This window comes from Alosa pseudoharengus, unplaced genomic scaffold (assembly GCF_046254945.1).
Source record: "Alosa pseudoharengus isolate Yale_2024_CS ecotype anadromous, Long Island Sound unplaced genomic scaffold, YU_APseudo_1.1 YU_APseudo_1.1_scf_2, whole genome shotgun sequence".
NCBI classification, from domain to species: Eukaryota; Metazoa; Chordata; class Actinopteri; order Clupeiformes; family Clupeidae; genus Alosa; species Alosa pseudoharengus.
Window position 1 is genome coordinate 47928854 of NW_027468663.1, and position 72089 is coordinate 48000942.

Consider the following 72089-nt stretch of genomic DNA (forward strand, 5'->3'; position numbering starts at 1 on the left):
AGAAACACAACTGTGTTCAGCATTATCTTAAAATGTTCAGCTTTTGTGCTCTGTAGTTACTGGTATCCCATGACTATGCTGAGATCTCATTCTTTTCTCTGAATTTATTTCATTCATTATTCATTCATTTTTTTTTAAGCAATACAAATTTGGACGATGGAAGTTACACTGAAAACTTTAAAGCAAACTATGCTAGCCATATGAAGTCATTAGTTTATTTAATTAGTTGTCCTTCATAAACAAGACAGCATGATCAACACTTGTATTTTTCACAGCTGCCCACACAGTTGCGTCATCTGAGAATGCATCTCTTTATCCACCCTTCCAGTTTGCTCTTATGATCCATTAATTCAAACATCCACATCCTCAACAGTGTGTTTGTATGATTGTGTGTGTTCATCCACATATCATACAAGTATGTATGTATGTATGAAAGGATGTATGTATGTATGATGTATGTAAATACGTACATAATTTCTTATTTCATATAAGACATCCATCTATCCATCCAACCATCATAAGTCAATATAGTGTCAGTCCATCACGTTGCTGTCATTCTTCAACGATTCACACATCATCCTCTCCATGCACCCATCTGCTATCTGTGTCTGCTATCTATATCTGCTATCTACACCCCTGAGCTTGCTTCCTGTGGCTCTGTCATACAGTACAAATGTGTGTGTGTTCCTTTAGTTGATCACATGTCAACTATATTCTCCATTTGTCCCACATGCCTGACAGTGCACACACTAGTTTTAAACAATTGCGTTTCACTGAGGTCCTGACATGTGTAAATCTGTTAGAGTTTATCCAGTGATTTGCCCCCATGGGATTTGCATACATCTTTTATATGATATTATAAAAGACCTCCAGAGGTCTTACCTTGAGGGTCACGATGTGGTATATTTACACCGAAAAAAAAAAAAATCAGCCCATTGTGCCTCAGCTGCTAATGAGATTGGTCGTTAAGCGAATGACACAAAGGCTAGAGAGAGGAGAGGAGAAAAAAAAACGAGAGAGCCAAGCGCAGCTCGGCGGAGTATCACAGTGTCCCCCCGCACACTACTCGATATACGACAGCCACACACTGGACTAACCTATCCCATCTCCATTCTACCCAGCCTCTGCTCTGTGCCTCCTTCATGCCACTATGAAAGGGAAAACAAAGGCTAAGAGGGAAATGGTAAGTCAGGCGCGCGCAACCCTGCCCTATGGACACGCCAATGGTGTCTATGCGCTGCTTTCTGGGCTTTTTTGGCAACGGAGAGAGAGGGAGAGAGGGTGAGATATAGAGAGATAGAGAGCGCGGAGCGAGAGGGAGGCAGGCTTCTCAAGGCTAATAGAGTTGTGATCTAACAGACACACAGATCCAGGACAGGTTAGCGCGCAGCTGTCTGGAAGCTCTTACTTGCGCTGAGCTGCTTTACCAGTGCAGTGGGGTCTGGTGTTGCTCTGAGTGCACTGTGCTACATTGGAGTTTGCCTTTGATCATCTTTGCTTGACTTCACGTACTCTGTGCTGTGTTTGCTCTCCTTGTGCTCTCCAGTTGTCTGCTTGATATTATTTATACATGACTTGCTGCACTAATATCTTGCTTTAACCTGAATTTTTCTTCTATTTCTTGACATGGAAATTTCAGTTATTATCTACAAGCATGCAAAAACTCCTTAAATGTAATTTTTTTTTGTAGTAGGTAGTGGTAGTACTTTGGACAAACGCGTCTGCTAAAAACCATAAACGTGGTAGTTGTTTTGCTCTAAAGAAGTTATACAAGCAACTCTTTTCATTCTGTTCTTTGACATTTCTGTTTAGCAATGGCTCAAAACTGTTCTTCAGAGCTCTATTGGTGGGATTACGTTGCAGAATGCGATTGTTTAAGAATGAACTTATGATTTATGAAATAATTAAGATGATGGTTGTGGTGGTTCCATATCAGTTTGGTGCATGAATGTATATTTAATCCATGAACTCCTCTGACTAAGCTGCGATTAAAGTAAATTAAATTGAAAATGAATTGTAACAAGCATGCAAAAATTAAAAACAAAATTAAATTGATTTTAAAATACACTTTATCCTTCATTTCAAAGTTTGGATCAAGTCATTTAAACAATAAAACAAAATATGACGTTGTCAGCATGATTTCTGATCCATTAAATGAAGCAAACTGAAAAATAATTGCAAATGTGCTTGTTTAAAACCACATAATACCTACAGTATAGCAAAAAAAATGGATGAAATGTTTGCGGAAGTCCATCTTTTTTATTAAACGCTGGAGTTAAGTCAACTTTATGTTTTGTTAAAGATTATTCATTTTATTGATGCACATAATCATAAGCAGGCACCATCTGCTGATCTGGCGAGCTTGCTTCAAACTCATCATACAGCCCTGCTAACCTTTTAAGTACAAAATAGTGGGGGCTTAACCATGTCATCCCAGAAGTCTGTGTGTATGTGTGTGTGTGTGTGTGTGTGTGTGTGTGTGTGTGTGTGTGTGTGTGTGTGTGTGTCTGTGTTTGGACATTGGAAGATGGAGTGGTGGTAGATACATTTTTCATGATTATTCTGATAGCTACAAATCAGGCAATCATCCTAATGATTGAGCATCTCTATATAGGCGTGGATGTACAATGTGTTTATTTCACTGAAGACATGATACTAAATGATACTGTATGTGTTTGCATGTTCCAAAGGGATTTGTTGACAAAAAGGCATGCATCACTTATTAGCTGTTTTTATGTTGCGAGTCCAGTACCACCATACAGAGGAGGAATATTTACTGACAGTATAGCCACTTGGACAGTCAGTGCTATGAAGCATGTAAGAGAAGGAGTTTTCACATATCAGTTTTATTGGAATAGTGATTACTGGCTAAAGGTTTAAAATGTGTTACACAGACACACACATTTCACACACTCAAAACAAACACACAGACATACACATTTTGGTGATTCGCCGAAATCAGAATTTGCCATTAGTCTTGTCTTTAATGCATAAAATATTTATGCACAACTCATTCCAAACAAAGCTTATTCAGACTGGGAATTCATATGCCAGAGGTAAATCCGAGTTAACACGGATTTATACTGGCATGAGTTAAAGGACTAGAGTTTGTAATCCAGGTAGCCAGGGGATTTTGCCACACACTGGCAAAAATCACTTAAAACTCCCTGAACGTTCTAAGCCAGAGTATCCAGTGAGCTTCTGAATCTTCCTGAGTTGATAGAAGCTAAATGATAAATGTGCTGAACTACGCACAAGTGCAAGTAGTAAGTAAGTAGCTTGCTTGATTATTGTGTTCTCTGCATTTTAAAAATGTGCACTTGCATGTGTGTGTCTGTGTGTATGTGAGTGTGTGTGTGTGTGTGTGTGTGTGTGTGTGTGTGTGTGTGTGTGTGTGTGTGTGTGTGTGTGTGTGTATGTGTGTGTGTGTGTGTGTGTGTATGTGTGTGTGTGTCTTTGTGTGTGTGTGTGTGTGTATTCCAGCCTCCCCCCTTTGTACTGTATCAGTATTAGCGAGCTTGACTTTTCAGATCCCCTGCTTCTCAGGATCACAACAGATTAGTATTAGTATTGCTTCTTAACAAAGCCATCCTCATTTGGAAACATTTATTTTTTGACAAATTTAACTCCCCGGTCCGTAAAGCAGTCCTCAGCACATGCTGAGGGTCATCCGTGTCCAACTGAGACCAGGGCATTTCATCTTGATTTTGCAACCTAAGTTTTTCAGTCAGAGAGGACATCGGTCAGTCTGATCCCGAACATAAGCCCCAAAAGCGTTTCTTTTTTGCTGGCGCTCGTGTGTGGAGAGGCTGAGCAAACAGAGCAGTGCAGGGCTGAGTGTTTGTGGATGCTGGAGAAGCCAGGATGAAGTGGAGTTGTTTAATGACACGAACAGCTGACTCATTAGGGGAGAGCAGTGAAAGGTAATTAACCCTGGGAAAAGTACAGCTGCCATGCGAGCTGTTCATTTCAGTGCAATCTGATTAGAAATTTGTGTTTAAAGCGTGTGTCCCTTTTTTTTTCCAAATCTGGTCCATGATAAACTTTTCGCTTTTTGTATGAGCAGCCCCCCTTCCTCTTTATTTTACCCAGAGGCCTTAAAGGACAGGAGACCTGCCTTTTGTGATGGGGGGATTTAGCTCGAGCGGTAACCACGTTTCTCTAAAATTGCCAACCACCTGGTCGCATTCATCCACCCTCTCTGTTGAAAAGCCTTCCTCGGGCAGAGACAATGGCCAGGATCAGGCTGTGGTGATCGCAGAAAGCAGCCGTGCGACTTCCCCCTCCCCACTAACACCTGGCTCTCAGTGTGGGTCTCGTTTCAACGGCGTGGAGCTCAACAACCTTTTGTGGATGCAGACTGCATTTTAGGGTTTTGTGTAGGCCCTACCTTGTTTCTAATGCTTACATTACTTGTTTACGGTCATTGGTCACTAAGCCCTTCCAGTTGAAATTGAACCTCAGTGAGAAGATACAGTTGTTGGTCATCACAACATTTTAACAAGCAATGTTACCGTGAAGCATAATTCAAAATGATTGATTATTGGATATATCTCTTTTTTCTCCACTGGTAATTAACATATTTTTAGTTGTTATTTTAGAATGGTGGGGGTTATTAATTACACAAATACACAAAAGTATACTGTTCACTATTATTATTTATTTCATAGCATAGATGTATTTTTCATTTTATTCTATTATATTCTTATCCACTTGAATTATGCACTTTTTTATGCACTGCTTAAAGTAATAGTACATTTTATATTACGCATATTAAACACATTTGGTCCACAAACAATTAAATGGAGCTTTGGACCGAAATTGATCATCAAAAAGTGACATGCTGCTTTAAAGACGTCTTCAAAAGCCGAGGGATGCTGACACTGGACTGACATCAGTTAGGCGAGACAGATCATGCCTCTGATGGCAAATAAGACACTCCAGACTTTTAGAGGTCCGTTGCAGTAGGGCCGTGTGGCAGGCGATCTTCATTTTTAAGGAGGAAACTCAGGAGTGACTTTGGAAACATCACAGAAATTCGCCTAAATCACCTCGGCGAAGGTGTCAGCGATGGTTTGTTTTATGTTGTCCCCACTTATTGCGGCCAATGACAAGTTTTCCCTGTAGTGTTGCCATCATTGGAGATTATTGGGGCGACAGTTGCCAGCCAAGCTTATAATTGTGCATTAAGAATTCTGGGCGCATTTTTTCCTTTATTGAAGTGTCTATGTCTTGGGAAAAGCGATAAAAAGCCAGGCCTCCTTGTAAAATGACCAATTTGGCTCGGCATGCAAACACTTTGCTTGGCGGCCACAGTTGCAGCTGACTTGTGTACCAGAAATCACAGTTGTCTTCAAGGGTTCTTCCCCATATCTCTCTGATCCCAGCGCCCCATAGAGAGGCAAGATTTGAGTTTTTTCTTCTTGAAACTGAAAGTGATTGGGCACACATTTGTTTATCACTGTCCAGCTATGACATCTGCTGTAATACATTTGTACTGATATGTCTGGTATGAGCATGTTAAATATTGTGATAAGAAAACTTGAAGAGTCCTCTATACAAGTGCATCTTTTTGTCATGGCACATCAGTTCTGGGGAAAAAAATATATTTTGATAACAGTTTTGTTAAGTGTCTTTCTCTCTGAAAAGTATCTAGCTTATACTTGGTAGATTTTATTTTATACAGAGGGCACACACATTTTAGATGACCATTACACCTGTACATGTGTATACCTACTAGTTTACCTAATGGCAAATAGGATAAGATGCACCTTCAGTGAAATATGGCTGGGCTCGATGTCCTTGTTTGTGTTATCAGTTTGGACTGCCCCTCAGTAAAGTGTATTAGAGAAGTGAGTGTCCATAAGGACAGCACTGTTCTCCCAGCCTCTCTTCCTCTCCACACAGTGCACAGTGGCTCTGAGCTGGAAGGCTGACACCCAGCTGCCTTCTTTTCTCCACAGACAGTGGCTATCTGATCAAGCCCTGCGCTGCCTGGCTGCCCTGAAAATAGAAAATCCTTTCAGAAAAATTTGTTTATTGAAATAGTCAAATCAGGGCTGGGGAGGGGTGGGGTGGCATGGTTGATGTACTTGTCATGAATTCATTTGCATGTCAATGAAAGGTGCTGAAAGCACTTGTGTATTCTTTAACATTATATACTGTGGCATATTCAATTTGGCACCATTCACGTGCTTCGTATCAAAGCACCATTTCGGCACTGTGCTAATAGTAGACTTTGTTTTTGCTTGTTTGTTTGCTTCACACACTCTTGTGTTTTGATCCAAGGACTATGAGGACAAAAAGACCCTATTCCTGTGTTTCATGTACAATTACAACCGTTTTTTTCTGCCATACATTTGGACGTTCATTACAGCGGAATTATGAAAGTAAATGCTGCTATCTCTTGCCGTTTTGCATTTTATTATGCAGAACTAGGAAACACTTAGCATGTAAAATTAATGTGGAAATTATTCCCGAGGTAAACTATAAACACAGAAGTTCCCCCGTGCGTTCTGCCTCTTTTCCCCCACTCCCCCCCTCTCTCTCCCTCTCTCCTCTCCTTCCTCTAGATCAGAGTGTAATTGCCAGTAATCAGGTCTGTTTGCTGCTGATAAAACCACTCTGAATGCGAGGAACCCTCTTTGTGTGATGACTCAATTATGCCAGAAGTGGCTCATCAAACCTGGCCCATCAGCTGCTTTAATAAATAAGGAGGCAAACTTGCTGCAGGCGCATTATAATTCCATTCATTCCATAATTAAATCCATTCCCGTTTTAACCCTTTCTGGGAGGGGAGGGGGGGGGGGGGCGGAGACAAAACAATAAGCAAAGAGATGCTGGGAGTGACCTTGCAATGAGCCCCCACACACAAACCCATAACTCAGACTGATACAGCCCAAGAAAGGTTCAAAAAAAGAGAAGAGGCTATTGAGGAAGGGGATGCATATCAGTGGTGATAGGGGCTCAAGGTCTTCATTTATTTATTGTCTTTCAATACACACACACACACACACACACAAATGCATGCAGTTACACATTAACACACACACACACACACACACAAACACACACACACCTGCATGAAAGCACAAATAAGCAGGTTTTTGTAATTACACTGGGTATGTAATCTAATCATAACAGTCATTCAGTAGTGGTCCAAGTATGCATTTCAAAAGCTAATTGAATGCGTCTAAGCCAACCTTTTTGGCCAAGTATCTTTTTGAGGTTAGTGTAAACAAAACAATCTATTTAATATCACAAAGTTTTCTATGAGGAAAAAATAGTCATTAATATTGTTAACATGTGTCACTCTATCAATGTATGTTTCTGTGTCCTTGACTTAAAAAACTAAAAGTTAAGTATTGTTTTTACTCCATGTATGTTTAAGTGCGTACGATGTAGGTCATGGTGAGCTGCTTGTAAAATGATCTCATAAAAATAATAGTTCCACCATAGTTCAATTCTACAGCCAAGACTGCACACAGATGCAAACATGATGCAAAAAAACCTGTTCTCTTTCTTGAATTCTCCTGTCCACCTTTAAATATCAACATACATTGTTAATGCACTAAATGGCTATTTACGTGTGGTCTGAGTGTGCTCAGGAGTAGTGGCCAGTGTGGCGGTGCCTGGTGGGGGCCCGTAGCCGTGAGAGTTGAGTTGGCCTGGTCTTCCCGTCTCTGGGCCACAGCAGATGGGGTCAGGGCAGGGAGCTGTGGCCCCAGACAGCCAGCAACTTGATTACACACAAACTAGCAGCACCAGGAAGCCCCCTGGTATTCCCCTGAGGAACCTGGGGGACTAGCACATTAGCAAAGCAGTCTTTAGAGAACGGAGGAGCACAGAGACACAGAGAGAGAGAGAGAGAGAGAGAGAGAGAGAGAGAGAGAGAGAGAGAGAGAGAGGGAGATTAAATTATGATTCAGCAGATGACAATCTGGGGGTTCAAATTGTCGTTCGTCTTTTTCTTATGCTAATGAGGTCTCCCTCCCTCTTCTCCTTCTCCTTTCTCTCACCCCTTCCTGTGATTTAAGCTTTGGATCCGTGCTTGCCTGTGTGTGTGTGTGTGAGTGTGTGTGTGTGTGTGTGTGTCTGTGTGTGTCTGTGTGTGTGCAAGTATGTGTGTATATGTGTTAGTAGAGGTTGCTTTGCACATTGCCTATAATTAAGAGAACAGTATATCAGGGTGTATTTGTGTGTGTGTGTGTGTGAGAGAGAGTTTGTTTTTTCAAAGCAAACAGAAATAAATAATTCGGAGCTAAGAGCTCTGAAGTGCTCCCACTGCCCCCCCCCCCCCCCTCCATCCCCTCATCATGGGCCGTTTGTATTAATTAGACACAAGTTATTTGATTTCTGTCGAGCAATCAATTTGCATCTTGTTCCATAAGCCACGTGGGGTCAGAGGATGGCTTTGCCCATCTTCTTCTTAATCCCTACGTCTTAACATCTACTCTCTAAGAATGGCACTGGCCGTTGCTGGTGTATTTGCACAAATGCGTGACAAAGAGACTGGTACTGGCCTATTGGTTTAAAAGTGCCTTCCCATGTGCTTTGAAATGTTGTAATCAGTTGGATGTATTTAATATGAAGGAGTTGAGCTGAAATAACTGACATCTTCGTATTTGTTATTTCTCAGAGGATGACTTGCACACTCACATCCTGAGGCAGAGGTCTTGTGGACTCACTGACCGGGGTGGATCGGGTGGACCTGACAACATATCCTGTAAATCGTCCTGCAAAATACAAAGAGAGGTCAGTTCTTTAGTTCAGTTCTTCAGTAAATGGTCTGTCATTTGAAACACTGAACTTCTACAATATGTAAGATGTTACGCTGAACTTTCACATAATCTCACAGAAGCACACCCGTAGTCATAATGTAACACCCTTTAGACAGCGATTGTAACTGAGTGACAGGAGCAGGTAGCACTAAGGTGAGACAGAGCCAGTCCAGTCAGCTGAGGCAGAACGGATCCTCTGGTGACTGGCTGCCGGATCAAGGCGCAGGTACGTCTGACCGCTGGATGACCAGCACTGCTGGTGATTAGATGAAGCCCAGCCGCCTCATTGGCTCTGGATCTGGCCATGGCTGAAGCCAAGGTCCAGGGACACAGCTCTAATAGTAGCTCAAGGTAGTGAGTCTCTGAGGAGGAGAGAAAGACTAATGAAAAAAGGGGAAATCTTTTCTTTTTGTTGGCACTTAGTTTTTACACAGAAAAATAAATCATAATGGTTATGCTTGTCTTGACCGTTACAGGGACTGTTACCAGTAGTGTTTGAAAGGTTTTGAGCTCAGTAGCCAATCAAATGACACACCTGTGTTCCATCTTCCTTAGGCAGCGTGTATGCACACACACCAAATGGACCGTTAGTGAACTGCAAAGGACCTATTTGTGGACTCTACCTTTAAGTGACTTACACACATAGGGGGGTTTATGACCACAGTGGACTGCATTCTGACCAGGGTACTGTAATCACTGCTCTTCATACTGCAATTTATGATTTCCTGACAGGCACAGGAAATGCCAGTGGGTAGACTAATAGTGTTCAAAAGGATTAGGTTTCAAAAATAATTGTTTTATAACCTTTTAGAACCTTTCACAATTTCTCTCATAGTGTAGCTGAAGCTTGCATGCTCACACAACAGTGAGAGATCACAGTTATATCATTCCATGCAAATATGGAAAAATGAGTTTACACATTCAGGCTTGTCTATGAAAGGATCTGTGAATGGATTATTCAGTTGTTTCATTTAATCTTTAATACATGCTATGGTATAATATTAGTGTTACACTGTTCCTTTTAAATGCATTGAAAAATAGATAGTAGTGTGTACTGTATATTCATGGGGATTGTAAATTAACATAAAACAAGACAATGTGATCAAAACAAAACAGTTCCCACATTTAATGGGTCTTTCAAGAGGTGTTAGCCAATGAGCAAACATGGATGTGTGTCTGTGTGTGTGTGTGTGTGTGTGTGTGCGTGTGTGCGTGCGTGTGTGTGTGTGTGTGTGTGTGTGTGTGTGTGTGTGTGTGTGTGTGTGTGTGTGTGTGTGTGTGTGTGTTTGTGTTAGCCTACGTGCACATGTGTGTATGTATGTGTGCATGCAAGTGTGTCCATGTGTATTTGTGAGTATACGTGTGTGCATATGTGTCGGCGCATCTGCGTGCACATCAGCGTATGGCCGGAGCGCTGCACAGCAAGTGAAAATAGAGCAGTGTAATGAACTAATCAGGTACATTAGTTTTTACAGAATGTAATCTATAGTGGTGGGGAGTTGTTTGTCTCAATAGGGCCCCGGTAATCAAAAGTAATGAACCTATTACGCGCAGGACCTCTGAGAGACTGGCGTGGCATTAGGAGTGGGCCACATAAAAAGGTTTATTAAAGGAAATTAAGGTCCATCACTGCCACACCTGCTCCCCCCCATTATAAATGTATGACAGGTCAGTAGCTTCAATCACAACAGCGCGCCAGCGAGAGAAGTCAGGTTTCCCATTACTGCGGGGAGAAAGTAACGCCGTTGCCAGTGACTCAGTGCTCCCCACCGCCCCGGTGACCACTATACACAGCCATCAGCCCGGAATAATTACATTTAATAGGTTTTATTTGGGATCGGCAAGGCGACGGCGCCACTATCAGAGGGGAGAGTGGCCGGGCATTAACAACTCTTTTTGTCTAAACATGCACGGTGTGGCGGCTGTCTCTTTCCACACCTTTCGTGGTGATGTTTTTCCAGCGTGTTATTATGTTTTTTGGCACCTCGGAGAAATGTATTTATTTTGGTATTTAGATGAGTCTGGGGGGATGGTGACATTACGGTGGCGTGGCTGCTGTTTGTTTAGAATGGGGCTGTTGTTCCCTCTCAGATTCTGCCTGTTGCTAACATGTTTGCTCTCCAAACAACAGTCAGCCACAACACAGAGACCTCTACTGAATCCCCAGCTATTGTGTTCCACTTACAAGCATGTCTCTGATTGGGTAGTTGAAAATGAATTAAAAAAAAGTTCACATTTAAATTACAAGTAATTTAATTTAAGAAGCAAATAACACTGATTCATATTGTGAAATAGTCCAGATATGTTTGAAATTTGTTTGATGTTTGAAATACCTATCTTGGAAATAAAAGTTTGTCAAACCACCCAATCTACAGAAGTCTTTGAGATGTGCAGCCCTCCCCAACAGTACAGTACAGCTAGGTGCTCAATAGGCAGGGGATTAATCTTTTATAAATTCATTCAGTTATTAGATGCATTTGTGTACTCTGATTTAAGGAGACAAACATTAACTAGCTGACCCTATGAAGTAGCATGACATTCAACTATCACCCAAATCAAACTGGTGCGCTTGTTTGAACCATTTAATGAGCTGTATGACTTGCACTTCAAAACTTCTGGATCGATGCAGCATTTATGAGGCAGACAGACAGTCCCTCCTTCCCTAATTTGCACCACGGAGCCCTGTGATCGATCAGTCTTTACGTGGAGCCACAGTGATGGCAGTCCACTCTGTCTGTCCGTCAGTCTGGCTCTTCGCTCAGCTCCGCTCTTTATTATTTTGCAGATGGACGCTGAAGGCGAGGAGAACCAAACCCAAGTATGCGGTGGCAGCGGGGGTAAGTAGCACATGGTGCTCGACACTCTGTACCCACACCAACACGCCCCTACCTCCTACTCCACGTCCCATTCACGCTCATCCACGCCACTCAGCTCAATTCAGCTGAAGTATCAGTTCAACAGTTTCATATCAGAACTGTCTGCTTTAATATTTCATCTTTTCAACGTGAAGAGCGGGCCTGCCAGCAAAGCCAATGCATTATTCAAAGGGGAATCACTTCATTAAATTGCAATATTGGCTCAAATGAGTTAAGGAGTGCGTCTGTGCCCGGTGCTTGCTCGATCTGAGGTGGCATATCGTTATTTAAGTGCTCGGAGTCTTGTAGGGATTAGTTGTTCCGCTATACGTACGTGCCATTCAAACAATTCCTTGGCATGCTCTTGCAGGGGAGGGGAGGGGAGGGTTGGACTTGGGGAAGAAAGTCTCAGTGAGTTAGTCTGGAGTTCTCTACAGAGCTCTGTCAATGTTTGCAGTGATCCCCCCCCCCCCCCCCATCAGCTGCTGTTTTTTTACTGTGTTTGATTCTAGTTAGGCACTGGGGGACTTGGATTAGACAGGAACAGAAACGCCATTTATCTTTTCTCGCCATTCAAACCACAAAACCTGAAGCTGAACACACATGCCAGGGAAACTGGCAGTTCTGAACCTCCGTCTGTGAGTCTGCTTATAAATGGTGAATAAACGATAGCGTATAAGCAGTGTGTTCATTCTTCTCACCCTCGTCAGTGTGTTTCTCGCACTGGCCTGCGTCCCTGTGGGTGCTTATTGTAAACGCCTCCTATCTCAGCTTCAGTTCATTTCCTGTTAAAATGGACCTCAGTTGTGACACATTGGGAAGAAAAATAGTTAAAAATGCTGAATTGTTGGCAATGGTCTTGCTCTCTCTCTATCTCTCTCTATCTCTTTCTGTGTGTTTGTGTGTATGTGTGTGTGTTCTTCCAAAGACTTCCTGAGTAAACACTCAAGATCTTTCTATTGTGCCCCAAGGCAGTTATCTCTTCAGCTATCACAAACTAATTTTCAACTATCAAAAGCTAATCTTCAGCTACATGATCTCATGATCCTACATTGTCTGTGTGTCAGTGTTGGTGTGCACATGTGTGTGTGTGTGTGTGTGTGTGTGTGTGTGTGTGTGTGTGTGTGTGTGTGTGTTTGTTTTCATCAGCCGACTTCTGTGTAACCTGCGCAGTTGTCTGGCAGGGTCAATAAGCTGATGTTTTGACTTCAGATGCTGGGCGGCTGATAGTGGGTGGGCAGCTGTGTCTGTGGTCCAGCGCAGTGGAAATGTAAACACACACATTTACCCCTCTCTCCTGTCCCTCTGTTTGCAGTTCTGACTGACTGCGTTGCTGAGGTGCCCAGGTAAGCCAGAGTTCAACAGCCTTATCACGTCCGTACTGGCACCGGTGCCATGCTGACTTTCTTTCACCTGTCCTGTTTTTTATTCTTTCATCAAATGCATGAATGGGTAGCTGTTGGGTGGTTTAACATACAACTTACAGCAGTATTTTGCATAGTCCTCTTTGTAGTTCTTTGCTTTGCTTATGTCCCTAGGGACCATTTACTGTATCACAGATCCTCCATGTCCTTGAATACGTACCACATGGTCTTATTTCAATTCCAAATGTGTGGAGCATAATAACTACAGTGTAATTACCGTGATCACATATTGTATTTGGTGTTTTTACACGTCCCTTTATGGTGAGTTAGTGCCCACTGGGTATTTTTATGTTCTGATGGAAATAACAACTAACGGTCAGGAGATTTCAGGCCTGGGAATGAAGCAGCTAGGGTGTCTGCGTGGGAGCCTTTTTAGACAGGGCTGTGGCCATACTTTGGGCTGTATTGTGTAGGGATGGTCAGAACAGTGTCCAGTCCGCCTGTGTTTTTATGTGCATTGTGAGCCGGGGGGGGGGGGGGTCTGTCTCCCTTGTGGTGGTGACTGTGACTCGATCATAATGGACTCCTGACCAACACCTCCCTGCCTGTGGTCACTGCAGCGCCGGCGTGCTGGCTGCCAGGAAGAGGAGCGCGCTCGATGGGGTCCTGGGGGCCCCCGTCAACAAGCGCAAGTCGCTTCTGATGAGGCCGCGTCATTACAGCCCCAGCCCCAGCCCCGGCCCCGGCCAAGCCAGCGACAGAGACGAGGACGGAGAGAGGGACGAGGATGAAGAAGGCGCAGAGCTGGCAGCCGCACGGGACAAAGCCGAGCTGAGGAACACTGACACTCCAGCAGGTAGACAGATGTCCTGTTGTTTTGTCTGTTTTGATGAACAATTGACGCTGAATTTTAAACTGCCATCTGTTGCATTCATATTTCCTCTCCTCTGCCACCCAACTCCCTCCCCCTCCCTTTCTCCTTCCTTCCACACCCCCCCCCCCCCTTCTCTCCCTCCCTCGCTGTCATTAATTTCCACTGTGTCTGGGGCTGGGGAGTAAAAGACTACACTGCTGGGGCCACATGAGTAGACTGTCACATCCACAGACCAAAGTTTTTTGACGGCTGATCTGCCATGATATTTTTGGCACAGCAAATCTCTCTCTTGTCTGTGTGCCTGTACATGTGTGTGTGTGTGTGTGTGTGTGTTTCTGTGTGTGTGTGTGTGTGTGTGTGTTTGTGTATGTGTGTGTGTGTGTGTTGCATTGAGACCAAAGTGAGTATTCAGATTAAATGATGATGTTGTTTCCCCTTTCTTTTTTCTGTATTTAGCTCTGAGTAAAAGAAAATATACTGTATTATTCAATCAAAGCGTGGAACAAGTCACCAAAATTTATTGTCATGCTTCTCACTCCTGCTGAGTACACAGCTCAAACAGTCTTTTTTAGGAGCTTGCATAATTGCTCGCATAATGTCACTAATAGAAAAGAGGGTAACACTGTGATTGTGTGCTTCCTTTGACAAAGGAGACAGCGCACTCAACACACCCAAACCTTTTTTTGACAACAGTCGCACAAAAATAATCAAAGTTGCTGTTTTATTTTATAGAAGTGGACCTTTAGCAAAACAAAACATTGCGTTTTTTCTAATGAATCAATTATGAACATTTTGGCAACAATGTGCATGGTTTATGTGCGTATTTCCCTGGCCTCTATAATCTGTACTTATTTGGTGTATTTTTAACGATGTAACTAAGCAACAAACGTAATTGTCCCCTTCGAAAGCCTTTGTTAGGCCATCTAACACAGTCCAAATATACATAATTAGGCATAATGTCTACAGCCCATTATTGGACACATGTGGGTTGTTAAATGGACCAACAGAATAGCTCAATGAATCGAGTAGATTTACGGGAAATGGAATTTATTTGTTTCCAGGGTTCATATTACATGACAATTATTTAACCCTTTTGCAATATTTTCACTAGGCATCAATATAATTCTTCCAAACTTTATTCATGGCAGGTATGTCCTCATCTAAGAGAATGTGTACACAAAACATTTTATAGACTCTATAGGAAAATCCATTTAACACCACAGTGATGTATGTCCTGTGTGTTGACAGCCACATTAAGAAGTTGGCTCTGATCAGTCATCTGTGGCAAAGGTTTGGTGCATGTCGGGGTGGCATAATACACAGCAGTAGTGAGGAATGGAAGAATAGGGATGAGGGGCTGCAGTCAATATCTGCATTTCACAGCGAAAGGGAGAGGGGTTGTGGCAGGCGGCGGTGGAGGTGGGGGTGGTGGGGGTTGGAGCTGGGGGGAAGCCTCCCATTTGGTGGCACCGTACTGCATGTGACTCTAGCCAAGCTTCTGGTCTGCAGACTCGCTCTCCGGTAATGGCTATTCTGGAGTACAAACTGTTCACCTGTTCCAACACGCAAATTACAGGCGGGATCCAAGTGTTTCTCTCCCTCTCTTCCTCTCTCTCTTTCTCTTTCTCTCTCTCTCTCCCTCTCTTTCTCTCTATCTCTTTTTCTCTCTGCTTCCATGTCCCCCCCCCTCTTTTGGTCAGGGCTGTGCATCCATCTGGATGGCAGTGAAGTCCTCTGTTAATTGTAACTAAGCATAACTGGCGAACTTTTCATCTCAGTGTTGGACAGCCTTGCTTTTTGACGCCTCTGTTAAGATTCAAATGTTCTAGTGACACACAGAGTATCAGGGAGGAGCGGCCATATCTCACCACACAGCAACACAATCTGCCTGCTTTGCATGGAGATTTCTACTCGATGTGTATTCATTTTTTTAAGTCACTTGGGCAAATCCCAAGCTTTGTGAAAAATCAGAGGAGACTGTTTTTTTTTTTGTGTCAAAGTGTAAAATGTTTCTGTGTCTGCATGTGTCTTGAACAACAGAGTCTACCACTGAGTTATTCAATTTAATATTGTTCCTATACACACTTAAAACACATAATAATAATACATAAATGCACATCACATAAAGATCTGATAGGGCCTCAGCAATTACAGGGACGTGACACAGCTCCAATAATCACTTCTAATCACGCTATATATTCCTCATCTTCGTCAAGAAAAATGAGATGAACTCCATGACCTGGCATGGGTAGATTATGTGTCCTTTGTCTCTGATCCATTGGATGTGGCCTGTACTGGTACTGTAGTGCTGTGGCCTCCATCAGGGCAACACCTCCCGGTTCCCATGTGCGTGGCTGCGTGCGGTGTGTGTCGGCGGGCGGAGGCGGTGAGCAGCTGGTCCCACACCTGTGATGAGGGATGACGTGGGGGGGGGGGGGGGGGTCCTGGGGCCGTGGTTGGCCAGCAGAGACTCCCACACAGTGTGCAGGAGGGCCTGTCTCATCCTCTACATGTTGGAGATTTGGAAAAAATAAACAAATAAACATCTTAAGGAATTTGTCATTTGTCAACTGACAGTTGAAGGTTTCGGTTGTCTTATGAAAAGCCACAGAGGCTTGTTTGCCATCAACTGTATAGCACAAAGCGCTGTCCCATCCTATATTTGTAAATCCTACTATCTGTTTTTGGCAGAAGTGTGGCAGACAGGGTGATCCATTGAGCATTTATGTTGCTTTTTGGGGGGGATTAAGCGTGGTACCACACACTCTGCAGACTAGTGCCTATCTGTTAATGCCTGTTTTCTTCTTAAGAGCACTTTAACACACAACACAACATTTTTGATCCCCAATGATTCCCAAAATATCTAATCAACCTATCACACTGCCCAGCTCTGCCCGGGTCTATTTCTGATGCGGGCTGTGACGTCAGATCATCTAAGAGGATAGATCTATCGCCTACTTATGATTTAGTTGGACTGAAAAACCCCTTATGGCCTAAGAGCCTTATACACAAGTAAGTTTCAGTGGTTTTGCAGATAAAAAGAGATTTTAAATCAATCCAGATGATAGCTTCCCTTTGTTAATCATTGACTCTGACTTAATATAATCAGCCATGTTTCAATTCTAAAGTATCATTTAAAGGGGATTTGGGTGCTTAAGAGGTCCTAGCTGTCTGACCCAGTAATGAAGACTTATTCTGGCCACTGTATAAAGCATATCTCTTGTTTTAAAGTGCTAATTTTTTTTCAAGTTGTTTCAAGGCTACTTTTATGATGAATGTGATGATTTCAATCAATTAACAGTAGCCTAAGCTATAAAAAGCTATTCATCTGGTTTAGACATAATATTTCTTTGAATTTATAAATGCCTTTTATTCATGTTCTATTGATTTCCCCAATTTTGTTTCTACAGTGGAAGAGTTATCATTTTTTGTGATCATTGTCCAAACATCAAAGGCTGCCTTACAGGTCAGGGCTTGCCTGTCAGAGATATTCAATTTTGTGCAACTTCCACATGTAGCATGCTGTTTACATCATTGGACATATTTGTGTTGTCCCTCGGAACAGTTTTCAATCTCTCTTTGTTCCGTCCAACATGCAACCTTAATGTTTATCTTCCTATCAATCCACAGGAACATAAAAGGGTTCATAATCCAAAGCTTTTTTTATGCACAGAATGATGAGTGTGGATTAGGCAGCGCTCTGCTTTCTTGTAACAATTTTGTTTCCCATTTCGAAGGTTTTTTTCCCATTTCTCCTCTTTGTTTATGTCTTTAACATGAAAATGATGTCCACACAAATGAGTATCCAGGATGACCAGAAGTTGAAATCACAGTGCCTTAAAGTCTTTGTCTCTTTTCACTTTTCATCTCGCTCGAACACTTCTTTCCCATTAGAAAACTCATGTCCAACGCCACGACTGCTGTTTCCTCTGTTCTAATCCGCTGATTTAAAATCTGTGTCAAGTTGTAGGTTTGGATTTGCAAATTTTATGCAGAAGAAAACAACAATGTTCGTCTCTGGTTTCCATGTAGTTCTTGCACCCCCACCCCTCTCATTTTATAATCTTTACATACTTGGAATGCAATTTGAAGAAAAATGGTTGTTGAGGAATTAGTGTAGTAGTTACATTTGCTGCTGCATATCTTAGTGTTTTTTTCATCTAAGATAAAGAGTGACTACTGAAAATGTGTAGTTTATCACTTGCATCTAAATTCCTGTTGTTGATGCTTGAATGATTTTTGTTTTATTTGTGTTTATTAATATGGAATACAGAGTTGTGATGTTTGCAATGTACAAGCTGTTTTATTTATTTAGACTGGGGTTGTAAAATGAGATCTCTTTTTTATTTTCAGAGGAGAATGGAGTGCTTGACCCTGCTCTGCACAGTGAGAGAAACACACACGCCCAGGACTCGCTCCACTGGTCTGACGCCCTGAGCGAGGGATCGCCTCTACCGCAAAGCCTGATCCCCGAGATGATCGACGAGGAAGAGGAGGATGAAGAGGAGGAGGAAGAGGGTGAGGAGGGAGGCCTACATAAGGAGAACCACGCGGACGAGAGCTTGCGGGAGATGGACATGGCCTACCGTCTGGCACGGCACCGCGACCTGGAGCATCTGGAGCGTCTGGAGCTGGACAACGGTGAGTGGCTGCAGGCCCCCTCGCCTGCCTCCGCTGGTGGCCAGCTCAACGGCGTCCACCTCCACCTCAGCCCTGCCAAGCCCGCCGACGAACCCCTGGCCAGGAGGGTGCGTCTGGGCGCCGAGCTGCACGCGGAGGATGCCCTCCTGGGCTACATGGGCCGGCCCGGCAGCGGCCTGCTGGTAGCAGACGACTTCGCCTTCACCCGGGAGCCCAGCGAGGACAGCGAGGACGAGCTGCACCACCACCACCACCACCACAACCATCACCACCACAACCAGCAGCAGCAGCAGCAGCAGCAGGCCCGCCTGGAGCCCAGCTGGGGCCCCGGGCTGGCGGTGCGGCCCGTGAGCCTGGACCGGGCGCGGCTCAACCTGAGCCTCCTGGAGCAGGCCATGCTGCTGCAGTCGGAGCAGCGGCAGGCCCTGCAGCACGCCTACAAGGACATGGACCGCTTCCTGCTGGAGCAGATGAACGGCGAGCGCCGGCACCAGAGGATGCTGGAGATGAGCGTCGCCCGCGCCGCCTTCCACGGATGTAAAGGTGCGGCCCCTCTGCCCTACTGTCGAGCCCACACCATATGGCCGCTAGAGCAGTCTCTGTGACTGAGCATTAAGAAATACATGCCCTAAGTGAAGCTGTAGCCTTAACCCAACTGGTTCCACTTCAGAGGACTGTGAATATCATGTCCTCCACTGTTGCCTCGCTGAATTGCACATTTAACATAACATTTAATTCAGATTGATATTGATTTATTTTGGCCATCAAGGCAAACCGTGCGTGTATGAACCCAATCAGTGCCACGCACAAATTAGCCTGTGATTACTGTGCCATGAAATCTCACAGTGCACACACCCTGGAGTTGCGAGGACAGTCACAAGCGGTCTAATGTTAAATGCTTTTAATGTTCATGCCAGGAGGAAGCACACTACCTGCCATCTGACAATATCCTGCCTCCCACTCTTTCCCTCTTTCTCTCTCTCTCTCTCTCTCTCTCTCACTCCCTCTTTCTCTCTCTCCCCCTCCCACTCTCTCTCTCCCTTTTTCTCTCTCTCTCCCCCCTCTCTCTCTCTCTCTCCCTCTTTTTCTCTCTCTCTCACTCTCTCGCTCTCTCTCTCCCTCTCTCTCTCTCTCTCTCCCTCTTTCTCTCTCTCCCCCTCCCACTCTCTCTCTCCCTCTTTCTCTCTCCCTCTCCCCCCCCCTCTCTCTCCCTCTTTCTCTCTCTCTCTCACTCTCTCGCTCTCTCTCTCCCTCTTTCTCTCTCACTCTCTCTCTCTTTCTCTCACTCTACTGTATCTCATAGCTAATTTGAAGCTGTTTCATCTCTTTTCTAGAACACTCACACCTGACCTTCAGTATGTTAGAATCACCAATAAAGGGACAGCGATGTCGAGATTGTTACAGGGCCATATTGTGCGAGGAAGGGTTCCTTTACGTAAAGCTGGAGAGATCAAATCCTCTTTAGTACTAAAACATTTGGCAACAAGTGGCGTAATACATAACTGCTCTGGAAATGAAAAAATAACCAAATCTTCTGATGGAAATGTCCAGGCTTGCCATATTGGAATCATGCAGATATTTAACCATGACCATAAGTCTTAAATCCCCCTAAAGTACCTCTCATGTTTCCTAGTGATTCTTCAAATGACTGCTGTTAAATGTGTAATCCCTAGTGTAATCTTTCTGTGACTGAGCATTAAGAAATGCATGCCCTCAGTGAAACTGTAGCCTTAACTAATGTAACAGATTACTATAAGCATTTTGAGCAGTAGGGAGAGCAAGAGAGAGGGAGAGAGAGAGAGAGAGAGAGAGAGAGATAGAGGGAGAGAGAGAGAGAGAGAGAGAGAGAGAGAGAGAGAGAGAGAGAGAGAGAGAGAGAGAGAGAGAGCAAAGTGTGACCAGGGATTATTAATGTATATCTCAATCTATCTGTGTTTTGAAGCCAGGCCAGTTGTTAATGTCAGCGTTGGGCTATTTCCTTGAAAAATGGCAATTTATAACAGCCAATTTATAGCTACATTGTTCTGTTTGATTTTACAATACCATTAAACATTAGCTATAACATTTGATATTCTCCAAACACACTTAATTTATCAATCATTTAAGCCATTTTGTGGTATTCTAAGATCTCTCTACTGTGCATGGATGGAATTGTGTCAGGAAATATGCAATAACTTCCCCTGTTCTGATGTTGATGCAGACTCCCTGCGTCCAGATAAAAAGGATGTGAAGTGCCCCACTCCTGGCTGTGATGGCACTGGTCACGTAACAGGACTGTACCCCCATCACAGGAGCTTGTCAGGGTGTCCCCACAAAGTCCGAGTCCCCCCAGAAAGTGAGTATCTCATGCACTGTGGCTGTTATCATGAAATATTACTGTGTCATTGTTTCATTCAAACCCAGGATGAACACATTAGCTACTGAAATGTGACCTAGTTTATAGAACTACATGGAATTAGGGTGAAAGTGACAAGGGAATACTAGAGAAACAAATCATTATGTCAAGGCAGGGCCTTGGTTAGGTTTCCTTAACACATACTGTATACTGTACCTTGATAAAGTTTTTGACTATTATATGCATGTTTCCCGAGCTATCTCTTAAGAGTCTTATAGTATACCTTAATAGATTATTGACATCAATAAAAAATATACAAGTCAAAATGTAATAGATTTCCAAATATGACGCTTGTAGGAAACAAGTTACTTATAAATACATATTTTAAAATGGCTAATTAATTTACACTATATATTTTTTTATTTTCATTAAGCACAACAGAAACGCAAAATATAGGTACATCTTCTACATCTTGCCACTAACATGATATTTTTAGCCTACTGTATAAACTGTTTTTTATGTATATAAATTTAGGTATATAGATAGCTGAAGAGTGTTCCATACCAAACTTATGAATGTAGCTATAAATATTTCAGGAACATGTCAAAACTTTAAGGTAGAGCTCAAGGTATAACTTAGTGATGTAGTATTAAGAAGGGTTCAGGAAATGAGGCTCTGATGTTTTGAGAACATTAAAATGCATGCATAATTTCCATAAATGGATGCCCACGTTTATTTGTAATTAGGTGAACATCTAATTAATAATGAGCAATCATGGTGCCTTAAATGGCTACTTTGGCCACCTAATCTGCAGCTGCATTATGTTTGGGTGCTTAAGACACATGACACACTTTAAGAACTTTCTTAATGCCGAGAGAGAAGTGACAGTTAGCTGTGAGTAAAATGGAAATATGTTTTATGAACTTTGAGTCATCACACAGCTAAGTAGAACTATCTAGCACAAAGAGGAGTTGTTGGCCATTTTTTTCACCATTTAAATGCAGCATAACAAACACTTACCACTTAACAGAAAAGCAACAAAAGGAACAAAAAATTGTAATTAACTTTTCTCAATATGAAAGCGTGTACTTTCAGACCAGAGGCTGTATTTACTAATCAAAGACTTGGCAGATGCCAGCATGTGGAAACAAATAGCTGGACATGTCAGACAAGCTAATTGAAAATTGTGTACAAAATGAAAAGTTACTGGATACTTAAAAAAACTCTAAATTGAACTTCAATCATATGTTTGTGTTTTTTTTTTAGAAGAGAAGAACATTATGTTATGAAGAATGAAGTCAGTTATATTTAAAAAAAAAAAAAAAAACTGCCAGACATGCCTTGAAGAAGAAGAAAGTTAACATAACCATGGAAACTCTTAAAAGCTAGAGGCTCTCTTCATGCACATCATTTCTCTCTTGTAAACTGTAGAAGGACCAACCTAAATAGCACAACCATACAACAGCATTTTTATCATTGTAACACTGATTCACACTAATCATATATGTTACTCACAAAACTTTTCTGCGATAGAGCCGATAGAGCCAGTTTATTTCAAATGGCACACCAATTTGATCATTACAGATAGCACAGTAACATCCCCAGAGGATTAAACAAGACAATTGAGACTGCAGGCCACCACACATATGAGAAGACCAGACATGTTTTACACATGTCTATTGCACTCTAGTCGTTGATATTTAGACAATGTTTCTTGTTGTTATTAGAAAGGCTCTATATTTATTTGTGTATAACAAAAAGAGTAGTTTAACAGCTTACACAATGTTCACAACACCATGAATGTGAACGTGCACATCATGTTTGTTTCAAACACACCCACGGTGAACTGTGAACTGTGTAAAGTTGGTCTGGGGTTACCTGACTCATCTGATGACAACTCTCCTGTCCACAGTCCTGGCCATGCACGAAAATGTCCTCAAGTGCCCGACCCCTGGCTGCACGGGAAGAGGTCACGTCAACAGCAACCGTAGCACACACCGGAGGTGGGTCTTTTCAGATAACTGGACACAGTATATATTGTAACTGAAATGGAAGCAAGACTAGCAACATCAAAAGGCTATTATTGATACAGTATAATAATACGTCAGGTGGGTCATAACAAAATAGTAGTTAGTTGCTGTTAAAATGTAAGGGTAGAAAAAAGTTTACGTAAAAAAGTAAGAAGTGATTTGTAAAAAAAAAATTTCTGTGCCTTTTAAAATAGCATCACCAACCTGAAATTTATATTGTATTTGATAAGGTATTTGCCTATTATACAGTATTTGTGTAGGAAACTGACTGGGGTGTGTATTTGATATGGTTGTGTTTGGCTGAAAAGGATGCCATCTTGTGTCTGCTCCTAGTCTTTCAGGGTGCCCCATAGCTGCTGCAGGGAAGATCTCCAAACCACAAGAGGACATGAACAAGTCTAGGCAGCCGCCTGATCGCTTGTCCAGGTAATGTTACAAATGGTGAAACCCTTGTTGAAACTAATATATCACAGCATCTGAATCCTGTAGAAATATTGTGTCTGGATGACTTTTATAGCAACTATAAATGTGTGTGTGTGTGTGTGTGTGTGTGTGTGTTTAGCTGTTTATCTAGACCTTCAGGCATGATGAAGAAATTCGACTTCAGCCAGTTCAGTAGCTACAGGCTGTCTCATCCCGTGGCTGCCTTGCAAGCAAACATCTCCAAGGACATGGACAAGTACAGCAAGATCCGTTTTGATCACGCCAGCTTCGACGCACAGGTCTTCGGCAAGCAACCACAGTTGGCGCCTAACCAGGATCAAGAAATCTCTCACTTCTCTGAATGTGAGTTTCACACCTTTCACAAGACGCACACACGCCCATGGGCTCAGGCAGAACAAATCTGTCACCTGATAGAACAACAGCAGGTCAACCTGCAGCGAAACGCTTCCGTCAGAGATGCTGTTTAATATACACTAAATGAGACAATTACCAAGCTTTTCATGTTGCTTAAGGGGCAGAATGTGTTTAATAGGGGGGACTGGATGAGGCTTGTCACTTTTCCTCTGTAATGATGTCATTGTGAGATAATGACACAATGACTGTCACCATGTGCTGCATTTTTAATTTCCATTGAATATTAAATGTGTTACATTTGTAACACAGAAATGTCACCTGATCGCCTCATCATCATAAATTATCGGCTCTTTTTTACCATGACAGTGTTATGCAATCACTGTGGCTGAGCCTCTGTGTCATTTGTGCCTAGAATTTATTAGAGAGCACATGTACTGGTGTCAGTCAATCATGCCATATGCTGTAGTGTACGTCATTAGGACTTTAATGTCCCAATACTGATGCATCAGCTATTAAACACCACACTAGAATTTGATTAATTTGAATGCTTTGCTATGGAAGAGATTTTTCCCCTTATTTCTATGAAATGAATTTCGATTCATGTTGCCATGAAACTTCCCTGTATTCATTTCAGCTTACGCTTTGGCTAGGTTTTTGGCCGATGTTAGACCTGATAGATGTGTGCCTGTGTTTGTTTTTCCAGCGCCATCACAGTACCCCCTTTTCCTGGGCCTGGGAGGTCATCTGATGATCCCCGGCGGTGGGCAGAGTCCAGTTCACTCCAAAACGGAGAGCGACGGTCTCCAGGCCTCCGCCAACGCTGCTGCTGCTGCTGCCACCGCCACCGCCGCCATCCTCAACCTCAGCACCCGCTACCGTGACAAGATGGAGGTCCTCTCCGGCCAGCCGTTGGCACCGGCCACAAAGGTAATCAAATTAGGCCACTTGGAAAAGGTAGTTAATGTGGTCAATACTGGAGCAACTCTGATTTGTGTATGAAAAAGAAGGAGGGTTTTTTGGGGGGCGGTGGGGGGGTGGACATCAAAAGACACTTTTTGGCACTGACAACTGTGTGGCTCTGGTGGCAGAAAAAACAAGAGCCCACCCCACCCCTGCCACACCACCACCACCACCTCCAGTAAAGCTTTAATGTACACAAAGGAAAAATTTGTGTAATCACATCAAAAGCGAGTGAGAGAAATACAATCAGCCTTGTCCCCTTTTCTCAATTACAATTAGATTCCTTTTTGTAAAACATAGCGGTCATGCATCTGATTTGGACTTTCTATGGAGACACAGAGACACATGCAAAGCAAAATTATTTTTTTTTAATCTACAAGGCATGTGTGTCTCCTTTGTGGCAGACAGCAGAAGATGTTTTGCATGGTTGTATATTATCCAGGATAAGCTTGGTGCGATCCGCTCCAGCCGGCAATCTCTATCATATGGACTATGAGGGTCATTCGGCTGGATTAAACCAATCAGAAAGAGAGGCTCATTAGCTGAAATCTTTCATTCACATGAAAAAATGGAAATCTCCCCCCACTATTTTACATTAGCTGGTGGGAGAGTTCTCAACTTGGCCTCTTGCACACCATTTCTAAAGTATGTGTACACACAGAAAAGGCCTGGCCTCTTTAGCCAGCGCCTGCTGAAAGTTTCCCTTTAAAGGGATTTCCCCCATTTTAAGTACAGCTCTCTCTCAAAGCACTTAAACCTAATTCACTCCCGAGCTGCTCCCTGAACAGAACGGTGGTTATCTTTTAAAGTACAGGGAGGCTCTTTAAACAGGCATGGCTTACAGTATAATGGACATCTGGAGGGAGTCAGAAGTCAGTAAATGTCCCAAGTTAAGTAAGTATGAAGAGATTTGACGTTGAAACTCCCACACGCTCAGCGAGTGCGCTTGAATGCCAGCACTGGGGCTGAGCATGTGGGCTGGGACCAGGTACCGTACAAACTGTCAGCATGAATAAAACAGTGTTAGTAGATTTGTCATCTGTGCCTGGCCTGCATTTGAATATGAAGTGTTATAGTGGTGTTTTCTATGCCAGAGTAACTGTAAGCAAATTTTCTTGAGAGACGAGACTACAAATGATTCTACTTGGAATCTAACCCTAAATGCAAAATTGGTTTTACATTTTGAGAGCTGTGAGTGTATTTGGTTTTTAATGTGAACTGTTTTTGAGATTAGTCAAATGTTGCCATACAGTTTGTCAGAGGCTGAAAATAAACAGGCGTAGTCCGAGATTTTTTGGCCCTCTCACAGATTAATTAATCTGAAAGCGCCCCTTTTGTGATTCTAATAATGGTATGAAAAATGCTCGCATATGTGCAGAATAATTGGTGTTACTCTGAGACCGTTCTCTTAATGAGGTAAAAGTTTTAGTGGGTGCCATAAGCCACATCCACACTTACCGCCACGGTGCCTAATGAGTGACACATCTGTCACTGAAGGAAAAACTTGCTGCATTAAGCCGCGTGGCCACATTAGGCTTTTTAATTTTTATTTTAATGGTGATGACCTAAAACCCTCACCCCCAGCTGCCATCTTGCCTGTGTGTCCTAGAAAACAGATGACACAGCTGTCACCGTAAAAAAAAAAAAAAAACTATACGCCAGTGATCTGTCTGGGAGAATTATGCCCTAGCAGGACACTTTACATTGTCTCCTTTTCTCCTCATAATCAGCGCTCATCTGATGGGTTTAAACCACTCCACATATGTACTATACGCGCTTATGATTTGCTGTTGCATGTAATCCTACCGCTCATATATTTTGTGTGAAATAACTGGATGTATAGATAGGTTTAAAGATATGCAGTTATTTTTAATTCAGATTTTTTTTCTAATTCAAACAGAATGCTATAACGTGAGAGGCCACTCTTTGATTATTACAGTGTTGATTAAGGCATACAGTGCATGTTTGGATTACATTGGTTAAAGTAAATTGGAAATGCAAACAGCAGTAAACAGCTAGTTAACAGCTAGTAACAGTTTTGACACTCTTGGCCAAGGCCTGAGTTTTAGACAAAGGGCTCACTGCTATTCTGCTTTAACCACCTGTCCATTCTCTTCACGGATAGCCATGTTTGGTTCTTCACTGCAAAAACAACCAACCAGTGTAGATGCGCCCACAGACACTGTTGAGGCATATCGTCTCATTGATGTCAGTGAAAGCTGTCGGTCTCACACCGCTCTTGGCTCCGTTTCAGGACATGCACATAGAGGTGGATGAAAACGGCACTCTGGACCTGAGCATGAAGACCAAAAGGGAGAAGATGAAGGACCAGACATCACTGCCGCCACCTCCGCCTCCTCCGCCCGCGCCTCCCACCATGTCGCTGGGCGAAGGCCTGCCCACGCCGGTCACCTCCATGGCCAAAGCCAGCGGCCTCCACATCCCCTCGGCTTTCTACCAGGCACTGTGCGAGCAGGAGGGCTGGGACGCGCCGCTGAACTTCAGCAAGCCCCACATGCAGCTGGAGAGGGAGGTAAGGATGCACAGGGGGTGCTGGGAAAGCTCGGTGCCTTAGGGCCTGTTGCGCACTAGTCTCAAGTAGCTCTCTCCCGCTGCTGTGGAGTAAACAGTGCCATCAGCGGCGTCCATTTTCCTGGAAAAGAACAGCCAGTTCTTGGAAAGCCACATATGTCTGTTACCTACAGTGTCTGACAATGCTGAATTATTGCGCTTTGTTCCCTGTGAAATATCTTTTTTTATTTCCCTCAGGATCAGGGTGCGTTTTTTTTTTTTTTTTTTTTAAAGAGACGTTCATGTTGTTGTCAGTACCAGATGTAGGATGACACATGAGGAGTGTGTCAAATGTTAAACACACTCTGTGAAAAAGGAGAAACTATCTGTGTCTGTCTTTATGTGATAGGGTGTCTTTCATCTGTGAGATAAGGCTGTTTTGAGTGGTCTGCAATCACAGATGTCACGGCTCTTCTGTGTAAAATCAAATCTTCCCAATCTATTGTCTAGAAAATCAGACGCTTGTCTCCTTTGTACATCTGGTGCGTTCACAGATCCTTTTCTTACAGGGGACAAAAAGTAAATCCAAAGGTTTAACACCATTGTTGTCCATCATAAATAGTTTTAGGGATTAAAGACCTTTTAAATGGATGTGAATGTGTTTTTTTTTCCTAATCACGACCGTCTAGTCTTGTCCTGCTGTGGCATGCGATAATGCTGTTGCTATGTCCTGAATATCCACTGTAAGATGTTTATTTTCAGTTTCTTTCTCTTAAAAAACAGGACCAGCATGACAAGAGTTCAATAGATGACAAGGCGTATGCAGGAGACCCTTGCTTGATGAGTCCTAAAGCAAAGATGCTTTCAAGAGAAGCAAAGAAGGAACTGATGAGGTATTTAGTTAATCTCTCCATGGACATGTATGAAAGTTCAGTACATGAAGGACACTTCAATTTAGTCTGCACTGCCTCATAGTCACAGTCCATAGTGTATCTTGTTTTTCTTCCAAGGTAATGAAATGTGACTAAATATTACCATACAACAATACAGTATAATTTATGCATATTTCATGCATATTCTAATACTATCCCCATCCCCAGCCCAGAGAGATTATTCCCAAATATAATGTTCATTTGCAGATATGATATTGTTTACTATATAATGTAATCAATACAAAATGCTACTTTGCAGTTGTCCAACACCTGGTTGTGATGGCAGTGGTCATGTGACAGGAAATTATGCTTCCCATCGAAGGTAATCACATCACCTTCTAATCTATTTACCATAAGTCTAATGAACGTCATGGAGAAATGATTTCTGGGATTCAGAAGACAATACTTCACATGCTAGCAAAAGGCAAATCCCTTACTGAAATTCTGACTGTGCAACCTTGAGTAAAAAAAGTATCAATTTGACCATTTGACTTTTAGAAACAGTGGTTGTCTATTAGTGATAAATGACTTATTTAAAGGGGCAGTGCAGTGTGTTAGGTGACATTTGTTAGGTATTTATTGCACCTGCATCACTCTCTGTATAGATTATTGATGATGGCTCTTTATCTTTGATTGCCCTTTTATGGTTACCTACATATCATGCACAGATAATACCCAATTAATAATGATAACTTACATTACCTGCAGACTAAGTCACTCTACTTTCAGATCGTCTACAGAGTAGATCAGGATTAGATGAGGGATTGGATGTACTTCACTGTTTGTGGGCTTTTATGGGCTAGTTGTTGTGCGGACAGGGAGCTGTGTAAATTTGATGCTATTTTCTGCAGTGTATCCGGGTGTCCACTGGCAGACAAGACCCTGAAGTCGCTGATGGCTGCCAACGCTCAGGAACTAAAGTAATTACCTAGTCATCCCAGTCAGTGAAATACCCTCATGTTTCACACATGGCTCAAAGCTGGGAACAGACAGCTCCACATTGATTGCTGAATGTTTGTCTCATACAGAATTTGCATATTTTTGAAGTCGGACTTGTTGCGAGGTGTTCTTGCCAGTGCTAAAACCAGTGCTTTATTGTTGTCCTTGCAGGTGCCCAACACCTGGTTGTGATGGATCTGGCCACGTGACTGGGAACTATGCCTCCCACCGCAGGTAAACACAGCTTCGAAGCACGGCAAACAAAGCACACTTACGTCAGATCACACTGCTGAGTGGAATCGTTTCCTGCCCTGGAAAAAATGACTGATTAGGAGGATGAACTCACTATGTTTCTTCTGCTTTCAGCCTGTCAGGGTGTCCTCGAGCAAGAAAGGGAACTTTGAAGCTGACACCAAACAAGGATGAAAAGGATGAGCAGGAAATTAAGTATGACATTTATTTTTACCCATGATCATTTTAAGTTTGCATAGTACTTGTCATCGCTCATCTATCAGCTACTCAATCTAAGAAAAGAATGGAACAGTGACTTCAGTTGGCACTAACCCTCTCCAGAGAAACAGTGATTTAATATAGATATTCTGCCTTAGGCTATATGGAATAATGTCTATGCCCTTTCAGCCAATGGCATGGCCCTTTGACTGTCATTGAAGGAAAGATGATTGAATATCATTTAATGTATTTGGCCTTGCCTCCCAGGAACTGTATTCCTGAAACTACATAAATAAATAAACAAATATTAATATAATTGATTGCAGCTTAAATCCAAAGTCAGCCATGCAAATATCCTTTCACTTTTACATCTGGGGGTAGTATTATCTTTTTTTCCTTTTTAATTACTAATGCAATGTCAAGAGCTTAGGAATTAGACTAGTGCAGGTCTCATCCACATTAAAGGAGAAGAGAGACAGACTACCCTGCCCCCCTTAACCCCTCCCCACCCCGCATCCCAGTGCATCTGTAGCATTGCTAGATTACTGTAAATTGGTGGCCATATGGCATGTTTCTATTGTCTCAGAGATGCATGGCTACCTGTGTTCAATGGATGGGAGAGCGCAGTGTTAGGGACTTGTTTTGTCCTCTTGTTGATGCTGCTCTATTAAGCAGAAAAGTGCTAAAATACCCCCCCCCCCCCCCCCCCATACCCCCATCCATCCATCCATCCATCCACCCCATACCCCATCGGCCATGCTATTTGTAACAACTCTGGCAACCTTTCACACTTTCCAAAGAGGGGCTATTCAGGAAAAGGGTGATGACCTCAAAAACACACGTAGCCTTTTTCTTTTTTCATTCCTTTTGTTTTGTATCGGACACATACGTATGACAATTATGTGCAATTTATGTCATCCCATTACTGACCTGTAAAATAGCGAATTGCAAAATAAATTACCCAACTCTTACCAGTGTTTTAGCCACACACAGTGACTTGTGTGTGTGATTTCATAGCACTGCTGCTGCATCTAAACCATACTCATTGTTATCATTAAGCTTTTACTTGATATGATGTTTGTGTGTGAGTTTAAGGGTACAATTATTTTAACATTGTTTTTTTTTTTTTTGCTGTTGTTTAAATACACTTTTAATCAGCATTTGACTGGATTAATCAAGTTAATGGGTCTGACAAATCTTCTGGCAGAATAAGTACAGGGATGTTTGTGGACATGTCCATGACTTACTCAACATGCAACATTTTGGTTTGAACAAAGCCAATTTTTTAGACTGAGTATGTACTGTCTAAGTATCAACTAATACTATGGGAATTTTGAAATAAAGGAGTAAAGAAAATGAAAACATATCTCAAAGCTAAAAGTGATATAAAATGACACGTTAAAAAAATATTTTAACCTCACCATCCAATCAGCAATTCACCACATATCACTAATAATCTTGCACTATATTAAAACACATTTTTATTTATTAATATTTGAATAACATCTGGCAATTACATTTCAAAAAGCTCTTAGTTTACAAATAAATACACATTTGTTGGTCCAAAACAAAAAAGGTTATCTTATCATTATAAAAAAACATTCTAAGACATAATCTCATGTAATGATCATGTCCTTGTGCCAGTTGAAATGAAATAGCTTGTGTTTCCAAGAGCTTTGCCAGAAGGAATGTGGAAATACTGGCTTTGATTTTCTCATGTAATTGTGTCTCCAATTGCAACAGGGCTTCATGTTATGATATTCCCATACACTTGAGGCTCTTGAGCAACTGCATGTGTGTGTGTGTGTGTGTGTGTGTGTGTGTGTGTATGTGTGTGTGCACATGTGTTTGTGCATAACTGAACAGTATAACTCAAAAGGTATTGACCCTGCATCTCTGTCCTTTTTAGATGCCCAGTGGAGGGGTGTGACGGTCAGGGTCACGTGTCGGGGAAGTACACATCCCACCGGAGCGCAGGAAGCTGTCCCATAGCTGCAAAGAGACAGAAGGAGTGCTCCATGAATGGGTCACCTTTCTCCTGGAAGGTGTCCAAACAGGAGCTGCCACACTGCCCACTCCCAGGCTGCAACGGACTGGGTCACGCCAACAACGTCTTCATCACCCACAGGAGGTGGGGTAGCGTCACCGTGACCTATGATTGCTATAGAAGTATGATGAAAGTACCTATAAAGAACCTATAAAGATATGGCTGATTGATTAATCGATTGATTGAATGATTGATATAAGACATAGCTGTTTACTGTACATAGTTTAGAATTGTATTAAACAATGAAACATTTGAACAGCTGAATAGGAGGATGAATTGATCACTCGATGAATGCATGACTGGATAAATGGAACTGATCACAGGCTGATTGTGTCCAGTTTGTGTTCTCTCTCCAGCCTGTCGGGTTGTCCACTGAATGCACAGAGTTTAAAGAAGAAGCTGGCGGGGGACGAAATGATGACCATTAAAGTGAAGGCAAGCAGTGGTAAGCATCATTTAGGGGTGTTATCTACCGGGTTTGGCCAAATACATTGACAATGTACCTCTAAATCATTAAAACACTTCAATATCAGGGATAACACACCACATTAATGTACAAGAATACAGTACCAGGAATAAGACAAATTGTATAAAACTTCTACTTGATAGCCTATTGCTAATCTGATATTTAAGAGGGATAGCTATTGGTTTATACACCTATAGATGTGTATATTTCCATACATACTCATCTTAACATGAGGAACAGTATACTTATACATACATACATACATACATACATACATACATACATACATACATACATACGGTATACATCACATTATAACTACAACAGATACCAAACAGAAAATGAAACCCCACATTTTTGTTGGGCCTTGTTGATGGAACTTCAAACTCCTCATCAACCTTCAGTCTTTACACTTTCATGACTAGCTAAACAAGCTAAAAATGAAATTAACTTATGAATTTAGCTGACTTCAAGTGCAACTGAAGCCAGCCATGTTATAGGTTGATCTGTGATTCAGGCGTTTCTTCATACATAACAGTGTAAATTGGATTGGCCTCCAATTTCCACCTAATCTTTCCTTACAAAACAGTATCATTCTGCCTTCATTTTTACCCTCTCTTCAATTCCCCTGTTATGTTGCCATGATAAATATAATTTTTTAAAAATGTAGTCATTTAATAGTCAAGGAATAGTCTTTATAATATTAACAATTTCTCACAGTGTCTGATCCAAAACATATAGTGATATGTAAGTTCTGCCTCAGGCACATCTTACTACCTGTATAGCTAATCCACTCAAATGTGTAAGACCTTGATAAAACATGCTCCCTTGACATCGCCCATAGATGTGAGGAGCATCGATGGCTGGCGAGAGTGTAAAATCATAGTGACAATACTCCACAGCCCTGTTTCAACAGCATTGTCTTGTGTCCCCGCTCTCCGCTGAACAGGTATTGAAAATAATGAGGACATGCAGCACTTGGATAATGAGATTAAGGAACTGAATGAATCCAACCTGAAAATAGAAGCTGACATGATGCAGCTGCAGACTCAAGTAAGCACTCTCACAGTTTGCTTGGAAATAGACAGAATTCACCAATGACAAGTGATATAGGATCTCGAGATTCAAAGATTCATATGTTATTGATTAAGAGAAACATACCACACAATTATCACCTAGGGGTAATATCATACCAGTTTTACCAGTTTTAATCACTCTGATTGTAAAAAATATATTATGACATATCAGACATAATTTAGTATAACGTTGAGAAACGTTGTATTTTATATCATGATAATTAAAGATAGATTGAAGTTCTGTAAGAAAGTTCTACAAATTTACTCTTTGGCCTTTATATATATGAAAGCTATGATGTTTACATGCTTTTGATACACTCTTTTCTCACTAATATCAGATATCATCAATGGAATGTAACCTAAAGACAATTGAAGAAGAAAACAAGATGATTGAGCAGCATAATGATGGCCTATTGAAGGAATTAGCTCGTCTAAGTCAGGCACTTATTAACAGCCTAACAGACATACAGCTACCACAAATGGTAAGATACACTAAAAGTTGCCTTTCTGTCTATGTTTATGCATGAATATTTAATGTTGCCTCGCAGTATGTTGTATTGAAACCAGCTCACAATATTCCTCACATGCAATACATTTCTGCACTATACATTTAGTTATGCATCAACAGTGTGACTACCATAATCTAATCATTCAGTGGTTAATTTGATTTATTTCACTTCAGAATTGAAATAAAAAATAAACTATATGTGCCTTTTTGAGGCCAGATCACTTGGTAGTTTTGTCTTCTGAGTTCTGTTTGCCTTTATGACTCATTGTGAGGTTAGGTTAGGAATTAGGAGGTAAAGCCAGAACAGAATCTCATGTCCTGATGTAAATATGTCCTTTTCTCTTGGCAGGGTCCTATCAACGAGCAGAATTTCGAAGCCTACGTGAACACACTGATGGATATGTATAACAACTCAGAGCATGACTACTCCCCTGAGTGCAAGGCCCTTTTGGATAACATCAGACAGGCCATTAAAGGTATCCATGTGTAGGATGTCTGTCTGTCAGGGGGTTTGCTGCGTGGGGCAATATTTCTGGACAGCTTTATTTTCTGAAGGAGGCCTGGCGTCCCTCCATGTGCAAGGAAATGGTATTCTGAAAAACATTGCCATTCCACTGAAAACATTACTGCACTGAAGAGAAAAAAGTACTCTACCAGCCAGAATTTGTAAACGTTTTAACAGCTTCTGAGCTCACTCAATACATTTATTTATTGAGATTTATACCCCTTTGCACTTAATTATTTCGTATGGTTTGCTTGATTTTACTCTGTATTTGTTTTTTGTTTGTTTGTTTTTTGCATAATTGATTTCTGTGTAAAACATATTTTACGTATAATTATGCCGTTGCTATTTATTCTCTCCATTCAAATATTTATTACACAGTAATATATTTAATTTATATCTAATAATGATAGTGGTGTTCGAAAGTGGAAATTTAATTTGTTTTGTTCTTTTTGACTTTAGGGCAGTGCGAAATTGTGAGCAACAAACAAACACATTCCGTACTCCTCTCTTGTAAGGTTTTGTCACTAAAATAAAATCTTTCACAGTTGGGATGACCAACCTGTAAACTCCAGGCATAGAAATGCTGCTCGTCTTTGCCATCTAGTGGCGATAAGCAGCATCTACATTAAGCGATTCCAATTAAACTGCTCCTCCTCCAGTACTGAAGAAGGAAATTTATATGAAATTCAGTATTGAATGTACAGTGAAAAATCACAGCACAGAAAATAAAGAATCACATGAAATGAAATAATAAATAAATAAATGATGTATCACTGCAAAGAATAGCTGGAATGAATGTCACACCACAGCTTAAATGTGTCATGAAAGGAACTAATAATCAGTATGACAAATTTCAAAAGTCTTTGTTTTCTTTAAACTTATTTTCATTCATTTATATCGATATCTGCCTTTGGTGTGCACACATGTGTGTGTGTGCATTTATGTGCCTAAATGTAAATGAATACATGAAATATACTCTGTTTTGTGGTAGAACAGTATTATGTGAATGGTGTTTAATTTATTACACAGTATACCTATTTTCAAAGAAAAATACTTCTAACTCTGTTGGATTTACTGTTTATATGCCATTTTGAATATATACTGCAATTGTTCTGATTTTGGAGTCTTTAAAGTCTTTAATCACCATGAATGATTACATTTTTCTTTCTGAAGTTGCGAGTGACTGGCAAAAATGACAAATGTGTCACAAAGCACATGAAAGCAAGTGACGGAGCCACATTACCATTTGTGGCCACAAACTTCCTTCAAAGCACATCTTCTACTGGCAGACAATGTATGTGAGTGTGAGATGTATCAGCGGAGAGGCCTGTTAGGTTCACTTTGATTGTTGTTGCTGTTTTTTTTTTCATTTACAAAAATATGTTTCACAAAAGAAAATTAAATTTAATATATTTTCTTGAATTTCAAACAAAAGAAACTCCCATTGACTCAGTCTCAGATCTAGAGCTGATTCAGTAAATGTATTTTTCATGTAATAAAACAAAGATGAGCAACTGTTTTTATCGGACATTAGATAACTTTAAATGTCCCAAAACAACATCTTGAAATTGCACTTTTATGTTGTCCCCCAATACGGTTTTAAAGAGGTGGAGAGGGTGTTAATTGAAGAAGATACTTCATTTTGATCTCATTTCATAAATGCATGGACTGGTATGATTTTGTTGGACTATTCTGTATTAATAAGTTGCCACTTTATGTGTCATGCAAAGAACGAGAAAAAAATGCAAAGATAAAAATATCCAGAGAAATCATTGGATATTCACGAAAACTAAAACTACTTTATCCAAATGGTGACTACTAATAATTTTAACATTAATAAACTGAATCAATCATTTTTGTTTAAATTAATGACTGTAATTTATTATTATGTTTACTTATTTATAATTCTTAACTCTTAATTTATATACCACACATTGTTTGCTCAGGAAGTTTTGTGAAGAATATTTATTTTTCCCTGTTTGTATTTGATGTTTTGTAATGTGAACTGGATTTTTTGTGTAATGATATTAGTATGATGGAACCGTATTGTACATTCTTTTCTTTTTGATTAAAACAAAATGCTTTTTTCAGTTGAAGTAGTTTCTATATTGAACTTTCCTTGGACTTTTACTATTTCATAAGCAGATAATGCACAGTGTTGTACAGTTTGTGTATGGTAGAAATAAAATATTCATATGGCCGAATCAGCTGCAATTTCTCAATATGCTAGTATTTCGAAAGCAAGCTTTTTGTCCAACTATAAAATACAACATGCAGCACAGAATACACTTTGCACTTCTGATGATACAGACTTTTTTCCAGGTTTTGCATTGGCAGGTTCTGTAATGGCAATGAACTGTAGTGCTTTCTACAACATAGCTGAGTTATGACTGTGATTACCTTAACGATCTCATTATTCTAATGAGGTCAGCTTTAGTCACCGGAGTGCACATATACCACTTGAATTGCATGGCAAAGTGTAATAACTCCATCATGGCAACAGCTCTGATGAACTTCAATTAACTTCAGACATCGCTCATCACATGGTTAGATCCGTAACACGGGAGAATAATCCTATCTATTCAATGCTTCAGGATGCTTCCATTCAATGTTTCCTGTTCAATGCTTCAGGATGTTTGTTGATATAAACAAACAATTGTCCAGTCAACCAAAACTGATGAGAAAAGCAGCTGACATGGCTGACACACACCAGGAGAAGTGACATTATCTTTTGTAAAGGATGCGTACAGAACTCAGCATTCAATGTAAATGGCACTGTACAAGAGAATCCATAAGGGTTATGTGGAATGCACTGAGCACATCAGTTCTCACATTATGAGGCCAGCCCTTACAGCAGAATTTGACTGCCACGGCATTGGGGAGGGCTGGCGAGAGGAAAAGGCCAGCCAACCTTTTCTACAAACCATTTTTGCTTAGATTTGCATAGCACCGAGATAGTTTGGGTGACATAGCTTATGCTGCTAGGAGACGTATCCACAACAGCAAAAGGAGTATACTTTGGAGACATGTACTGTATGTGCATGACCATGACCACATGGCACGACCATATCAGCAGGACTATAGACCCTTTCAATCTGTTCCTAGAGGTTTATCCGTGTTGAAACGTGCACAACCAGCACAGATACTTTGAAAAATACTTTTTATTGTTTATCCACAAGTTCCCATTAGCTCAATGTTGTTTTCTGCGCCACCGAACATGCCTTGGGAATGCACGTTTCTTTATGTCGTTAAAAGGGTCCATACCCATGCCTCGTCTGTTTCTGAAATGGCATGCTACACACTGCTCTTATACTGACCTGGACAGAAAAGTAGTGAGCCCCTCACTCACTCACTCACACAAGTGGAAAACTCCATACACATAGAACACACAGTTAGTCCAACTGATCCTAAGCACAACTCTGCAGGAAGTAGATCAGCTCATTATTGATATCAACTGCATTTATTGCACAGGGAGAAGGATTACATGGCACTATTTGTGTGTGTGTGTGTGTGTGGGGGGGGGGGTCCACCTGCTCACCTAACTCTTAAGAGGAGGGGTTATGCTAAGAGGGAACCTCATTGCATCATCAATACACCTTTTACCCCACACAAAAAACAGTGCACACAACATTTAATGGTTTAACTCCACAACTTAGTAACACACAGTTTTAGTGGTAGAACATACAAGGTGATTCTCAGAGATGGGAAACCTGGCTTTAGAAAGTGAAGGTCCTACCATGTATTGGTTGTGCCTGTGCACTTCCTGGCTGTAGAGTTGAGCTAATAAGGCTGGTTGGAACAAATATGTGGGTCATTCTGTGTCAAATCAAATAAGGTTGTTGCTGCACCATCTCAGATTTTGTTCAAACCTAGTCTATATCAAGACGGGTCCCAAAACCAAGGCCTTTAAAATATTTCAAGGCTGAAAACACTGGAATTTAACAAAAATATGTTACAGGTCTTAGTGTTAGGACCTAAATATTAGATAGACAGATTTTGAGCAAAATTTGAGACGGTGCGGCAACCATTTTCCTGGATTTTGTTTGATTTGACACGGAATGACCCATGTACAGTAGGACTTTTACTTTCTGAAGCAAGGTTTCCCATCTCTGGTGTTTCCAAACAAATTTCCGATTTTGGTTTACAGATCTTTCACAATCCTCACTTGCTCCTCAAATAGAAGAGCCTTTTTACATCTACTCTAAGCAATTTGTCTTTTAACGTAGGTCAGTCTGTGTTTAAAAGTACCTTTCTGATCATGTTGAGGTTATTTGATCTTCAAAATAAACTTCAGTGATATCACTATACTATATACATATTCAGTCTCTTCCAACAAATTAAGTTTCTGATTTGAGATCTCACATCGTTCTCATGCACATGTAGTTTCTTAAAGGTGCTCTAAGCAATGCTGGGTAACATCACTTCTGTTGACTTTCAAACAAAACAGAGAGCTATAGCTCACTACTTCCTCCCCCTCCCTCCCGTGCTGCTCCCGTGCAATTGAAACTCTCCTGAAACATACATCTCATCTGTGATTTGCTGGAACAGTTTGTTATGTTTTTATGGGGTAGGTTTGCCCAGGTTGTTTTTGTTGCCGTTTTTAGAGCCTGGGCTGTCCACAGAGATCGCGTTTTTTTACAGTGTATTCAGGACACAGATAGCTAGCGGATGGTTAGATGATGTTTGCAGTTAGTGACATAAAATGTTTTAGCCTAAAAAATGTGTGGCATCGCTTAGAGCACCTTTAATGGAAAAAAACTTGAAGGTTACTCATACACTCTTAAAACAAATGTGTTGTCCTTATCTGGACACAAAGATGTGTTAAAAAAAACAACGCAAGTTGTGTTTCAACGCAGCAAGTTGTTATTTTCAACACATTTTGTGTAACAAATTAAAAAAGGAAACAACACAAACTTGTGTGGTCCCTATCTGGACACAGAGATGTGTTAAAACAACACAAGTTGCGTTGTTTTTAACACATTCGTTTTAAGAGTGTACAGACCACTTAGGTTGATAAAAGCGATCTGCCATTCACGCCCTTTCCTGGTTATTTTACATCAGGCATGTCTGCTCTGGAAAAATACTGAGGCCTAAGGGAATATTTCTTAGACCGATGAGGCAATAGTTGATCGTGTTCTTTTTCGTCCATGCAGCTGTAATCGGCAAAGGGAATGAAAAATCCCCCTACGTTTCTCTCCATGAGAAAGAAGCCCAAAACTGGTGATTGGGAGGGTCTGGTAAAGCCATTCTGCAGGTTCTCCTGGTTACATTACTTCATAGCAGCAGTTATCGTTTAGTTATCCAAGAGTCCAAGAATCCCTGCATGTCTGTGATATGCTCCTGCCAGGCCAGTTAAATGAAGAATGAACTGTAAAGGTGCTCTAAATTACAGAATACCACCCACAACCCTCACATTCTCCCCCAACAACTCCCGACTTTTCTTTGTCTTGGAACAATAGGGGGTTGCAATGACAATGGCCTTAACCTCATAACAAAGACATGTGCTTTTCTCCTTCAGGGAAAGACTGGCACAAGGTTCATGGCATGTAAGTCTAGCCTTGTGAACTGCAAGTGGCTGGTTATAGATGGTGTAGTATGAATCTGTGTCCTGTGAGGTACGTATAGCCGAGCAGACAGCAGAATTTTCCACCAGAAGCTCAACGCAGGTTCCAAACAGGAATCCGACAGCTCTTCCATTTGTGTTTTTTCGAAGTATTTGCAAGTGTTAGTTTGTTGTCTCGTCTGAGTATTTGCTGATTTTTTGTGGACACCTTTTTTGTGCCAGAAAACTATAGTAGTCCAGACCAGGCGTATCACAGAATGGCAAATGACATTCTGCGATATACAATAATTTTGTTGACTACAACTTCTACACAAACTGGCACTGGATTGTATTCAGCATACAGTAGCCTTATACGCAACTGGGGCGCACACATGTGTGTAGGAGTCATATGCCATGGCTAACGCTCAGGATTCATGACAAGCACCATATCTCTATCAAACAGGCAGAGTAATCATCTCAGCCATCTAAATGTATGACCTAACTGTTCAGAACTCTGTGCCTGTGCCTGTGCTTGCTTGTACTTTCGTGATCAATGCGGAAGAAAAGTGAATGTTGTGTTTCAGACTGTAAGAAGCAGTGTCAGCTGCCGCTAGCCTGCTGGCGCTACTATCCGGCGTAATCATGCAGGGGAGTGCATCCTATCTGTTTGGAGTAGAGCCAGATATGTGCTGTGCTAAAGCAATGAACACTGCACTCCAATGGGTAGGCTAGTATGGAGTACCTCTTTGAGAGCTTCATCAGGGCCTAAGCAGGGTGAGTTGTTGTCAGGGCTTTGTCTGCATCTCTATTATCTGTCTTGAGTACATCCATTCTACTTTAAGTACCTGTAAACCTAAACCAAAATTTGTTAGGAAACAAGTAAGACCATTAAACAGGACATCATCATTTTTTTTGGGTGGTGCTAAAATAGTGTATTGATGATGCAATGATTTCCCCATTCAACATGGTATCCTAACTGCATCCGAGTGAGCGACTGTTGTGTAGCTTTGAATGCTCTCTGTCCACACTGAATCCATTATATGTCCGTCTAAAACTGAAAGTCCCGGTCCTTGATTGTGATTGGCTGAATCACATTCGATGCCGTTGTAAAATGCAGCATTAACATACTTGACCGCATTCCGTTCTATATTACTGCCCTACCATAAATTGATACAAAAGTTATAATAGCTTTGTCTCGACATTGCTTGGCAACCATTCAGCGCCGCTAGCGCGTCGTGCCTAACAACGCTCCTTAGCTGGCCTCTCGGGCTTATTGCTTAATTCTGTTACGTCATAATTCTTTAAAAGTTCTGCTCAAAACTGATGAAGTTCTGCTTCATGCCGCATACAGTGAGGACATTACAATGATTTTATCGCTAATGCTCGCTCGCATTGCATGTAGCTAGGACTTAGCCTAAGCACTCATGACATGAGTGCAGCACAGTCCACTTTCGACATTCGATTAGCCTATTGTAATTATACCGTAACTATTAGCCGCAGTTTATACATTGATTTTGCTAAATTTCTTCAGCTATGAGGTTCATACATGGGGGCAGTTAATATGGTATTAATATGGTTTTGCTTATTAATACCATATTTGCTGGCATAAAACACTGCACTTTATACACAATGTTGCTAATACACAGGAAATGACTGTACATTATAGAGCAGAGCAGAGAGGGTTCATGTTCTGTGTTTGCCTGGCCAGGGGGTTTACTATGCATTGCCTGCATATTTCTTTTCTTTCCTTTTTTTCTGTTCTTTTAGTTTTGTTTTATCGCTGCTATATATACGTAAATTCAGTATTGCCTAACTGGTTTTCTGTGAGATTTGGGGCAAACTAGTTTTAATGCAACTGACCTTTAGCTTTCTGCGTTTAATGAACGCTTCTTCATTACTAAGACTCTCTTGGCACATAAAAACATGCCTGGTTGTCAAGCTTATGTGACTTTACATATGACAATTCCATTTATTAATAAAGATGTAAACTAAAGAAGAAATTAATTATTTTCTATGCTGAGACCAATACACTCGTTTGACCTCCTGTCCTAATTCACCTCACTGCATCTGTTACTTTGAGCTGTCCATGCTGCTCCCTTACTCTGAGAAGCGAAGACCTTGTGTAAATTGCCCAAAAGGGTAACTTAGGACAGAGAGAGATTCCTGGGCTGAAAATGATTTCCCACTCTGTGGAGTTCTGTGGCTCTTGCCCTGGTGGCATATCTAATGCATACTCTACTAGCTCCTTATAGCAGGGGGGCATGGAAAGTTGCTATATTTTCCTTTAAATTATATTACACTGAATGGGATTTTGAGCTTTAGCCTACACAATGTATAACTAGAATGTCCACTAGATGGTGTTGTTCAACATAGAGAAAAGTAAATTGGATTTTATAAGCCATAAAGAATGGAGGAATTTTGCAGACAAAAAAAAAAATCAATCTCCAGGGTTTTCAATTCAATAATTAGTAGACTCTAATTGAATTGAGCTACTTTGTCTGTATACTTAATAGGTTGCTTTTGTATTGGCTGATATCCTCAAGAGGCTTGTTAGCCTTACAACTCACTAGTTATGAAAAATAAAGTGATTTAAATTAATACATTGTGCCTAGCTTGGCATAAATGTACTTGATTTGATATTTTGACAATCCATAACAATAAAAAAAAAGAAATCCTAATATCTCTTTCAATTGCGACACACTATTAATACAGCCATTCAGGGAATGGATAGCAATGTTGTTTTACATGAAAAAGATCATGTATTCCTGGTGAAATAACTACAAAACAGTTAGTTGGACATTATAGTTTCACTCTGTGTGTGTCACACGACACAGTATATCAGGTGCACAGACACATGACTCTACTAATGAGCTGTTGTCGGGCCTTCATCAATATGGCTGAGCACTCCAGCCACACACCTGCCACAAGCAACTTGGTGTTCTGTATCAATCAGAAGTATGCAGAATGAATCAATTAAAATGAATGAAGAATGTACTTTTATTTACTTTTATGCCCCTAGTGATGAGAAACACTCTTCTCTGATTGGCTAGCTGGTGCCCCAATATTTCTGTATGATGACTTTATGAGGTACAGTACCTATGAAAAGTATTCCCTTGGATATTTCCACTTTTACTGCTTTTATAAATGAAATCTTGATCAATGTAATTTGGCCTTTTTTACAATGATATACAAAAATCCCCTCTTTAATGTCAAAGTGAAAAAAAAAATATTTCTACAATGTTAATTCATTAAAAATATATAATGTGAAATAAGCGATTGCATAAATATTCTCCCCCTTCAAGTCAGCATGCAACTTTGGTCGCAATTAAAGCATGGATCCTGCGTGGATAGGACTCAGGCTTGATGCACATGTTGATACTGCTATTTTACTTAATTTTTTTTTTCAAAACTTCTCAAGCTCTGTTCGGTTGGAAGGGGAACTTGTGTGAACAGCCCTTTTCAAGTCCAGCCAGATTTTCTATGAGGTCTGGGCTTCGACTAACATTCACCTTGCTGTCTATAAACCATGTTTGTGTAGTTTTTGCTGTATGCTTTCATTTATTGTCTTGCCGGAAAGTAAATCTTCTCCCAAGTCGTTGTTCTCTTGCAGACTGAATCAGATTGTCCACCATGGATTTCCATATTTTGCTGAAATTGTCATAGGGCCCAAATTTTCTAGCAGCGCCCCTGTTCCTTACATTCCTTATTGATGGATTTCACTGAACTCCAGGGGATGTTCAGTGACTTGAATTTCTTTTTGTATCCATCCCCTCACTTACGTTTTTCAATAACCTTTTCTTTGAGTTGTTTGGAGTGTTCTTTTGTCTTCATGGTGGCATTATAGCCAGGACTACTGATTGACCAGTGACTGGACATTCCAGACACAGGTGTCTTTATATGACTATACCAGAGAGGGTTAAAGCGGATCTTTGACTATACTATACACATTCACTGCACACAGGCGATCTCCATTTCACTAATTGTGTGACTATTAGCACCAACTGGCTGGACTGCTGTTAATTTAGGTCAGTCATTTTAAGGGGTGTGAATATTTATGCAATCGCTTATTTTGCATTATATATTTTTAATTAACATTACTTTGTAGAAATCTGCTTTCACTTTGACATTAAAGAGGTTTTTTGTACTTTTGTTTTTTGTATTGTAATTGTTGTAAAAAAAAAGGCCAAATTAAATGGACAAAGATTCCATTTATTAAAGCAATAAAAGGGAAAATATCCGAGGGGGGGAATACTTTTTATATCTTCCCAGGATAGCAAGAGGTTGGTGGACCATGTCTGCCCACTGGGGCAGATATGGCGTCCTGCTGGCGTTTTGTTCGGTTTGTTCACGGGATACTGACAAAGTATTGCTTCTTCCTTCCTTTTAATAATATGGTGATGGTGATCCAACACTGGACCCAGAATTAAGTGGCATGCCACTGATGATCTGAAAATCTGATTTTGCACCATTCTTAGTATAAGTGTCAAGGTTGCAAATGTAGGCCTTAATGCTGTTGTGGAAGTTAATTGTTTATTTTAGAACCTGTACTTCAAATAAGAATTTATGATAAGCATTTATCAATTGAAAGAATTAACTTTTGATTCTCTTTCTTGATGGAATGGCCATGCTACACAGAGACAGAAAGGGGGAGGGGGGAGGTGATGGGTAGGACAGCGAAATTATGCTGGAAACAGGGTTCTAATGACTGACCTTGAGGTGGCTGGCCAACCATTTTTAGCTTTTTGTTGTTGCTCAGCCCAGCAAATACAATAGCAAATACACTATACAAATCATAGCCTAATATGGAATTATGACACACCATTTAATAATGTCTTGTTGTAGGCTAAATCAAGCAGGAGGTAACCCATCACTTTCTCCTCAGGTCATGTGAGGACATGAAAATGTGTCTGCTACAGTAGGCCTAGGCCCTATCAACAACATCATCCTTCGCTGCTGATCCATAATAAACCTAACCTAACACCAACAGCTGAACTTGGATTGCGTGGCTTGGCCTGTAGGCTAGGTCATGTCTGCATACCTGTTATGGTGGCTGTAGTCAAAAACAACCACGACAGCAAAGGAGGTCATGAAAACAAACTGAATAGCTGTGCTCTTGGGTCTCGATGGTGCGGATCTGATCCACGCAGAATTCTATTCTTGTCCTCCCGCGAAAACACGTCTCTCTGTCTGGTCTGGTTCGATCAGCCTAGAACCACGTGACATATGTTTACATCCTCTCAGCTGTTCCTGAAGAAAAGACAGCGGCAATCGGCCGTCTTCGAAAAACTGTATTTATCTGAGCTGTCAGTGGCACGGTACGTTAATGTTTCGATAGATACTCATATTACTTAATTTACTCATCTGACTGGCTCTTACAAACAAACAAACCAGGTTTGTGGATTTTTTTGTCTGAATTGTTATGATGTCGACATTTTGTTATAGCAGACAATTGGTCCTCCTGAATTTACTTTGTCAGGGATCATTAGTTAACTTAACTAACATTACCACTGTATGACGCACTCAAGGTTCAACTTGTATTTTAGCCTACATCTATCAACAGTGGGTTAAGATAGGCTAAATAAAATATTCTCAATGCTGCCTGGACAACAACAATACGGGATGTACCGTGATGGGAGATGAGAGCCTGAGAAAGTAGCATCGCTAACGTTAACCTAATTGTAGTTGTTAGCCTGGCAGCTAATATGAAAGCATATTAATATTCTCTACTGTTAATCTGTTTTAGGCGCAAGTAACATTAAAGCTTTTTAGTGAACACGGTTGCGCAGCTGATGTCATATAACGTTACTTGTTACGTTAACGTTATTTGTTTTTGGTGACTCCGTTTCACCTTCAATTTTAAATTAAATTTCAGTGTCACAAGTTATTATGGACTTTTCAACAGTAAATAAACAAGCTCGTCTCAGCAGATTAAAGTGGTGTCGAAATGTGCATGACTGTAATTTAGTTGTTTTCGAAACCATACTGAAAGTGAACGACATCCTGACTGCTCAAGTTGCAAGCTAGCTTGTGTATCTATCTCCTGTTAGCTTGCTAGCTGTTATAAAACCTTCATCTTCCCAAAGTGCCCCGTTCTCGTCGAAGTACCTGCTATGTTCTTTCTGCGTATGCTACGTGGTATTAGCATGCTAACAGGACTTAGCTGGTTAGCTGAAGCGCTGCAGAACAGCTCTTCAGTTATCCTTTTTCTTTGACACCGTGACACTATACTCGCCTTTTGATCGAGTATTTTAAGGGGTCAGAAACGACAGAGTGCCATGTTCACTAACTATGCAAATTCAGTAACGAGACTACTGCGGGTGCCACACTGCTTTGTTTCTGCAGAGATCACACGCAGTGCGGATGTACCAGGCATAACTCGATTGCTTGAGATCTCTGACACTGCCTCAACTGCATGTTGAGCAGGCTCCTCGGCTCCACTCAGTGTGCATGCACGCGTCTCCTGAGCATAAATTCTGCCCTCTGCTGTGCCATTCTGGTATTTATACAGATTTGGCCTCCTGATAATCAAGAGCAATACTGAAAATAGGATGGCATGGCATGACATGACATACCAGTTATATTCGTCAGTAATTGTCACCAAATGCAGTAAAGTTCGCTTAAAGCCAAGCAGCCCTGCTTGCAAGTTTATCACAGACCATGTCCTATTGCCCTCTTACATCTCTGACCTTAATAGTATCTTAATGAGCCTACTTGAAATTAAATCTGAGGTATGCTAGGATTTGGCAATGGATTAAGGGATTGGGAGTGTTTGCAAATTGAAAAGGTAGCTATTTGCCACAATGTGCCCCTTAGCATTGCATTTGCAGTCTGATTAACACCCAATCTTATCCTAAAACTATGTTCTCCATTGGTGTTATCAGAGTTTGGCCTGCCTCTGTGTCATCCTGGTGCATTGTGCAAACACATTGGCTTTCACTTACTAGCCCTGGCTGCCTCTGCTCATTGGACGGCTCATGTGTTTGTTTATGTATCTAATTTCACTGTGTGCATGTGATTGCAGTGGTCTTGCACCCTGGAATCTGTGACACACATCATCTGCTGCCCAGTTCAGAGGGTTTCCTGAGAACAAGAAACTGTTCCCGAGGCTGTTCCGGGTATGTCCCCACATCAACTCCTGCGCCACCCTATGACACCGGGGGTCAGCTGAGGTCATGCTGCTAAACACTAGACCCTTCACCAAACACTGTCTCCAGCCTGTCTCTATTTATTGCCAAATATAGCGGCTTGCCTTTATGCGCTAATATAGTCCCCAAGGCAATTTCAGTCATTTGTCTAAACAATAAATAAATAAATAAATAAATAAACTGAAATATTCTACTTGCACAAATAAGTCCTTTGGTTTGGGCTGCCAGATGAAGACAGATGACATTTTTTTCACAAATGATAGATGTGGCACTTTATAGGTGCTGGCTATCAGTGCTTAAAGTAGACATGGACATGGAAATGTAGCACTCTATTGGTCATCAGCCAAGTTATGAAATAATACAAAGTAAAGATTAAACTGACAAGGTGACCTAAAGGCTTAAGTAAGGAATAGACTCCAAAAATATACAGGTGTTTTGATGCCCAGTTCAGCACCATTGAATCCGCCGATTCTGTGTAGAAAATGCCGTCCCCCTAACCAAGCATCTGTGGAAGATAACTGGTGACGGAGCCTACCACAGTCCAGGCAACATCCACAGTGGCATTGTGGATACAGGTGTAGGGGTCCACCATATTGATACCCAAATAAACCTTAACTCAAGCGATGCGGACACAGGCGCCGACATGAGTGCGGTGCACTCCGCTTTCAACATTTGATTATTTTGATAACATTATTCTCAATACATCCCTGCACACCAGTGGAGGTGGCGGCAGAGTTTGACGCTGGTGTGCGGGGTTGTATTAATAATAATGGGGTTTAAGTTATCCAATGTCGAAAGCGGAGTGTGCCGCACTCATGTCGGCGCTGGTGTCCACAGCGCTTCAAATGGAGGCTAGCAAAAAGAAAGTATCGTTTTAGGAGATCCATATCAAAGTTTATATAGAATATTAGTTAGGATGCTCAGATTATTTAGTTATCTATTACAGTATGCTCCAGCTTTCCTTTCCTGAGTATGTGTACAGTACATGCTTCAATGTGAAATAGCCTATTCATTCGCCCTTTAATTTGTATACTACTTTACATGTGGAAAAATGACTATCCAGGACTGCTTACGGAGCTGCTTTCTGAGAAAGCAATACAATCTTCCCCAGTGAAAATACTGTATCTAGTTGTCTTTGAAATGGGCACTTTCAAATGCATTCTGTGGAGAGCTAACTAATGCCGGTGGTGGTATAGCCTCACTGTCCACTTGTCTGGCAGAAGGGAGAGAAATGGTTTGACCCAATTTTCCCTGCATTATTTTTACTGCAGAAAACTCAAAGGACAGCGTTTTAGAGAGGTGTAGAAAAAAGTAGGACAAAGATTGCCCTGGCTGTGGTATTAGTGGGGGGAGGTTATGACTCCAAAGGGCCTGGTATTCCAACAAGGCGAAGCACAGTGTGCCATAGCCAACATAATAAGTATGGTAAGCATATCATTTGACTTTGGCACCCTGTTGTTTTGACACACAATTACAGTTTTTTTCAATCGCTAACAAGCGCTTACCCATACTTACACCTGCAAAACGCAATTGGCCAAATGGATCATTTTCTTCTCAAAAACACATTTTGTTAAAATATATACTAACACATATTTCTCTGCGCACACTAACTTTACCAAACACTGGAAATCTGTCCACATTCAAAAGCATTCCAGTAAAAAGCAAATTAGTTTTTTTCGTTTACTGTTTACTACAGGAAGTACAGTAGAAATACTGTTTACAGTATGATAGAACAGAAAAAGTTTTACAGTACTGCTTACAGTGAACAAAATATCAATGAAACACATAAGAGCAATCTGAACAAAAAAAACAACAGCAAAAAGCCCAGATAAAATGGGGGGGAACTAAAAAAAAAACACAAACTGTATCTAATCTCTCGATCTTCAGGGTTAGGCCACAAGTTTTTATCAACATTGCATCTGATATTACAGTATCCAAGGCGATGGGATAAAACCGCTTGGTAGCTGAAGCAGAGGTTTTTATACTGTATCTAAGGTTTGGAATATTGTTTTTGCTATTGTAGGATGTTGTGTGTTAACATTCGTAAATACTGCAAAAACAATCCATAATTTTGTTAGGAGGTGTACTGTAGCTTGTTTGTTAAGAAAATGTAAGCATTGTGGAAATGTGTTCACTGACTGCATATTGTGTGAAAACGACATGAAATGTGATAATGGTATGGTCACAAAAGACCGATACTGTGCTAATTGTGTTTAGAGTTTTGAAAATGTGACAACTGGTTAGACAAATGCTTGTTAGCGACTGAAAAAAACTGTAATAGTCAGACTACAACTGTTTTGAAGAAAGTAAAGAGATGTGATGAAAGGTTAACAAAGTGTAAATTATCTTTCTTTTTCTCAATAATTCAGGTTAAGTCTATTTGTAGGGTTTAGTTCTTGCAATTTTGTGCAAACAATGTTTGCATATTGGCAAAATTCTTCCATTGAACCACTTGAAGGGGATTTTATGTTGATATGTTTTGAGCTTGAAATTGGTAATGGGAAAATCAAATACAGTATTTCCTAAGGCAGGGGCAAACAAGCAGTATTGTGTAACTTATTTTACATCATGATAAAACATTATTATAATACTTTATTTTAATGCATTTTCTCCATTGTATTTTAGTTGTTCTTGGACCACCAATTTGAGATGCCGATCTCAAACATCCTGTAGGAGCTAATTCCACCTATCTCATCAGCTTCTCTCCATGTGAGGCCTTGTGCTCTGCTGAAAGTTTATTTTTTGGGGGGTGGCTGTTTTTACGTTTCTTTTCGTTTGGCGTTTTCGTCGTCATGGGAGGAGCCGTCAGTGCCGGGGAGGACAATGATGACCTGATCGACAACTTGAAGGAGGCTCAGTATATCCGCACAGAACAGGTGGAACAGGCCTTCCGGGCCATTGACCGTGGCGACTACTACTTGGACAGTTACCGAGAGAATGCCTACAAGGACCTGGCATGGAAAAATGGCAACCTCCACCTGTCGGCACCGTGCATCTACTCGGAGGTGATGGAGGCGCTGAGGCTGTGCCAGGGACTGTCCTTCCTCAACCTGGGCAGCGGCACCGGCTACCTGAGCACCATGGTGGGCCTGATCCTCGGTAATGTCACACTTCACTTCCTCCTCAAAAACAGGAAGTGCAGACAGGCAGAGGCTTCCATAGCGATGTGTGAAGTAGTATTGCTAATAGGCCTATTGTATCATGTACTGTATCATGTACAGTAGAGTGCACTGTTATGTACTGCATTTATCTTTGTCCTCAGTAGAACAAAGGCTTATACTTCCATCCAAAAATGCACTACAGAAAAAAAATTGCACTAGAGATGCAGTCTATGACCCGGTGTTGGTTTCGTCAAAGGCTGTTGCTATTAGAGCTCAACATCCAATCAAAGGACACCTCTCTCCCTCCCATGCTCCTGAAGCACCATGTTGATTATGATTGCTCATAGATCAGTATGCAGTGCACCACTGTGTTTGCAGGGCCAGGACAACAAACAAACATCAAGGTTTTTGTTTTATTTTTTATAGCAAACGCAAAATAAATGGCATGACTATCATTTGGAGCAATTCAATGAATTTGAGAATGTGTTTGGGATTGGAATCCTGAACTGTGCCTATAATACATTACGCTGACTCTAATAGTTTTATGCATCATTTATCAGATCATTGGTATTACTGTTCTGATAGGCCTATTTTGCTTATTAAAATATCACATATCGACTTAATTCAATGTAAATAAAACTCTGATAGTTCCCCCAAATAAGTATTGCTCTATATTAAATTTCAGGATTTTATGTAATTGATATATTCATGGTGTGGTGTGCGATTTGATCGAGGAACAGATGGTGCAGACACCGTAACAGAGCAATAAGATGTTCTTATGCGCTCTAGTTTTAACATATGGCTGCTCAAATTAGTTTTTTTTTTTTTTGGTGAAACATGTCATCAAAATGTTAAGCTTAGCTCTTTGCAGTACAGTGCACTGATTCATGTTAAGATAGTTGACTCTTGTCCAATGGCTTCCAGGTCCATTTGGAGTGAATCATGGTGTTGAACTACATAAGGATGTTGTGGAGTATGCTAAAGAGAGGCTGGAGGACTTCATTAAAAACAGTGATAGCTTTGATAAGTAAGTGATGCAAACTATATGTATGTTTGCAGTGTTCAAATGGATCATTGTAAACTGGTAGTTACTACAAAGGAGTATGTAGTAATATTTGTGTCATGTTTATATAAAGATAATACTGTTATACAGACTCATATATATATATACTATCTAACAGCATTTGTACATTACTTCTGAAGCTGTGTGTGTCAGAGGTACTGCAAGTGTCAAGTCTACTCAGTAACTCGGTCATGTTTTTTTATTAATATTTATCCTCTTGTTGTAGGTTTGAATTCTGTGAGCCAAAATTTGTGGTGGGAAACTGCTTAGAAATCTCCTCCGACAGCCACCAATATGATCGCATTTACTGTGGAGCCGGAGTCCAAAAGGACCACGAGAACTACATGAAAATCATGCTCAAAGTGGGAGGCATCCTTGTTGTGCCAATTGAAGATCAGGTATTGAAAATGTAGTACACAATGAGCTTTTCGTGCTGCAATGTGTTGTCTGTGAAAATAATTTATCCTTCGTGGAGTCCATGCATGCTTCATCTTGTATTTGGACACAAGTCAAAAGTACAGTCTGGCGACTATTAATTTAATTCCATATTTTTTTTTTTATAGTTCCAGCAAATGAAATTGTCTCAAGGCGCTTAACAGAAGCCATAACCTGAAGCCTTATTCAGACAGGAAGAGACAAGGAGCCATTTTGTTGACTAGAGAAACTAGTGAAATTCAGAGACTAGTATAGATTGCATGCAAAAAAAAACATGTTTGTGATGTGAAAAAAGTTGTATAACAAAGATAAACTAATCTCAACTTTTGAGGCGTCAGTGACAAGTGGCAAGAAAACCGCTGTTTTTTACTGAATGCAGCCTGAAGGAGAGACCAGTAGCAGCAGCGGCAGCGCATGCTTTCTCTGCACATGCTGCCTTCAAAGGCTTCCTCAGGAATTTGGTTGAATGGTAGGAGCTACCAGTGTTTGCCTTGTACACGTGCACTGGCTAAAGCTCACCTTAGAGGACTTTGGACACCTGGTTTAGATTCTTATGAGTACTTCAGGTCAAAGAATAATTGTGAGGTGTACTGAGATTACAATCCCTGAAAGGTCATTCTCATTTTTCTTTATCATTCTAGTTTATATAAAATATATTCTCAACAGACTAAACTCAAAGACTAAATTGGAGAATCTGAAGACATATTTAAGATGATGATTTGTCAGCAGAAACATGCGGCAAGACCTAACAACCGAGACATACAAAATGTTGAATTACATGCAAAACAGCAATCCATCAATTACAATGTACTCAAAGGGAGTAGTCCATTTATTGACATCTATTAGAAGTATCCAAGCCTACAACCATGAAGGGTGCAGTGCTGGGCTCCAGTACTACTGCACCAGTGAAGAAGACTCCTCTCTCAAACCTGTTTAGCTGTTGTGCCTGTGGGAAATCATATTTTGGACTTTGTTGCCATGTGTTTCCAACGGCGTCCTGTCGCTGTGTGTTGCTGCAGTTGACTCAGATCACCCGGACTGGCCAGAGCTCCTGGGAGAGCAAGAACATCCTGGCTGTGTCCTTCGCCCCGCTCGTCCAGCAGAACAGAGCCGACGGCAACAAACCAGACACAGTTCAACTCCGTAAGTCTGCTTTTTTTAAATCAGCTCATTGATGCTCATGGAGGCAAGCTTGATGCTTCCATTGTTTCCAGAGGTCTCCTGTGCCAAAGTAAAAATAACCGTAGGGGTGAAGACCAATCCTGTTCAGCTCATTACATCTCTTTTTTTAACCATGACAAAGCTTAGGAGGATGATGATGATGATGATGATGAAGAAGCTGTTTATTGACTTTAGACTTACAAGTTTTGAATTGATCATACAATACTGTTCAAAAGTTTGGAGTCACTTAAAAATGTCCTTGTTTTCATTATTAATGTTGAAAATGACTGAAAGAAATAGCTGATCTTTAATGCAATATCTACATTGCCCATTATCAGCAACCATTCATCCAATGTTCCAAAGGCACATTCTGTTTACTGAGAAAACCAGCCATGCAACTTCCAAGAGCGGTGCCCCAACAATTCTCGCGAGAATCGTGAAACATTACCTTGTCAGTAGATATAGCTCTTTGGAGATATTTTTTATCTGTTCTTAATCCTTCACCTCTACAACAGAAGCATTTGCATTGTGTACAACAGGGCTCCAGAGTGCGACCAATTTGGTCGCATATGCGACCTAATTTTTCAAAAGTGCGACTAAAAAAAATCGGAGGTCGCACCTGTGCGACCAGCTATTCGAGAGAGGAAAAAGTGTCCGCATTGAAACTCTACCTTTGGTTCAATAACAGACACATATGTGGCCAATATCGTGGTTTAAACAAATCACTGATAGTGAAGGGCGGGACCTCCCCTCTGATTGGCCGTGGCCAAGTGCCTGTGTGTAAATTTGAAAATGCGTGTGCTGCAGAGAGAGAGAGGTCAGAGACCCGTCATATAAACAGAGTGGATGTAGTTGCATTACAGTGTGGTCACATAGGCCGAGATAAATGTCCCCTCTCCCCACTGCCTTTCGGCAGCTGGCAGCAGCAAACCGATCAGACGAGCCCGAGATGATGATCAAGTTTATCGTTGCCTACGATAGGCCTAGTGAAACTTCCCTGCAAGTTCAGTCCGAAATAATTATTCACAAGAAAAATAGTTTGAACGTAAACCCGACGTACAGGAATGCCACTTGCGGCAAATTTATAGGAGTCATTGCAGATGAAAAGACGTCTTAAAATTGCGAACAATGCATACAAGGCCTTTCCGAACGACAGAGATACAGATATCGCCGAAAAGGAGTGCGTCATTGATCGCAGTTACATGCAGGGAGTAACCCGGTTTTCAACAGCAATATTCGTTTTGCGCGCGAGTTGTGTAAACTCATTCTGATGGCATCAATCAATTTAATCCAGTATTTGGCGCAAACCGAATATCGCTGCTACATTTAAAGCCCGAATATTCCCTGCATGTATAACTGTGGTCATTGTGTACGGTGAATTGAATGGACACATTTAGATCGAGCATGGCAAGTCATTGCAATAGCCTATAATAATAGGCCTACCATTTAGTTACTGCATTAACCATAGTGATGTTCTTATTGGAAATGTAAAAATTAAAAAGTTAATTGCATTGTGGGGCTGTCAAATGATTATTGCAATCATCATTGCAAAATCACATAAAAATCCCCCAGGCTACTTGGAACATCTCTTTAAATTGTTCTCAAATACATTTATATGGAAGATGCTAGCATGGAGAGCTGGTTTAGCCAAGGCCTAAAGATCATGAAGGATAGTATGTAAGACATTGAGCCATGAGATGTGCAGTTTGAAGCCCTTAAAAGACGTGCACTGTTAATTTACTCACCGTTATTTTTATTTAATTCATCTTGAGATGTTGAGATGATTTCAGCTCAGTGAAGCACTTAAAGCACCAACACTTCATTAAGTTACTTTTCTTGTAGAATTGTAAATCATAAGTCATAGGACAACCTATATAGGACAGTAATTAAGGAAAAAAGTGAACATGCTGCGGTGTTAAATGCGATGTGGTTGAAAATTTGGGTGCACCTAACTTTTGTGCAGGTGCACCTAAGAAAAAAAGTTAGGCGCACCAGTGCAACCAGTGCAAAAAGTTAGTCTGGAGCCCTGTACAAGGGGGATAAGTTGCGAGAAGTTCGCTATTTACAATAGCAGAGTAACATATAAATACATTGCGACTCTAGAGGGAGCTCTACACTTGCCAAAAATGCCTAAACCTGCATAGTATACCTTTACAAAAAACAATGCAACTGATCTCAGCTGGTATTCTGTCTATAATGGAGTGGAATGGACATGTTTAAGTGACCCCAAACTTTTGAACGGAAGTGTAGTTACAGGTGGAAACCTGGTATTTTGTTTGCATCAAGAGATGAAGTGTTTTAGTATAAGTAAACCTATATATAAGCTATGTATTAGGTAAAGGCATGCTACATACTGCATACAGAAACTGTTTGTAGTCAAGGTTAGCAGTGTTCTTCATAGCTGATGCTAAAACTACAGAGTCAAGAAATAACCCTTCAACAGAGTATTTAAAATATAATCATGTTTCAAGACCTCTGTTGAAATATGTCCACAAATCATTAAGGGCTCTTGACTGCATCACTTTTCACCCAAGAGTGCAATATGAATCAGGGGCCACATGAAAAGTACACCTCTGAATCCTCAGTATGTTCTTCACTGGTTTATTCGCTGCACTACATTATTCTACCCCCAGGGGGCAGGTGTTACTGTGATCTTTGTGGTTATGGCAGTTGGTATGGAAATCAATATCCAGTCCCAAAAAGGTGCCACGAGCTAAAGGCCATCAGAAAACTTCTGAGGATGTGTTTTTAAAAAAAAATCTCTTGTGGAATAAAAGCCCTCTGAATTGAACTCACCAGATTCTCTTGCCACTTTATTGTCAAAATGAAACATGGCAGCTGTGTCCATTTTACAAAACATTCCACTGAACTATGACCACAGGAGGGCAGAATAAATGTTGCTGCAATCTAACTGTCAAGGCCTATAATACACGCATGTGTAGAAGCTCTCCTCTCAAATGAATTTGATTTGAATGAATGAAACCTTTATTGCCCCAAGGGGGAATTTGTCTTGCATTTAGGAGCCATAAGTTACACAGAGCTAGACAACACTTATACAGACTCACACTTTGATACATAGAAGGACAAAAAAATCCAAAAAAACATACAATATATATTTATTTATTGGGATTTAGCCCAAAGACCTGTGTGACTGTGTGAACGCAGTGAGAAGTCAATAGAATACCAAGTGACTTAAGAGGCTGTTCTTCTCCCGCACCAGCTCCCATCCACATCCGAAGTCTGCAGGACCTGTCGCGTGTGTACATCCGCCGCGCGCTGCACTGCCAGATCGAGGAGGCCAGTCCGGCCACACAGCGCACGCCCCACAAGCGCAAGAGGCGGCGTTGCCGGCGGCGTCGCATCAACACGTACGTGTTCGTGGGCAACCAGCTGATCCCGCAGCGCGTGGAGAGCGAGGAGGAGGAGCGCATCGGCGAGGAGATCAGGGAGGAGGACGAGGAGGAGGAGGAGGAGAAGGAGGGCAGCGAGGAGCAGCCGCTGAAGGCAGAGGAGCCGCGGGTCAACCTGCTGAGGGAGAGGATCCTCAGCCTGCCCCTGCCTGACGCGCTCAAGGCCTACCTGCTGTACTACCGTGAGAAGTGATCAGGGTGCACACGCACACACGCACACACACACACACACATTTGTCTCAGCACCTCCACTTAATACATGCACGGGCATACATACATACACACACACACACACACACACACACTCTCACACACACATACACACACACACACACACTGATACACAGACTATAAAGACTCTCAGATGGGTGGACTAAAACACACACACACACACACACACACACACACACACTCTCACACACACACATACGCACATGTACTCTTCATGCACTAAGTACCAATCTGATGAGCTGTTTCCCTTCATTTCTTGGATGATGTAGCATTATTTTGTTTCGTTTTACTTTATTTTATTATATTCTAGGTTTTTCGTCTGTCTGGGAGGTAATCAGTGATGGAGAGGCTTTTTGTATGATGATCAGTCATTTTGACTGCTGGTTAGAGTGATTTCTGTGCTTTGTGCTATTGAAAGCTTTCACACTTTTTCAGACATGTTTAAAAAGAGATGTTTTTTCATATGATTCAGAAATGTATAATCATACACAAGTTTCAGTGCAATCTTAGAGGGATAGTGTAGAAGCATTTTGTATATAGAGGCTTTAATCATAGAGTGTTTTGAATATAAGGAACATGTTTATGTGTGCTTTTTGCTGATGCCCAAGAAGTGTCTAGGACACGTGGAATAGATATATAATGTGTGAAAGACTGGAGAAATGCTGCCATACCCGAGCAGGCTAGATGAACACCAAGATATCAGTGATCATTCACAAAAAATGGATTGAAACATCTGCTAGTTTGTATTTCTTTCTACAGTTTTTGTGACTGCCTTATATGAATCATTGTTTGAAAATGTTGTCAGTCGATTGTCATGTGTGTCGATTGTTGGCTTAAGAAAACAATTCTAAGATTGTTTTGGTAAAGACTCCCTTAGGTCTTTTTTATGTGACAGGGATAACATTACATGGATTCTCTCTACACTGTCCCACACAATAACAAGGTCTGCTGATAGTACCTAAGAACAATGATATATTCTCTCTACATTTCACATATATATAGTTTTTTTTGGTAGGTTAGCCAAAAGAAGTTCCAGCATGGCTTCCAGCCTCTCTTGTAATGAAAGCCTTTGAAACTTGTTATGGCAATCAGCCACCAATTAAGATCTATGATCCTGATGCAAGGAAGCTTACTTCAGTAGCTTTCACTGGCGCATCCTTTTTTCCTTCATTTGGAGAGTTCTAAAATCAGGGCTTATTAATAGAAGGAAGTGTGAGGGTGTTTCCCCATCTGGCCCAGGTCATGCGAGGATAAAAGAGGCTATTACATCAAACCAGCAGCTTCTGACATGGCAGAGGCGTATTGTGTCTCAGAGGTGGCGCTTAGAACAAATAGGGAACTTGCTGTACATGGGACCTAGTGAGCGTTTTCAGTGGGTTCATTGTTGAAATGATGTCAGGTCCATCTGACAACTCATAAAGTGTGTGGAGTTTTGGCACCTGAAAAAAAAAAGTTTGTAAAGACTGTACAGATTTGATACTACTGATTTCATATAGTATATTTTAATCTTGAGGTATTCTGCCACAAATAAATTCTGTATTGAATAATCCTGCAATACCTATCCTACCCCCAAATGCCTTGAATGACATGATATGTCATTTCACATCCAAAGCTTTTTTTGTTCCTTTTAAAATCAGCTTATGATGAGCTAACGATGTCATTTCCTGTAGATGAGAAGCCAGAGCAAAAGCCAGTTAAATTTCTCGAATTTCAGAGTAGCCCATTAATCACTGTGGCAGGTGAAATTTGGGAAATGACTTTATGTAACTCCGGATAGGGTATTTCTGATCTATTGTGTGAAACTATGTTCACTTCTGTTGCACTTCTTCAGTTTCTTGGAAAGTCAATGTCCTTTCCAGTTTATTTATGACAAAGAGCTGAGGGGGTTATTTCTCCTTGTCTCACGGTGTGGAGTCTTCCATATGTACGCGGTCACCGCTCTCCTGCTCCTGCCTTATGAGGTCTGGGATAATGTACTGCACTGGAGAGCAGTGTGCTGCCAGGGCAACAGTGCTGCCTGAGCTAGCTTGGCAAACACAGGAGGCAAGAGGCAAGCCCTGACTCTCATACATTTACAGCGACTGAGGTCGCTAAGTAAACTACTGTCACTATATCTCAGATTTCTTGGCCCTTGAAATCAGGTTTGAATGCTCTTGATGTCTTTACACCATAGTTATGTGATTGCGTATATTTTTATGAGACGCAGATTGACGCTGACTGGGTCAGCCTTGGCTGAGCGTTCAGATGGTGGTGGAAATATGGGGTGGCTTAGTTACCATTCCCTTCAGTGCTTGAAAATGGATAGCATGCTGTTGACAGACTATCACAGAGACATGTGTGATCTTGTTTTTTTTCTGTTTCTCTCTATGAAGTGTCACTCTGAATTGTTTGTAAATTCATGCTTTCTTCCACAGCTATGTTTTCATTAAATATATTTATATCACTCCTTTTAAGAGTCATCGTCGATGTGTGGCCTTCATTATACAGGTCCAAAACACCAGACAGGACATAGTATTAATAATGATGAGCATTATAATAAGGTTGGTCAGCTGTGGGTCCCTCTCAGAGCTTAACTAAGGAGAAGGATTATCCGCTTCACTTGGTACACTTCACACAGTTTGCACATGAGTAATCCAGCCATGGCACTGGTTCTGCAGTGCCCCCTTTCAAATAATTACTCTCTGGGGAAATCATACCATATACTGTACCTTGAATTTGGAAATGTCGCTATGCTTACAGTGCCTTAAGCTACATGGGATTCTCCATGCCTTGTCCATTGGCTGTGGCACACTGCAGGCAAATCGTAGGAACTGGTACATTCTTTTCACTAGAGCGCTGCGCACACGAAGCCACCAGTTCATGTACTAACCAGGATTCTGTCTGGAAATCCCTTTAGCAACATGTATGATATTTCATGTGTAACATTATTTTTCACAGTTGAATATGCAAGCTTTTTAAAATAAATAAATACAAAAGTAAGCCTTTAAAGCTGTTCACTATCAACACTGATCACCATGGTGGAACTGAGAGTCATGTGATTGAGATGTAGAGTGACCCAAACATCCACCAGCTGCTGTGTGTAGCCCAGGTACCCAGCTGAGGGGCAGACCGAGGCACAGACCCGTTTAAAATGCCCCTGCAGAAGAAAAGAGAAGTAGTAGTGTGTGTGTGTGTGTGTGTGTGTGTGGGGGGGGGGATCCTGTATCCTCTGCTGTGCAGAGTGTCTGTAATGTAATTCATCATTCCCTCTAGAATGGTGACTGTGGTAACTTACAGTAAAAGTATCTGAATCTGAATCTGAATCTGAAGTATGTTGGAAGAGAATCACTTTCCCTCATGTGGTGAGGAGGTAAGGTTTTTCAAGCTTGCTTCACCTGAATCTGCACATATAGCAACACAAGAGATTCCGGTTGATACACCAGGATCAGTCTGTTCTGACTTCACCTCAGCAACCTGCAGCACAGGACAAGGCACTCACCTGCCAGTGACGACGTAAGTGAAGACTTTGAGATTGTAAATGGGAATGGCTAATACAAGGGACCCTGCTGTTGCATTGGGGTAGGTGTGCAATGCCCAGTAACCCCTGTCTGCTTTGTTGTGTTCAGGGGCGGAGCCAGACATTGTAAACATTCGGGGCTTAGCCCATTTAATTTTTTTTTTTTAAATAACCCCTTAAATAATGACTTTTAGTGAATTTTGTGTAAACTAATGGACACATTGAGACTTAAAAAATGTGAAACTAACATTCAACAGATTCAAGGTATCTGACTGGCACACTGTGTAAAATTATAGTTTTGGGTCTTTCAAGAGGCAATATCTGTTCATATCTGTTTAGCATGTACTTAGTTAAATACGCGTTTCTTATGGTTTGTATATTATAGTATTTGTTTATTTTCATTAGGCTATTGTTTGATATGACATTATTGTTTATTATTGCTATTCTCCTTCTTTCTCTTCCCTGATCTCATCTGTGTGACAAATATATAGAATATCTTATACTATAATATACATAATATTATGATATAATTACAGTATGGCCAGTCATCATGATACAAGGGTATTTTAGAAGGAATGCATTATCATCTTGACATAGGCGTTTCTAAATTATATTAATTTTGTAATTTAGCAAGATTATTCATAGGTTTCATCAGGTCCCTTTACACAGGTGCATAAAATCAAGCACCTAGATTATGAATGCAGACTGCATGGTGCTTGATTAACACACTTATGGAAAGGGCCCTTTCCTCTCAATATATCATTGTAATGTTTTTTTTTTTTATTATTAATAATTAGTTAGGCAGCCAAAACAACATAACATGACTTTTATATTTATGTGGACTCTTGGATTATAAGATCTGTGGTGGTGGATAGGATATCAACAAGGTTTTAAGGTAGGCTAACAGTTAGCTAACATTCTTTTGTGCAACATATGACACTGAAAAGTTGACATGGGCAGATAACTGTTAATGGGTTTTTCTGACATTTCAAAACAGTGTAGCCTAATTTATTACAAGACGAGGATCACTTTGTTTTGGGAGCTGGAATTTCTTATTCTGCAGTAGGCTTAGCTAGCCTATGAGAGTTTAGGGAGCTAGCCAAGTAGCCTAACGTTAGCCTACCTAACTGACTGAAAGCTCTTAACGTGAAATCACCAACCTGAAACAACACCATCCGTCAGTTCACTGGGCGATGCTGTTGCTTGAACGGAGCTGGGTGGTCTTTTGAAAAACTTTCTAATATCCATAACGTGTAACACAAAGTGTTTTATCACAGACTGTAAAAGTGACAGACTTCTGACAGAGGCTTTTTGGAACACCGAAGCCATGACGTAGCGTTGTCAAGGCAGCATTTTCACTGGATCTAAACAAATCAATCTAACCATTGAAATCACCATGGCGGATAGCCCAGAGACCTGGCATAGATCGCAGGGTTGCCAACTCTCACGCATCTGGCGTGACACTCACGCTTTCAGCACCAATCTCACGCTCTCACGCACACTCAAGAAATGTCACGCCAAATCCATTCTTTTTTTTTTGCAATCCGTTCATTTTTTGTTGATGACTAGACTAGCCCACAGCATTGTTTCTAAATGACAGGATACGAGTTTAAGGCATACATATGTCTAGACCAACAGCAGGTAGGTCTAATATCCGCCTACAACGTTCTCAGCGCAGTTTTCTCTGGTTGTTGATTCGCTGACTGTTTAATCCGGTCCGCGACACCTTCACGGAACACGCTGCTATAGACCTCTCCAGAATATATCCCGCCTCCTAACTTCCGTATCCATCCAACTTCCGTGCGTGGATTGTCTATGGGAAATAACATGGCGTTTTGAAAGATCGTACCTGTCAAACTCTGTAGGTGACAAAGTAGAAAAAGCTGCTGGGCAGATTGGCCTACACACTTCTGCCATCTAGTTTCCACTGGATTTTTTGATTTTCGGTGCCGTTTAAGTAGTATTGTCTATAGTATACTACTTAAACGGCACCGACAATCAAAAAATCCAGTGGAAACTATATGGCAAAAGTGTGTAGGCCAATCTGCCCACCAGCTTTTTCAACTTCGCTACCTACAGATGTTTTACCGGTATGATATTTCGAAACGCCATGTTATTTCCCATAGACAATCCACGCCCGGAAGTTGGATGGATACGGAAGTTACGGAGGCGGGACTTATTCTGGAGAGGTCAATTTAGACATGAGGCAGACCGACATAAAGTGTGGCCGCCCATTCTTCTCTAGGAACTACTCGCGAAGTAGCCTCACAGACATCACATTAAATTACTTTTTCTCATCTTTTATAAGGTGCTATAGCCGCTATTTGCTGCGATAAACGGTTCGCGAGAAAAATAAATTAACTTTCAAGAAATAATCATAGGCTACTATAGCTCTGCGCTCATTTCAATTCCTATAGGAGGGATATCTCACAAACTTTTCGTTCCACACATGACAAACCGTAAACCAGAATAAACAGCAGACCTTACCAAACACAAAGGTGTAATGCAATCCCCTGTACAATAAGCCGTTCCAGAGTAATCCGGTTTTGAAATGGTAGCAAATTTCTATATGGTCTCCAATTTTGGGCTTTAAGTGTCTTAAAACTGAGCTGTGCTATACATATGTGTAAATATTAAAATCAGAGGATATATAGCTCATGGCTAAGAGTTTGTCGATGTAGCCATAATGATTTGTTTTCACAAAATGCTAAGCATGCATGTATTTAGGTGTCTTAAAAAAGTGTGCTTATATTGGTCAGTGCATAATTTCATAACAGGCCAAATAGAAAATAAATGTTAAATGTTAAATATACTGTAGCCTAGACATAATATTAAAATCAGATGATGTAGGATAGTATAGAGTTAGAAGTTGGATGGCTCCAGAACACACCAGTGGATTGGGTCTTAAAGGAGCCACACCACTTTTATGACACTATAGCTGTTCTGTTGACCTTTAGATTTGTTGCTACTGGGCATGAAGGGCAGGCCAATTATGAGTTCTGTCCAACATTGATGGTAGGTTTAGAAGAAAAGTGAGCACATTTTAATCATATTGCAATACCAATAACCGTAATCATTTTGGTCATGATTTTTCATTAAATGTTCATACTGTATCTCTAGTGGCTGGTAGACTTTGGAATCCACCAGCCACAATGGTAGGTGGAAAAAAATATTTTAGGCTATTTCCATCCCTGATACATTCGTACACTCATACACACATTCATAAGTCTCAATCTGTCCATTTCTTTCCACAAAACTCGCCAGAAGTAATCATTTAAGGGGTTATTTGTCATTTTTTTCTACTGAGCTACTACCTTTTTCAGGTGGGCAGGGGGGCCCTTTTCATGTCTTTGCCCAGGGGCCCAGTGGCTCATAATCCTTCCATGCCACGGGGTTAAAACAATGGTCTTGTTTTCAAGTGCAATCAATAATTTAATTGTACATTTTGAAGAAACTTAAATCAGGGATTATACTGTACATAGCAAAAAAGTCAGGGGACAGACATTTTTAAAATTAGGTTTAGGAAAAAATTTAACGCACACGCACTATGACTTCACAAAATCTCACTCCAGCCAATCACCCAAAGTTGGCAACCCTGTAGATCGTGTAGCTACTAGTCAAATTATTTTTCAATATTGGGCTTTGAAAATAAGGGATATATTTCCTCAGTAATAGAGCATTTTGTGACATTTATAGAGAAACCGAGGGGAAGTTATACTGGAAATAAGAGTTGCCGGGAATTTAAAAAAAGATTCGGGGCTTTTGAAAAAAGATTCGGGGCTAAGCCCCCTAAGCCACCCCCTAGCTCCGCCACTGGTGTTCACAGCATTTTCACCTTTGCCACGATGAATGTAACACTTAAGATGTCAGTGTTAACATGTGCCCTAGTTGTCCAATATTTAATTTATGGACTAACTTGTATTCATGGGCCTGGTGAGTAAAAGTGTCTGTTTCCTGTCTTGCCTCTAAACTACACAGCTCTCTGTCACATCCAGATCATGTCTCTTTCACTGTGTGCTGTTACAGAGCTCCTGATAACCATTACCATATATTTTGCTTGCCCTAGTATACCCATCCAGTAGCTCATGTGATTAGAGTTCATTAGAATCATACACAGCAAAAAATGATATCTTACCTATATCATTTTTGTTATTTTATTTTTAATGATATAAGCTATAATGATATGATACCTTATTATAAGTCAAAATCTTCTTAAATTAAGACATAAAAACAAGTACATTTATCTGCCAGTGGAGTAAGTGATTTTATCTTAATTTAAGATAAGATTGAAGATTTAAGACAATTTAAGGTAAATTTACTTACTCCACTGGCAGATAAATGTACTTGTTTTCTGTCTTTACACTAAACAATACTAACTAGATTTTGTATCTTAATATAAGATTATAACACTTTATTGCAGTGTAGTTTGGTGTCACAAAGGCCAGAATGTATTTGAGAGCCACTAATCTCTTTTCCCCACTTAATTAAAATGAAAACAAAGGGAAGCCTCATATAAGCTCTGAGCGTTGAGGACTTGTCCCCACCTCTTTTAACAATCACAAATTTCATCCCCACTGTTTTTGACCACTGAAATTAAAATCTCTCTACAATGAAAGCTTGTAGTGAAGTGAATGAATGCTTAATCAGCAAATAGAGGAAGAAATATTTATTGTATATCTGAAAACAACATTGTGTGTATTATTTTTCAATATATGGTCCGCTGTTTGTAAAATATGTCATGGGTTATGTGATCAAATAAGAGTCATTAATATTTCTGATCTTGTGAAAGTTCAAATGTACTAATACCAGTCTGGAGATAACTGTCACAGTGTAAGGATCCAATCATCAAGAGTTCAAATGTACTAATACCAGTCTGGTGATAACTGTCTGTCACAGTGTAAGTATCCAATCATCAAGAGTTCAAATGTACTACCAGTCTGGAGATAACTGTCACAGTGTAAGGAAGGATCCAAACATCAAGAGTTCAAATGTACCAGTCTGGTGATAACTGTCACAGTGTAAGGATTCAAACACCAAGAACACTGCCCTATCAGTGAAAACAGGAAAGACGTGGAATCCACAGGAAGCAGTTAAGCATGCTCAAGGCCCACTGTAGCATAGATATGGTTGGGCAGGTGGAGAACAGAAGAGCAGGGCTTGGTCTTGGTGCCGATAGGAAAGCATGGGGTAAGGCACAGGACAACAGACAGATGGGGACCAGCTTTGCTTGGGAACAAGAAGAGGAATCAAAACAAGGCCAGTGGATGACCTGGCATGATGTTGTGAAGAGAATGATCAGCTGGGAAGAACTATAGGTTATTTATGCTTAAATGGATGATTAAATGCCTTGTAAGAGCCACTTATGAAGTCCTTCAGGTGTTAGAGGCTTTCGTAGCAGTCACAACACCTTTGTTACATTTTTGTTTTCAAGGACAATCAGTGAAAAGAGTTGTAAAGGAGCTGCCTGAGGCTGCTGAAAAGTTCAATGGTTATGGTTATGGCTGAGGCGCTAGCAGACTACGTTGGATCACGCTATGACCTGAATTGACTCAGGGATGTGTGATCTTGCCGTGTTTCTGGAATGGTACTTGTTGATGTCTCTGTTTGTAACATGTCCCGACCCGTGAGTGTGGAGAGGGGTGGGTCCGGGACACCAAACATCACTGTTGAGTCCTCTAGATATTTTGTGGGCCTAATTCAACGAAACACCAATGAAGGAAGGAGCATGCTTGCAGAGGCCAGTGAAAGGCTCACAAAGGTTGCTCTATTGATGTTGTGTTTTTGTTTGTTTGCTTGTTTTGGATCTTTGGTTAGGCATTCAGGCTACTGGTGGTGCATATTGTGCTGTGAGGAGGGGCTTTACGGATCCTGGGTACAACATGCGGCACATTTGTGACTGCTGCCAGGTAATTGTGCGTTGCTGTTGTATCTGGCGTCCAGTAATTTTATATAGGCTTGGTTGTTGATTGGCCTTTATGGCTGTGCATGTTATTCTGTGAAGGAGTGCCTTTACAGGTTCTGGGAACAGCATGCAGCACATCTGCGACGGACACAATACAATTGTACATTGTTGTTGAATCTCACATCATGCTGTGTAATGTGTAATAGGCTTGTTGAGTGATCGCCCACTGTGGGAAATTCCCTACTTATCCTCCTGAGAACCAATCCATAGACCTATGTCCTCTGTAGTGGACATAAGTTCTAGAAGCATACCTCTATACCCCTTTGAGCTATTCTATCAATCCCTGTGGTCTTATAAAGAGGACATCCTGGGCTAATGATATATCATGTGATTGGCTGGGTTGCTGGGAACCTCCTCTTCCTGGTTCTCAAAAATGGTTGACATCAAAACAAGCACATTTTATGGAAGGAGGAGAGATAAGTCAAATAGTATCTTCTTATTAAGCATTCATTATGATGGCAATATATGGTCTTGTTAATGAAAATGCCAGGAATCATATGATTCATTTTGAAAGAAGTTAAGTTATTTACATTTTGAAATAATAGTGACTTTATGAATGTCCATTATAATGGACACCAGGACCAAAATATTTAGATTTTTTGGGAAATTTAGGAGATCATTTGTATAGGATGAATGAGGGGGGGGGGGGGGGGGGGTCAGAGGTGATGAGTGAGTAAAACAGAGATGAGGACTATGAACCTGTGCCTCAAGAAGATAGCGAGGAAGAGTAAGACTAAAAAATGAATTGAAAGAAAAACATGAAAATGAAATGAACAATCCAGAAAAAAGAAATACAACTATCCAAAAAGGCAAATAAAGTAGTCTAGAAGGATAAATAACATTTTCCCTTATATTTGGTTGTTTACCCTTAATTTAATACCACTAAAAGCATAATTTGTCCATTTTTGTCTATTTTCATGGCTACCTTTTCATAGTAAAACGGTCCTTTTGTCCACCACAGGGGACATGCTATAAAATTTAAAATAAAAATAAATTTTAAAAAACAAAAATTTTAAGATGTTTTTTTAATCCTAAATAGAAAGGAAATCCCAAAAAAAGAAATTGTTGGACACTTTTTTTTCTTGGTTCCCAGGAGGCTATAGCACGGAAGGAAGGAATTTACCACCTTCCCTATGTACTGTATGTCTGAAATCCATTCACTAGCGATACACCCCCCTTGTTTTAAGCAGTCATTTGTATTTGGGTTGTGCTCACTGTGGCAGACATCTCAATAGGCCAGAGACATGTAAAATCCCACTTACTGTAGGCCTATGTCCCAAATACTTGTCAAATTAAAATGACTCCCAAGTTTAAAGGTGAACTAAGAGAAAGCCTGCTTCTTGTTTTGCTGAGACATCAAGATGAACAGATGAGAATGGCCTTTAAAGTAGCATCAGTACCATTTTATCTTAACAGCCAAAAACTCGCAATTAATTAATTCAGCTGTCAGTTCTTAGAAAGTTCACCATTCCATGTGTTATAAAATCTTTATTCTGGTAAGTACACTGTACATTTTAATTTAAAACAAGACTCTTTTGGGCAAAAATAAAACCAGTTCTCTCAAGCTCAACTCTACTGAAAATTAGATCCATCTCAATAGTATGTGAAAGAAACACAGAACAACACTCGTACGTCTCTCCACCACCTCTTCCCTTGCATAGACTCAAATGTCACTTCCTGTTAACTGATTAGAGCCTGATTTTCATTCAGTTTGTCATATGTTTTTTATTCTCTGATAGACTGGGGAGTGACACTGACATTTCATCAGGTCTTTTTTGTACACATTTAATTTCAATAGCATTTCTAATAAATGAAAATGATCAGAAAGGTGACATTTGGCAAAATTTCAAAGTTCCACCCTAAGGGCTATGTGAATTATTGCAAGCTAAATATCAATCCAGCTTGATATAATGGGCCAGATCATTTTCCATTTTCAGTTCATGTAATAAAAAAGTATCACAAGGTTATGTCACTACTCTATAAAATATTGTACTGACCCCATTTTTACATTTGACTTCTGACAGTAGTATCAAATGCATCAGTATAGACATTGCGGTAGCAAATTACAAACAATCACCCCAGTCTTTATGCTGACAGCTGTCAAAACAATAATCCAAAAACCACAAATTAGCTTGATCATATCATATTGTGACATATTTGTTGAGGATGTTGAGAGCATTCAAAGGGTCCATCTCAAATGTTGAAATGCTTAGATCCAGGATGCTACATAGATGTTTTGCCACTGCTTGTCGAATCATTTCATCAACTTTTGATTATCATGCCTAAGTGACAAGAGTCATTACAACAGTTTTGATTATGTACAAAGCTCTTGTATAAAAATATATACTGTGATATTTATCTCGGGCCAAACCTAGGATGTGTAACATGGTCCATGTTTAGAAGAGGGGCATGTGGACAATTAACACACATTCTCTCCATAACTATAACACAGCTGGACAGCAGTCTTCCAATGTTCCAAGTGGAATGCCTTTCATGAAAAAGAATGCGCTCCTTCAACACAGCAATTAACACAAAGAGTTAAATACGCAAAAATATAAGCTGTTCTGATTAGAAATGTGTAATCAATGCACAGTTAACAACATATCATATGTTTGCGTGTAGGTAAATTAACAACTGAATGTAAATGACTCTGGGAGGAAAGTAAAACAGAGCTGGGCAATCACAACACAATTTTTAGTGTTGTTAAAAAACGTATTAGTTTGAAAGGTGACACTTTTATCCAAAACGATACGGACTCTTAACAACGAATTCTGGAATCGAACCTGGGCCGACTGTCTGCCGGTGACATAAATGCTGCAGCACCACTCCTGCACACAGAAGTTCTAGCTGGCATTCGGCAACAAAAACAATACCCAAAAACAATTAATTTCTCTGCTGAGGGAAAATGACATAGTGGGAAAGATTACAGAAACAAATCCTTGCCCAAAGTCTCCAGGGGTTTTCAAAAAATCAGTTTGAAAATAAACTTTTTCAGCCCCTGAAAACTTGGAAAATGTTACATTATTATCAATAAATATGGGTCTATCAAAGTGTAAACAAAACGTTTGCCAGTTAATCTTCAACAAGGCAGTACACTCAAATTTACAATTCCAGTTTATGGTTTAGAGACAATTGGTAAAACATTGGGAATTTAGTCACATAAGGTGCATTTGCAATACAAGTATGATCACAACAATTTGCCGCAATGATTTTTTCCCTTCATCACATATACTCAAACTTCATACGTTGCCTCTCTCTATGAGCCAGGGAGGGTTTCACAAAGCAAGTTTACAGGTTGATTTGCTAATGTCAGTAAATACTATGGAAAGAGTAAGGGTCTTCGGTGAACAGAAAGAAGCACAAAGGCAATTTAAAGGGTGGATATGCCACAAATGGCTGGTAATTACCAGTTGACAAGAAGAAAATGGTAGCTTATGCCACCGAACATGACCATTTTAATGTGACGTTCTACTTTGACCTGGTGACCTTGATTATCAAACAGAGTATTAAAAGACCCCTGGCAATTTATTTTATATTTTGATAAATTGGCAAGAACTCAACCAGAGCTGTGAAAGATTGAAGAGAAACTGCTGGAGAGACATATTGTGGATTCATATTTAAACTTTTGCAAACATTTGTATATAGTGCCCTGTTTTGCTCCATTCTGGTAGAGGTTCTGGTGTATCTGATCCTGCACTAGAATGAGGATTTAAACAAGGCTCACGGAGCTTGTCTTTGTGACATGTTCTCATTCTCCTGTTGATCAAAACCTGTCCACTTTACTGGTTAGATCCTCCGGAAATGTCCACATTCAGTTGATGTGGTTATGCCATCTGATCAGTCTCCTGAAAACTAAGAGATGTTCTGCTTTATCAGGTTGTGTATTTGATTTTGGAGGCCGGCATGGTCGAGCACACCGAGGTGATGGTGTTGACGGCAGCGGCGGCGGCGTTCTGACTCCCCACAAACATGGGGTCCAGGCAGGCCACCTTGGCGGCGAAGAACGCGTGGATGCAGTGCAGCACGGCGAAGAGGTTGGAGAACTCCAGCTCCTGGGAAAAACAAAGGGGGAAGAGCACGCACGTCTCAGCAGGGCCTCAGGCTCATCCGTTATTTTGAAGGTGTATTGTGAATTATTGACAGCAGAGAAATGCCAGTGGACCGACTCAAACTTGCCAAGGTAAGACGAAATAATGGCTAAAATATTATCTCCGATCTGGCATGGAGGTCACTATTTATCCTGATCTTTCACTGCCAGCCATGTCTAAGTGGCTCGGTCTCGGGGAGAAGAAAAACAAACTGAGTCAGCTCTGAGGATGAGCACAAATGGAGGCAATACTAAGCCTCCCACCAAGTTGGGGAGGCTAGGAGACCATTATTGGAACTGTGAGGATTACGCCTCGGCTATGAGATGAGCACAAAGCCAATACTCTCCCTTATGTGAGGGTAATCCGGCAGCTGATGATTCAAGTGCCTTGGTGGAGGACAGTATTGTTATGGGCTATTTTGGCTGGCTGAGATGTTTTGCCTCTATCCTTAGCACCACACCAGCATTACAGTAGACTCTTGTCAAAATGTACTGTATAGGAGAATTAAGTGCAAAATGAAAAAAGTCTGGGATTTTTTTTGAGTGGGAGGAATAGTCATCATGAATACCTAAAATGTGGTTGTGCACAGAAATTATTTGAAACAGAAATGCATTACCTTCGCTTCGATGAGTTTGGTGTCCTGATTTTGGAACAGAAATTTGATTTTGCTCTTTCCGTCGTCAGAGGACCCTTTCAGCTGGGAGAACTTGTATCGCCAGAGCACCGCCTGAAAGCCACAGAATAATGTATGTGCAGGGACTCATGGTGTCATACTCATTTGTGGAGGCAAAATAGATTGCAATGCACTGCAGCTTCTCAATGAGAGTTCTGTTATGAGGGCAACCAATATTACCAGAGAACACAATAGGGTTTGGTATGATTAATACCACCGGATGCATAAGCAATCTTCATTATCAGCAGCATTAGGACACAATTCAAAATTCAATCACAAAAAAAAAACCATCACAACAGAAATAGGGCACAGTAAAACTGAAATGTGCACTACTGTCAACATTGCCACTAGTATTAATCATTCTCTCTCACTGACGTTCCATAGCATTATTTATTATCTCTGGAACAAGATTTCCCAACATGAAAAGAAGATGTGCAAGCCTCCCCCAGTCATTGTTTTCTTTGGTTATACTAGGGCTGCGCAGCATGTCAACATGCTCTGTTGGACCTATATAACATAAACTCTTATAATGTATTAAATAATGTGTCTGATTGTATACCTTTTATGTTTTAATTGTCTGAGAGAAAAACACAGAAAAAAACATACCTCCCAATAAACAATTCAATGTTCATTTGAGCTTACCTTTGAAGCAGCATCAAAGCAGACGAATCCCATAGTGAAGTCTATTGTCAGTCCCATAAGATGGCTCTCCATTATACAAGCATACGTTTTACACTGAAAAACACATTTGGCTTGCAAGATGAGTGAGACACAAGGCACAATCACCAGAAACCAATATGCCTCCTAACCACTTTCCCCTACTTCCTTAATGAGCTAATTAGTTTATTAGCAACAACATACTGTATACATCAGAGGAAGGATATTAATTAGACACGCATTGTTGGTTTCTCTTTACGGCTGCAATGAATGGGGGGTGGGGGTTGTGATGTATCGAAACATGATTTATGCTCGGGGGGATTCAACTTTGGCAAGCCCTCTTTCCCCAGTCCAGTGGGGTGCTTGAGCCCATCCGTGTTATCATAGCGAGGGCAGCCACCACCAGCCACCGCCTTACTGCTGCCCCTATCTGATGGAGACCTGAGGGAGTTGAAACTGGGGCTTGCCGATAAGAATAACAAAAGGAAACGCTATAACAAAAAAGCGAAAGAAAAGACTCAGTGATAGCTGTTCGACCGACCACCAATTACAAAAAACATACAGGGTCCACGGACACTTATCTGTCTCTCTTACACACTCCACTTCCTGTTCGCTAGCCCCACTCTCTCTTCACTTCCTCAATTGTACACACTCATCTCCTCTTTCCCATTCCTCTTTTGCACACTACATACTTCATATAGCCATCAAATGATAACATCACAACTACCATCACCACCAGCAGCACCTACAGATTCGCCTCCCCTTCCCCCCTCCTCTACCTACCTGTATCCTCTCCACCTCCAGGTAGGTGGTCATCTGGAAGGCCTTCTCCCAGACGAGCAGTTCGCACTCCAGCTCCACGCTAAAGAAGGTGTCCTCACCCGTGTCCACCTGCAGGCAAAAGCAGTGCCGCCGCTGGTCCACAAGGTCTCCATCCTGAGGATGCAGACAGACACTGTTAATGAAGAACCTCGTCATCTCTCACACCACAGCCAAGATCCGAGTCTCAGTCCAATCTCCACCCCAACCCCCCTCCCCCAGGTCACCCAGCCTG

General features: G+C 40.9%; 3 protein-coding genes across 6 annotated transcripts in view; 2 read left to right on the top strand and 1 right to left on the bottom strand.

The window, feature by feature from the left end:
- Positions 1–8677: 8677 nt before the first annotated feature.
- On the top strand, positions 8678–34056 carry st18 (ST18 C2H2C-type zinc finger transcription factor). The gene is made up of 21 exons (XM_076293307.1): positions 8678–8754; positions 11566–11608; positions 12951–12981; positions 13620–13855; positions 18227–19057; positions 20715–20849; positions 22762–22852; positions 23213–23305; positions 23454–23665; positions 24381–24604; positions 26892–27170; positions 27932–28041; positions 28340–28402; positions 28932–29000; positions 29191–29253; positions 29386–29466; positions 31379–31600; positions 31873–31961; positions 32932–33035; positions 33397–33540; positions 33916–34056. Exons 2-21 carry the CDS (start codon positions 11566–11568, stop codon positions 34054–34056), a joined length of 3261 nt encoding a protein of 1086 aa, XP_076149422.1. The 5' UTR covers positions 8678–8754.
- A 10530-nt stretch (positions 34057–44586) lies between these two features.
- On the top strand, positions 44587–58605 carry pcmtd1 (protein-L-isoaspartate (D-aspartate) O-methyltransferase domain containing 1). 4 transcript variants are annotated; one of them, XM_076295270.1, is made up of 7 exons: positions 44587–45004; positions 46635–46728; positions 49384–49857; positions 50784–50886; positions 51149–51320; positions 52377–52500; positions 55739–58605. In XM_076295270.1, the coding sequence occupies exons 3-7, from the start codon at positions 49551–49553 to the stop codon at positions 56119–56121; spliced, it is 1089 nt and encodes a 362-aa protein (XP_076151385.1). In that variant the 5' UTR covers positions 44587–45004; positions 46635–46728; positions 49384–49550; the 3' UTR covers positions 56122–58605. The 4 variants fall into 4 exon arrangements, with proteins under 4 accessions (XP_076151385.1, XP_076151384.1, XP_076151386.1 ...); XM_076295269.1 differs by having other exon boundaries at positions 44587–44928; XM_076295271.1 differs by lacking the exon at positions 46635–46728.
- A 10884-nt stretch (positions 58606–69489) lies between these two features.
- sntg1 (syntrophin, gamma 1) overlaps positions 69490–72089 on the bottom strand; it is a 15345-nt gene continuing 12745 nt past the window's right edge. Inside the window, exons 14-17 of the mRNA XM_076296035.1 lie at positions 71819–71971; positions 71021–71113; positions 70322–70432; positions 69490–69669 (exon numbers count right to left, since the gene is read on the bottom strand). Of these exons, the coding sequence (XP_076152150.1) occupies positions 69490–69669; positions 70322–70432; positions 71021–71113; positions 71819–71971 (537 nt within the window). The remainder of the gene's footprint in view (positions 69670–70321; positions 70433–71020; positions 71114–71818; positions 71972–72089) is intronic.

Excerpts from the sequence above, each read along its gene's own strand:
- pcmtd1 (XM_076295270.1), top strand. The coding sequence starts at position 49,551 with ATGGGAGGAGCCGTCAGTGCCGGGGAGGACAATGATGACCTGATCGAC. Across the intron at positions 49,858-50,783 it reads CATGGTGGGCCTGATCCTCG|GTCCATTTGGAGTGAATCAT; the intron begins GTAATGTCACAC and ends AATGGCTTCCAG. Across the intron at positions 51,321-52,376 it reads TTGTGCCAATTGAAGATCAG|TTGACTCAGATCACCCGGAC; the intron begins GTATTGAAAATG and ends GTGTTGCTGCAG.
- st18 (XM_076293307.1), top strand. The coding sequence starts at position 11,566 with ATGGACGCTGAAGGCGAGGAGAACCAAACCCAAGTATGCGGTG. Across the intron at positions 12,982-13,619 it reads TGCGTTGCTGAGGTGCCCAG|CGCCGGCGTGCTGGCTGCCA; the intron begins GTAAGCCAGAGT and ends TGGTCACTGCAG. Across the intron at positions 31,601-31,872 it reads GTCTTCATCACCCACAGGAG|CCTGTCGGGTTGTCCACTGA; the intron begins GTGGGGTAGCGT and ends TTCTCTCTCCAG.